This window comes from Euleptes europaea, chromosome 10 (genome assembly GCF_029931775.1).
Source record: "Euleptes europaea isolate rEulEur1 chromosome 10, rEulEur1.hap1, whole genome shotgun sequence".
NCBI lineage: Eukaryota > Metazoa > Chordata > Lepidosauria > Squamata > Sphaerodactylidae > Euleptes > Euleptes europaea.
This window is the reverse complement of record NC_079321.1, coordinates 53103964-53176052: the sequence shown is the minus strand read 5'-3', so window position 1 is coordinate 53176052 and position 72089 is coordinate 53103964. Positions and strand designations below refer to the sequence as shown.

Genomic DNA, 72089 nt, shown 5'->3' with positions numbered 1-72089 from the left:
GAATCCATGATACACTTGAAATTCATACTTCTATACCATGTCCAAAGTGGTCTAAATTATCTGACAAATGGGTCTAGCTTCAGAGACTGATCCAAATAATTTTGAGAAGAGCTTTATTTGTTGATCTTCCCTGGCCCTCCTCCCTCAGGAATTCATGATGGTCTGCAGTGAGAATCGACAGAGATCACTCCACCCCAGGTTCTGTGAACAGAAGTGCCCTTTAGATCTAACCCATAACTGGAAAAAAAAAGATCTGATGTTTTTTATTTCTGGAAATGTAGAAGATTCCCCACCACCACCACTTTATTCCTGCCATCTCCTCAACCTTTGTATCATAACTCTTGTCTACACGGGCAAAGAGGTTGAGAAAGGGGAGCAGACTGACTTGCAGGTGTATGAGATGATGTGTTGTAGTGAGAAGCAGACCAGTAAGCCAGAAGAGTCTGTATTCTAAATCCTGATTAGGTCAGTAGAAGCCAGATAATGTTGTTATTGTTCAGAAAAGTAAATTCTGTAATACGATGCCAAGGAACGAAGAATACAGTTTCAAAGTCTAGTAATATGTTTTCATATAATGTTAAGTAAACTGTGATAGTATTAATTTTTAATTCCATTTGACTACTGGTCATGATTAATGCATGAAAATTAAACCTCAAGTAGCCTTAATGAAATCAGTAGAAATATACATACTCATAACAATGATGGTCTAGAAACTAGCTGGAATATTTATGTTTTCACTTGGGAGAACACTTCCCCCCACAAACTGCATCGGGGCAAGTTTGCTTTGGGGAACTGTCCATGGCACTACTTCTCACCTGAATTTCTGCACGTCTAGCAACCACACACTAAGGAAAGAGGCAAGAACTGCCATGATTAACAGGTAAGGTTGCCAACCTCCAGTTACTAGCTGGAGATCTGCTATTACAACTGATCTTCAGCCAATAGAGATCAGTTCACCTAGAGAAAATGGCCACTTTGGCAATTGGACTCTATGGCATTGAAGCCCCTCCACAAACCCCACCCTCTTCAGGCTCTGCCCCAAAAACCTCTCTCCAGTGGCGAAGAGGGACCTGGCAACCCTATTAACAGGTCTGGAAGCAAAAGGTAAAAAATGATGTGTGGGTGTTTTGTTAATGACTAATAAATTGTGTACCCTGACCTGGATGGCCCAGGCTAGCCTGATCTCATCAAATCTCAGAAGCTAAGCAGGGTCGGCCCTGGTTAGTATTTGGATGAGAGACCACCAAGGAATACCAGGGTTGCTATACAGAGGAAGGCACTGGCAAACCACCTCTGTTAGCCTCTTGCCATGAAAACCTTCAAAAAGGGGTCGCCATAAGTCGGCTGCGACTTGACGGCACTTTACACACACACAATAATTTGTGTAGCTTGATAAACCAATATCCTCACACTGAGGATACCCCCTCTGAGTGGACTTTTAGTAGTGGGAGATTTGATCATTGAGAATGTAGAGAGCAAGGCCTGTGGCAGGCATTCTGATCACCTGATGACTTGCCTGCCAGGTGCAGAAGTTGTGGACATCACATGTTGTCTGGAGAGGCTAGTGCGTGGGAGGTGTCAGCAGTCATGGTGCACATTGGCACCAGTGACATTGGGAAAGGCACTTGTGTGGCCCTGGAGGGGGGGAAATTAGGTTACTAGGCAGTAGGCTAAAGCACCTCCAAGGTAGCATTCTCAGAATTGCTACATGTTCCACACACAGGGCCACCTAGACAGGCAGAGTTTGGGCTCTTGATGCATGGATGAGAAAGAAGTGTTGGGTGGAAGAGTTTAGATTTGTTAGACACTGGGGAACTTTATGGGCCAAGCTGAACCTGTACAAAGAGATGTGCTTCTTAAGAATGAAAAGAGAACCCGGCTGCCAGCACTTAATATCAAAAAGGTGGCAGAACACCTTTTAAACTAACTTTGGGGGGGGGATGGGCAGGAACTGGAGAGCCTCTGGTTCAGAATGACTCATCCCAAAGGGGTGGTGTGGTAAACTATTGGGAAAATATTGATGGGAGAGGACTAGAACTTGAGAATGAGAGATGGGCAGTGAAGGAGAGCCACGTGAAGAAACTGGAGGGCTGAGGAAGGTGGGGATTCTCAAAAAGGACTTTGCAGAACTGTAAAAAATACAAAGAAGGGCAACCAAAATGATTAGAGGGCTGGAGCACCTTTCTTATAAGGAAAAGGCTGGAGAGTCTGGGACTAGAAAAAAGATGGCTAAGGGAAGACATGATAGAGGTTTATAAAATTATGCACAGGGTAGAGAGTGAGTGGGCAGAGTGAGCTTTTTTTCTCTCTCCCATAATACTAAAACTTGGGAGGCACCAAATGAAGTTGATTGACAATAGGTGCAGAACAGAAAATACTTCTTACCCAGTGAGTAATTAAACTGTGGAATTTGCTGTCAGTGAAGGTAGTGATGGCCACAAGCACAGATAGCTTTAAAAGGGGTTGGACAGATTAATGGGGGAGAGGTCCATCAATGGCTATTAGCCATGGTGACATAACAGAGGCAGCAAACATCTGAATAACAATGCTGGGAGGGAAGGGTCTCAGCCTCTATGTTCTGTTCGCCCTCCAAGGCAATTGGTTGCCCACTGTGTGAAACAGGATGCTAGACTAGATGGACCACTGGTCTGATCCATCAGGCTCATATGTTCTAGAAGAAGAAGATGACGACAATGAAGTAGTAGTAGTAGTAGTAGTAGTAGTAGTACTGCAGTAGCAGTAGCAGTAGTAATTAAGGGAGACTCAAATCAGCTTAAAATCCCCTTCCCCTCCCCACAACAGACACCCTGTGAGGTAGGTGGGATCGAGAGAGTATGACTAGCCCAAGGTCATCCAACTACCTTCATGTGTAGGAGTGGGGAAACCAACCCAGTTCACCAGATTAGCATTCACCGCTCATGTGGAGGAATGGGGAATCAAACTCAGTTCTCCAGATTAGAGTCTACCACTCCAAACTACTGCTCTTAACCACTACACCATGCTGGCTCTCAAAGGTTTCACATGCATTATCTCCTTGCAACAACCCTCAGTGGTATACTAGGTATTACAGATGGTGATCATGAGTGATTGCCAAATGCTACCAAGTGTGTTCAGGGTGGAAGCTTTAAACCAGTGACTTCCTGGTTCAGTATTCTATCTCATAAGGCTACACTACTACTCACTAGCTTTCAAAACAGGGGCAGAGAATAACACAGCCTTTGAGCCAAAGCAGAGAGGGCACAAGGGAGATTACTTGTACAAATGATGTGCTGCCTTGTCTGGAAAGCAATAATCTTAACAAGAGGAACTGATAATATACTGGAGCAAGGACTATAGAAATGAGGAATGGAATCTTTGAGTGCATGTCTTCCATGTTCTTCTACTTGGGGTTTCTACATGTTCTCAACAACTGAAAATTGACCATATCTATAGTAACTGAAGGTTCTCAAATGGACAGTGAGAGAGGAAAAATATTTGTATAAATATACATTTGTTAATAAAAAGAATATGGGTGTGTGGGTACGAGAGAGAGAGAGAGAGAGAAACCTAGACCACGCAGGGATCTGAAAGTAGACAGCAACTAAACCTTGGATATAAGAAAAAAATGCAACGTTGAAATCATTAAATGGTGGCAAAAACAATGTTTGAATCAGCATGCACCCAAGTTCTTGTCTTCATGAAGATGAAAGGAATGATGCGATCCAGAAGTAAAAACTGGACAACCAGGTTAACTTTAAATTTTCTGATGTATGACCATAGGAGCTTCATTTAGTCTTTTCTAATTATGTTTTTCTGGGTTGAGTCGGAAATATTTATTTTCATACATGAGACTTTCAATCAAACTATTTTTGATGTTCATCACTGCTGTAAAACTGACTGTCTAGATTGCCAGAATTTGAGTTTGTCTGGATACAGTGCTTCCCAGCTTTTTTAAAGTTTGAGGACCCCTTTTCAACATCAGAAAATTCTGTGACTCCCCACACAATAGTAGCTATACTATAAGTATCCACTGATTGAGAAAATACATAATAAAAAGATCCAAATTACAAATCTTATCGTGCATATGGATTTGCAGACCCCTTGCAATCATTCAATGCCCCCCAAGGGTTCCTAGACCCCAGGTTGGGAACCACTGCACCATAGGTTATGTGTAGTAATCCTATGGATGCCTGATCTGCCTACCAGGAGCAGAAAAGAAAAGCATGCCACACCATACATGCCAAAACATATGCCATTTTTCTTGATGGGGACTACTCTGTGTACTGCAAACAGCTGCTTTGACATTTGCTAGTTGACCTTAACAAATATCAATGTTTGAAGAGAAAGAAATATGGCTAGTAGCCAAAAGCTTATAGAAGCGGATTTAGCAAAAGAACACCTTTTACATGCTGGCACTTTCTAGCTCAGACCAGCGGAAGCACAATCCATATTCTTTCTTAGAGCCTCCAGGCTCTAATTACAGCAAACAACATGGAAAGGCCGAGTGCGACACTTCTGTGACATATTGTATAGCTCTCTAGTAGCTCCCTTAATCACGTGTTGAACTTAATAATACAACATCAAATATAATGATACCCTAATAACTCTGATAGATTAGGCTATTTTTTAAAAATGTGAGATGGGGGCAGAACTTTATCCTTTCTGTTATTCATACTGCTAATTAATTGTACAACTAAACACAAAATAGTGCGGATTTCACTTAACATTTATCTGGCGCTATCCTCTGATTTACAAATCAGATTATTGGCTTCCTGAATCTTAAGGACTCTGGAGAAAATATCACCACTAATCATAGAGAACTAAATCTTTTTTCAACAATCCTTTGTTATTCATTTTATGGAGCATATGGTTTCAAAATGGGCCCTTTTTAACATTGGTAAGAAATCAGTAGCACAAACCACCGGGGAGGAGGGGGGACTCCATTTGCTTCTTGATATTTAGTTAAATATGCTTGACTAAATGAAGTCATAAAATACAATGAAAATCTCTGGGATTCATCATCAAGATGTCATTTTGAGTTAGGATGCATAAAACTGTCAAAGAAAAAAATGGTTTCTATCACTTATGCTATTAGATCCCACATTAAATGAAACTGGCTCATACATTATGATCTTAAAAATATTTTAATATACTCTCAATTTCCTGAGGAAGACAGTGGGTCATATACAGATGAGGTACGAATTACTAAAAGATCATCCAAAAACTGAGAATGGGAGGGAAGGAGGGAATTAATTTTGCCATGCCCAAGTCCAGAGTGGTCATATATTGTGCAGCTGGAAGAATGGTGCCAGCATCTGGAAGCCAGCCATTTAGCCTTCTCGGGGTATGATTGTCCCTTAGCCTGGTCCCAAAGCATATGGATAGACATGGAATCAATGTAGGATGAAGCCCTGGCATATATGGACTGCAGGAATATGATGAACTGTGCATCTAAACACTAAAATAAACACCATGTGCACACACCTATATTGAGAGTCTATTTTATATGCTGTCATTGCTGGGCTGGCCTTACTGTGAAGCAGTTGACCCAGTGTGCGGCAGGGGTGAAAAAGGTCTGCCCCCAGTATGTTGTCCATAGATACCATAGTACCTGTCGATGTGTTTCCTGGTATCTGCTTGCTTCTTCCGTGTAGCATTGCCTTCCCAAAACAAAGAGCCCATCCTAGCTTCTCTCTATTTTACTGGAAAAGAAAGTGCTTGAGAAGATACTATTTTTGTATTTTCAGGGAGCACGCATTTGGAAACAGCTGCCTCTAACATTAAAATTAAAATTTCCCTGAAGTTCCCAACTTTTTGTAATTGGACTAAGCCCCGATGGGAGTCATTTTCCCTGGCAGAGAAGTGTTACTTTCCTCCTTCCAACTTTGTTGTGGCAGAAACCCAGGATAAAGCAAATATTATGTAAAAAGTTCAAACATTCCCAGAAACTGGTATTAATACAGCCACCACCATGGTTGTTCTGGCCCCAGAGGACACTTCAATCTCTTTTACAAGATCTCACAATAGTAAAAATAAAGTAAATGGTAACACATTTATGGATTTAGCAGGTGCAATCTACAGATATCATAGAACAATTGAAAAGTAATTTCTTATTTTAACCAAACTGGAAGGTCTTTTTTGTTATTGTTGTTTGCCTGAGATGGTAACAGGAAGGATGCATGCATAACAATATAATGGTAAAATTATTGGAATCAAATCCGCTATCCAAAATCGATTTCCAAAATATGAGCCAAATGCCATGGCTCCTGGTAATATGTTGCCCAGAACAAAAAAGGAAGCAAGTAGGTGAAATTTATGACCAAAAAGTTCAACTACTCTCCAGCAGAAAGTTCAGGCTTTCCTATGCACACATACCTGGGAGTAATCCCTATTGAACATAGTAGAATTTACTTCAAGTAGACATGCATGGGCATCTGCTATAAATCTTCTTAGGAACCATATCTTAGTCTATAATAGAGAAAACTTTCACTGTTTACAAAAGAGTATTTTTAGTGAATAGTTCCTTTCTGCTTCACAAGAAGCCCTCAAGATGGCTAACAATTGATAGAATATAATCATAATGAATATATCTAATATATTTAATTCTCAGTATGATCCATTTTGTGGATACTTAAACCCAGAGACTGGAGCCATGGACAGACAAGTCTTTCTAAAAAAAATTGAAATATGAAAAAAACAACGGATTGCCGATTGGATGAGAGACCCAAATCAAAAAATGTTGAAGATAGACAAGGGAACATGAGATCATGGTTTTCACTATTATTTATGGAAAGCAAAAAAATCAGAGATCTTTACACAGAATTACATTATTAAAGACGGACTGATGAAGACCTGGATCAGGAACAAATACAGATTAAGCCCCTTCCCATCTCTAATCATGTCTCCTACAGATACATATTTAAGTAAGGGAGAGAGAAAAGGCACAGATTTTATAAGATATCAGGACATGTTAAATGAACAAGAGGAAATACAATCTTGGGATGAAATGAAGCGGAGCAAAAAAGTAGACTGGCTAATTTACATCAAATGATCATGAAAATACGACAAGACTGTTATCAACAGACTAAACTAAAAAGAATACAGAATTTGAAAATCTAATCAGTAAAGAGACAGAACATATTTTGGGGGGAAATTACAAACTATAGCTCAAATTTGAAACGGAACAAGAGCAAGTTAAAGTATGCATGATTAAATGGATGGAAATTTTTAAGAAGGAGATAACAATACAGCAATGGGAAAGACTATGGACTAGGTCAATTAAATTCACTGCCAGTAATAATTTGCGAGAAAACTGGTACAAACAATTTTTCAGATGGTACATCACACCAATGGATATTAAAAAGATAGACAAAACATACGACTGTCGCTGCTGGAAATGCAAAGACAAAGACGGAACCTACTTTCCTCTGTGGTGGACTTGTAAAAAAGTTAAGAAATTTTGGATACAGATTCATCAAGAAATGCAAAAGATTTTGAAAATCAAATTTCCAATGAATCCGGAAATTATGTTACTGGGGATGGCACCAGAGAAGCTGGAAAATAATCATAGAGAACTTTTTGGATATCTGATGACTGCATTAAGGATAGCACTGGCAGCATCATGGAAACAAGAGACTGTTCCGGATTTAGAAAAGTGGCAACAAAAAATGGAAGAATACGCGGTGATGGCCAGATTAACTAACATCTTGAAAGAAAGAATTATTGAAGACTCATTGAAGAAATGGGAATGTTATTTTGAATATGCTAACTGGAAACCGTAGGAATTTTTTTTTAATAGAGATAGAAAATAATAGTCACATATCTTGAATAAGTAGTAAATAAAGATAAATTTATTGAGTATAAACACAGTTAAGTTCAGCAATGTTTAAGTAAATATCATAACAACAGAACAATGTTCATGTAAACTGATAACCTGAAGTAAGCACAACATGTATGAATGGAAGTGTTTGTATATGTTTGTTATCATTTGCTTTTGAAAATGTTAATAAAATATCTTTTTTTAAAAAGAAGAAAAAATACATTTTGGGGTTAAAACCCCCCAAAATAATAGAAGTGGCATCTGCAGCTTTAAAAAACAAATGCTCTCAGTCAGGGTTTGTGGCAAGTTTGAGTGGGCCCTGGGTAATAGATGATAACCGGTCTGATAAACCAGATCGGAAGGGATCTACACAATTTGCCTCATCCAAGAAAGCTTGGAGTTGTCCAGCCACCACCTGCTCAGTCACCTTGCTCAAGAATGGCATATTTGTGAGTTAGGGGTGCCATGATGCTGGGAATAATTCAGGAGTGGGAATCGTGAGCATGCATGGCCACACCAATGCGATTATGTCACTTCTGGTTTACACCCAGAAGACGCGCATCGCGACAGGCCACTTTACCACTCAAACACCTAAACTACTGTCAACATCCTTACGTGGAAGATGGTTATTCAGGTACCGTGGATTCAAGCCATGCAGAGATACACAGCATTTCTTCACAATGAAGAAGAGTTGGTTTTTATATGCCGACTTGCTCTACCACTTAAGGCAGAATCAAACCGGCTTACAATTGCCTTCCCTCCCCCTCCCCACACAGACACCGTGAAGTAGGTGGGGCTGAGAGAGTGTGACTTGCCCAAGCTGGCTTCATGTATAGGAGTGGGGAATCAAACCTGGTTCTCCAGATCAGAGTCCACAGCTCCAAACTACCGCTCTTAACCACTACACCATGCTGAACACCCAAAACAGCTTACATCATTCTCCTGTTCTCCATTTTATTCTCACAGCAACCATGTGAGGTACGTCAGGCTAAGAAAGTGTGACTGGCCCAAAGTCACCCAGTGAGCTTCCATGGCAGGGTGGGGATTCAAACCTGGGTCTTCCAGATCCTAATCTGAAATTTTAGTCACTGCATCACACTGGCTTTTGTGCAGTGGTTGTTGTTGACCAGTAGCAAGCAGCTGAACCTGGCTGAATCATGCAAGTCACGTGGTAACAAGTCAACTGACGATTGCTGCCAGGCCTGGCCACAATTCCTCTTCCCAGGGGCAGATTGGTCATTATGGGCTCCAAGACACCTCCTTGTGGGGTACTGCCCCCTCCAACTGGGCCAGGTCTGCCCTATGGCAAAAGGGCTGTATCCAGCCTGCTTGAGGTCTGCACAGTGTGTGGAAGGTGGTACCCAAGCCCCATATGAGATGAGACAAGGCAAGGAAGTGCCTGGACCACTTCACGCCTTTGTGAGGGGAGGGGAGGGGAGGGGGTACTTGGCCTGCCCAAGCCCCATGGAAAGTGAGGCAAGGGAGTTGCCTGGCCCAATCAAGCTCCACACAAAGCAAGGGCAGTGTGCTGCCTGCCCAACCTCTATGTGAGGTGATGGAGGTGCCCAGCCTGCCCAAGCCTCAAGGTGAGATGCCCACACCCCATGAGAGGTGAGGTGCCTAACCCAGCCCTGTGCCAGATAAGAGAGGTGGTACTTGGCCTAGCCCCACCCAAGGTGAGGTACCTGGACCACTCAGGCCCCACTGTAGGCAAGGGAGGTGGCACCTGGCAAGGGCAGGAACACTGCCTCTTCTTCTCTCTGTCTTGTTTGGGGAGGTGGGGCCTGGGTGAGTTGGGGATAGGACCCTTTTCCAGAGCCATTTTTCACTCCCAGTGTGCCCCTGCCTCTTCCCTCAAACACCAAAACAGCACTGGGAACGGCCCTGCCTCCTTACCTTATACTGACAGAAACCAGGGCTGGAAGGGTGGCTGGCAATACTATGTGGTTGGGTAACAATGGCTATTGAGGGCATTTGTTTCTTAAAGCTATAGGTACTGCTTCTATTATTTGGGGGAGTTAACCCCCAATGTTTGTTTGTTCTTGGTTGCAGATTTTTCTTCAAAGTTAGGGCTTTTGTTAGGTTTGTAGAAAGATCTGTCTTGTCTGTTCATAGATCTAATCTCCAGATTTAAGTATCCACAGATTTGACCATGTTGAAAATTAGATATATTGATGATTTGCCTCCCAGAGATTGATTAGGTAAGAACACACCATTTACAAATGCACAGTTTTATGTACAATGTTCAGTGTCCATTAGTCTTCTCTAAATAGGAAATAACATGATTAAAACTATTTACAAATTGTTTTTAAAATAATGGGAGGAGAGGTGTACAATTAGAGCATCTCTGTGTGTTAAGTGCCGTCAAGTCGCTTCTGACTCATGGCGACCCTATGAATCAATGTCCTGTCCTTAACAGCCTTGCTCAGATCTTGCAAACAGAGGGCCTTGGCTTCCTTTATTGAGTCAATCCATCTCTTGTTGGGTCTTCCTCTTTTCCTGCTGCCTTCAACTTTTCCTAGCATGATTGTCTTTTCCAGCGACTCTTGTCTTCTCATAATGTGACCAAAGTATGACAACCTCAGTTTAGTCATTTTAGCTTCTAGAGTCGGTTCAGGCTTCTGCACTAGTATTTAATATGGTTTGATTCCATTGATAAGCTGATAACTTCCTTTGGTCTTTTTTTAAATGAACAAATGTTTAATGGTGAGTTTTATAGCTACTGAGAATTTTATCTACACCTGAATATTTGGCACGAGGGGTTTTTTTGGTCAACTTTTCTTGTAAAGCTGTTAATGCTAGCATTATTTCAAATCCCTGTAAGCTTTTACAGCTCCTACTTTTTACAGCCTAATTTTTTTCCAGATGTTCTGCCTTAAGAATTAAAATGTTTGCATTTTAGTAACATTCCTTATTCCAGGAGCCAAAAATTCAAACTTGGGCTCAACCTGACCCATAAAAATGTGCTATAAAGAAGGGGCATTTATTCAACAAAACTGGGTACACCTGTAAGGGGGGAAAGCCTATTTATTGTATAAATGCTGTCATTCTCAAGTACATATTTTTTGTGACTGCAAACCCAGTTAGAGTTGGTATTTACAAGGAGGGAGAAAAATTCTTTATTCATCACAGCATCTCACCTACAGGTGAGCAGCTACCCTGACGCTACATGGAAAGGCCGAGTGTGACACTTCTGTGACATGCTTGTATAGCTCTCTAGTAGCTCCCTTAATCACGTGTTGAACTTAATAATACAACCACAAATATAATGATGCCCTAATAACTCTGATAAATTAGGCTATTTTTTAAAAATGTGAGATGGGGGCAGAACTTTATTCTTTCTGTTGTTCATACTGCTAATGAATTGTACAACTAAACACAAAATACTGCAGATTTCACTTAACATTTATCTGGCGCTATCCTCTGATTTACAAATCAGATTATTGGCTTCCTGAATCTTAAGGACTCTGGAGAAAATATCACCACTAATCATAGAGAACTAAATCTTTTTTCAACGATTCTTTTTTATTCATTTTATGGAGCATATGGTTTCAAAAATGGGCCCTTTTTAACACTGGTAAGAAATCAGTGGCACAACCCCCCCGGGAGGGGGGTTCCATTACATCACTTTGGTGCCAGTAAGAAAGACTAATGACACAGTTGAAGTATGCAACAACAACAAAAAGATATTCTTCATGCAGGCAGCTAGGTATTCATGCCTACACTCCAATGCAAAGTTAAGCATAGAAGGCCACTGACGTTTAATAGGCTTAGGGTGCAAAGCTGTGCGTTCTAGGGTTCATTTGCACCAGCATGGCCGTTCTTGGGACACTGTATGTCTGCAATAACACCTTCGCAATCTTACAATGCACAAAATACCTCACAGACAGCTACACTGGCATAAATGTTAGGAATCGAGTGCCGTTATATTTATTTTGTGAGTTTGGTAAACACCTCATGACAAATCTCACGCCTCGCTTTCAAGAGCACACAGAGGAAGAGTCTAGCAGTGGTCCGCCACAACAACTGAAATCAGTCTTTCAATATGATCGATGCGGTTTCATACCATCTCGGCATTCATAAAAGAGATTTCACCAGATTAGCAAAAACACTTCTCAGAACTGGTATTCTTATATTTTGGGCATACTTTAATATAATCTCCTTTTAAAAAATATTTTTTTCCTTCTAATTTTCTCCTTCTTCTGCATTCCACTCCGGGTAGGAAACCTGTTCCTGACCACCGCTTCCTAGTTGTGATATCTGAGAATTTTCTGCTGTAGGCATTTGCCCTGAGTCTTCTGTGGTTCTTGTTGAAGCATATGAGCTGTGTATTACTTCTTCTCTGCTTTTCAAAATTTTTGTTTTCCAGAAGTTTTTTACAGCTGCCCTACAAAGGCAAGTCAGAACCAAATTAGAACAAAATTCGGGATGGTTTTTATTAGCACTGGAGCCAGAAAATAGCTTTTAGGAGAGTTGAAAGAGAGGCATCCTCTGTTTGTTCCTTTCTGCTATCATGTCATTTCATCCTGGACTAGGTTTTATTATCTTCATTATCTAACAACAGTTCTAATTGTTTCATACTTCGTCTTTGTTCTGCATCTTGTTTTGTAACACCCAGCTCCATTTTTTCTGTTGTGTATATACATCAGGACTGATAAATTCACACTGCTATGTATGCGATGAAGTGAGCTATTAAGTTTATGCTGGAATAAATATTGCTATTCTTCGAGGTGGCACTGTATTTTGATGATACAGAATGACATTGCTACCCATCTGGAATTTTCTCCTACAGTAGACTCTTGCTATTTATAGAAGTTCCATTCCTGGGATTACCATGAATGGTGAAATTCATCAGTACTGGCTGGGAAGGACTGTGAGACCCCATGGCCCACCATTCCCCTACCCATTTCAACCCTCTTGCTCCTCCCAATGGAGGGAGCTCCAGCCAAGGTGAGTTGGGCGTGGTGCCTGGTTTTGCTGCAGCGCTGTCACTGAGCTGGCTGGCTGGGCAGGTGAGGCTGTGAGTTGGGCAAGTGCCCAGCACCCGCGATTAGGCCTGGATGAATTGCACAGCCAGTGGCGGCAGCTGCTTGGTCTGGAAGAGTTGTGAAGCAGCGGCTGCTGCCACCACACCCAGACAAGTTGTACAGCAGCTGCGACCATAGCTAGACCCTGCAACAGCAGCCACACCAGACAAGCTGCACTGTGGCAGCTACCAGACGAGTTGTCCAGGCCTGGTGGCCTTGCACGTCTTCTGAGCCGGGCGCAACAGTGTAACTGGGCCACACAGTGCTTGCTCAAGACAAGCAATGCTTGTTCAAGACAAGGTGATCATGAGTAGGCAGCGGGACATTCGTGCCCCCTTGCCTTCTCTGTGTGTTGACTGAGTTCACAGAGGGGAAGGGGTTGTGTGCTCAGGGTTAACAACATCACATGATTGGATGCAGACCACAAGTAAGTGCAGGTGATGAATCTGTGAACAGCAAGGGTCTGTTATAGTCCCGTATTTGTTTTTGTTTTTTGCCGTGCTGCTCCCTGTGCCTGGAACAGTTTCCTTCCCCTAACTTCCTAGTGTGTCATCGTACCACTTCCTCTCCTCCTTTACAGCTTCACTTCAATCGTCTTTTAAAGCCTTTCCTAGACCTCCATAGATTCAGGACACCTTTATTGCCTGTCAATAGTTAAACCATCTCTACCCACCTCTTAAAACCCAGAGCCATCCTTGACCATGAAATGATATGAAGTAGTTGTTGTGAATAGTCGTTTATGCATGGGAGTTTTACCTGAGGTTCGTTGCTCACTGGACCCACACTTTCCTGTTGGGAATCTATGCACCAGCAGTCTCCAAGCTCAAATCAAGTCCCTACCCCTTGAAATGCTGCTTTGTAATTGGCTTACTTCATAGTGCTTACTGTGAGAGAAAAGTCCCCCCAAAAAACCCAATTGCCACTTAAAGAAGCATTTTAAGAACAAAAACAAAAAATGGAACAACCTGAAAGGAAGGGGGGGGGGAGAGAAATCCAAGCCTCGGTTTTTAAACCCTTTCTTCTGCTCAGAAAGAACTCCCAGAAAGCAAGAAGCATTTGAATCCCCACCCCTTGACACACTGCTTTGTAATTGGCTGAGAGAGAAACCAAGCTTCCATGTTCCACACTTTGCCTTATGCATGGGGTTTTCATCTGGGCTGAGCTCAGGGGAGATGAAAGAATCAGGTTAACAGAGGAATGGGAAGTCCTGGGATTTGTGAGGGCTGGCAGTGAGGTCATCTCTAATGGACGGAAAACTCATGCATAACTCCAAGGAACAACCGAGACAGACTGGGGGAGAATGTGAGTTAAAGAACCCATGCATAAACAACCAATGACATGTTCTAGAGAGGACACCTCTCCCTGGATGACTCATTCAAATGATAAGCAGAGGTTCATGTATTTCATTTTGACTTCTCACCTCAGGTGCGAAAATGTCTATGACTGGCACTTTTAAATATCCTGTTCTCTCCCTTCACTACTAGAGACCATCTGTGCTAGCAGCCCCCTCCGCCATCTTTGTCCTTGGACATGCCACAGGAATCCTTTGCAGCTGAGGCATCATCCCCCATGCCTTGTCTTGATTAGTGCTACAGTTGTGTTTTTTATTAAAATATTGAATTGCTTATTTTTTAATACTGACATAATTTATGTTGTGTTTACGATTTTATGGGATTGTTTCTCTCATCAGCCACCTCAAGCAGGTCTCTGGAGAGGTGGCATATAAATTCTCTGAACAAACAGATAAATAAATCAGGTAAAAGACCTTACGGTTGGGTAACATGATTAACACAGTTTACACTCTGACACTGTCTACCTACCAGTTAAGAATGATGAACACCATGGCAAACAGCCCACCAACGCAAACAACAACTCCAGTTATGAGAAGAAACACCAGTAGTATATCTGTGGTTGACTTCTTTACCATTCTTGTTTCCAGTTCTAAAGAAAAGTAACAATAATAAACAGTTTTAATGGCATTTTTGTTATCCTTTTATTATTTTCTGGCTGTCCTCGACCAGGGCCAGGGCTTTTTCGGCTCTGGCCCCAGCCTAGTAGAATTCTCTGTTGAATGAGACCCATGCCCTGCAAGACTTAGCACAGTTCTGCAGGGCATGTAAGATGCAAATGTTCCACCAGGTATATGGTTAAGGACAGCGATAGTTGTAGATCACCTGGCTTCCCTGCCCCCGTCCTGTCCTACCACTTCTTCCCTTCCCTCTTATTCCTTCATCTTACCCTTTTTTGCCCTTTTCTTCATCTGTTCCTTCTCTACCCCTGTTGCTATGGCCTTCCTGGCCTTGGGCAGGTGGAACCCCTACAGGTTATTGGCCCTGTTGACTACCATGCTGGCCATACTGGTCCTCCTTGGTGGGGACATGTTTATAGGAGCTAATATGTAAATTAGTGTGCCATCTATGCTAAACTGGGATTAGTTTTAAAGGTTATATTATTATGTTTTTATCACTGTGTATTTTATATGTTTTTATACGGTTGTAAATCACCCTGAGCGAGGGAGTGCCTAGGAGGGTGGGGTATAAACCAAACAACAACAACAACAACAATAATTTATATAGCTATACCAAAGAATGCTGCACCAGATATAAATACGACACAAACAGGTATATGTACTTACCCATGCAAATTTGCACATACTTATCATCTCATTTAAACTGAAACACTACCCATGCAATCCCACCACGTGTGCAATAGCATGCCAGCAGGTCTCCAGCCTGGGCTACCTCTCTGATATGTTAACTTTGCACATGTAGTAGCTGAGGGTCCCATTCAAACGAGATGCTGGATGCATAGGTAACTTCCTCTTTACCACAATTGCCATGATTAAATTAGGCTTTAGAAGCTCCAAAGATCACAGGAAAAAGGAAGCTGGATTAAAGTTTAGATTTCTCTCAAAAAGGATATCAAAGCCATTTTGAACAATTCAAAGGAGCATTATTTAATAGGCAGATCAGTTACAAAGCAGGCGCTCCTAATCTGTAAATCCAAGTTAAATTATGCTGAGAGTTCTGAATATTGTTTTATATGCACAGCGAGCGAAAAAAGCTGCAACATACTAGAAAGGATTAACAGTATACAAGAACAAATTATTAAAGGACTGACATGGGGGGGGGGGATAAATGAACTTGCATAAGCACTAACAGTGGTGCTACTTACCGGTAAAAAAACAACAGCCTTAGCAAACTGCAATAAAGCTATCCTTTTTTTAAAAAAAATAGCACTTTCTTGCAGACACACAGCTTATCTCTAGTCACACAGTGAAAATCCTTGTACAGTGGCTGAAAGCAATATTTTTTAAAAAATCTGCTCAGCCAATCAGCTCTCCATTGGCAAATTAGAAGCTCTGCTGGGCAATAGCCCCAAGTGGCCCCACTCAATGTCTTAAAACACTTGGAAAGGTGTTGGAAGTGGGGAGCTCTGCCTCAGATCTATACAAGGGCATTGCAATATTGATCATCTTATTTTCAATTCCTTTCTAATAATATCTAACATGTAGTTTCCCTTTTTCACCAGTGCCACACATTGCGTGGGATCCTGCCAGCTTTTATTTTGATGAAAAGGGGAGGAAAGAGTCTCCTCTGACCATCAAAAAGGCTAAGCGGGGGATCCTGGGAACTGCATGGGCAAAAGCCGTGTGTGATGGTGTCTCTAATAAGGAGGGGAAGTGTGCAAGATGCAGTAAAAAAAGATGGCTGGATTCAAGCCGCTTAATCAATATCTTCATTGAGGTACCTACTACCCCAAGGTCTCTTTCCCTCTCAATCTCAGCCAATTCAGACTCTATAAGTATATATTTAAAGTTAGGATTGTTAGTTTCAATACACATCACCTTATACTTACCTACATTGAATTTTATTTGCCACACTGTTGCTCACTTACCTAATTTAGACAGTCTCTCCTAGGAGGAGATAGCAAACTTTTACATGGAATATTTTGAAAAGACAGCATTAGAATCGGCACCTTACAAACTTACAGTCTGGTTCAGGTTCGTGGATGATACATTTACTATTTGGAGCCATGGTGAAGAAAAATTAATGGACTTTCTAAACCATCTCAATAATATCCATCCAAACATTCAGTTTACCATGGAAAGAGAAATTGAGGGTAAACTCCCATTTCTTGATACCAAAAACTCCAACCACCCCCCCTACAGAAAAGAGGAATAATCAAAACATTAATGGACTGTGCAAGACGGATCTGTGAACCACAGTTTCTCAAGGAAGAAATTAATCATCTAAATCATGCACTGCTAGCAAACGGCTATTCCAGAAATGAAATCAAAAGGGCCATTAAACCAAACAAAAATCAGAAAACCCAGGAAAAACAGTCTCCCATAGGAAAGGTATTCTTGCCATTTATTAAAGGAGTCACTGATAGGATGGAAAAACCTTTGAAAAAACATAACCTACAAACAGTGTTTAAACCCACCAAGAAAATACAACAGCAAAAGACAAAAGAGAACCCCTCACCTCTGCAGGAGTATATCGTATACCTTGCAGTTGTGGACAAGTTTACATCGGGACCACACAACGCAGCATACAAACAAGGATAAAAGAACATGAAAGATACTGCAGACTTGGCCAACCTCAGAAATCAGCAGTGGCTGAAGATGGACTGACCCAAACAGGACACAGGGTCTTATTCCAAGACACTGAAATACTGGACAATTCTACCAACTATTTTGTCAGATTGCACAGAGAAGCCATTGAAATTCATAAACATCAGTACAACTTTAACAGAAAAGAAGAGAGTTAAAGAATGAATAAGGCTTGGCTTCCTGTCCTGAAAACCTCCAGACTAACAAAGACTACAGTCCACAATAGCCATGTGGATTAGCCCTGGATTCCACATGTTAACAGATCACTTCAGGATACAAAGGTTCCACATTATCATACCACACCCTCATTAGCACAGTATCTTGATACTTACTGGACAATGATTTGCACATTACCTTTAATACTTTGCAGGACAATGACTCAGCTCAAACCCAACCCCCTTCTGACTATATATTACTCTTCCTACACACTTGACACTGAGAGACACTGTCCTTCAGTGTTACTCCTCTGCCACAGCTGCGGGCGAAACGTCAGGAAAGAAAATACCAAGACCATGGTTACACAGCCCGGACAACCTACAAGAATCAATCTCCTAGGAGGGCTTCACAATTCACCTTAGTTTTCACCTTCCTGAATAATTTGGTATCATCCGCAAACTTGGCCATTACACTGCTCACCCCCGATTACAGCTCATTTATGAACAAATTAAATAGCATCAGTGTCAATATCAATCATTGTCAGACTCCACTCTTCACTTCCCGCCACTGTGTCAACTGTCCATTTATTTCTACTCTCTGCTTCCTGTCATTTAACCATCTCATCCCATCTGCTAAGCTTAGTTAGGAGTCTTTGGTGAGGTATCTTGTTAAAAGCCTTTTAGAGGTCCAACTATATAACGTCCACTAGATCACCCTTATCTACATGCTTGCTATGCTTCTCACCATCTTCACCCCTGTCTGGTAGGTGTGCTGCACATAAAATCAGATACAATTTCCCTATTTACCTTGAAATGGATCTTGACTCTGTATTCAGCATCTTCCTTTAACACAAAGATCTCTTTCTTGAGAGCCACAGGGTCCCTAGTGACATCCATGGTGATTGGCCCAGGAGCAGAGTCACATACCAATGTAAACCGAGTGATGGTCACATTGGGGGCTGTTGGGTCTGCCACTACAGGTGCATCCCCCAGCAGGGACTTCTTGTATTTTGCAAGGTTCTCATCATCCTTATCCAGCTCCTGCAATTCCTGATGTGAGGGCAATCTGGCTGCGACATCTGTCACCCCATTGATCGCCAGGGTTGATTCAGCTGGCTAGGCGGGTGTCCCCTACCTCCCTCACTACACCATGTGTCCCTTCCAAAGCTGTGTGCTCAGTGGAAGAGGACGAACATCCCAGATAGAAGGAGTGTACTGTTCTTCGGTCAAGAATATACTATAGCTGCGCTCCCCTGCTAGAACCTCCAAACAAGCTCAAGGTCCATTTGTAGGAGAACGTAGGGCATCTCAAAGAAATCTACAAATTTGGTGAGGCAAGACCTCCCTTTGTAAGACCCATGCCGATTTCCCCTCAGCAAGTTTTATTCACTGATGTGCTTAATAATTCTATTTTTTTTTTTTTACGGGTTCAGAGTCACTTTATTGATATAACATATCATACAATACAATTCAATACATACTGCCCTTACAACAACCGGTCAACTATACTCAACCTTACATTTCCCGTTCAAAAATACAACCATGTGCTTTTAGCTTCAAAGCATCCCAAAGGGATCTGACTTATTCGATTTTCTTGTTTAACTTCCTTTTGATTACTAGTCTCTTCATTTTTGTAAAGCTCCTGCTATTGAAATAAATGTGATTGTTTTGGACTTTGGAGGTAACTTGCCATTGACATGAATGCTGAACTCAATAGAATTGTGGCTCCTGTTCCTTGGTGCTATGACATCTGTATCTGCTATCAGTTCTCAAGCCCCACCCAGAACTTATTACCTTTCACTTAGCTCTGTGACCAACTGTTCCAATGCATCAGCATTTATAATGTATAGAAACCTAATTTCTACATCATGACTGGAACACACATATGCCTTGTCAATGTGAGGATAGTTGAAATCACCCAGTATTACAACATTCAAGCTACCTTCTTTATTTTCTTTTCCATTTCAACAGCCCCATGGTTTTGATCAGGCAGGTGACAGTTCACCCCCACTTTTAAGTAACCCTTAGGACCCGGTATCTCCACCCATAGTGATTCTGTGGAGGAGCTTGTTCCTCTAATGTTTTCTAGCTTATTTGACTCTACACTTTCTTTGATCTACAAAGCAACCTCCCCACGTGTCCCTCCCTGTCCTGTCTATAGAATTTACAGTATATCCAAGGATAACTGTATCCCACTGAATTCCCCCGTTTTGAAATTCCCACTCTATCTAAACCGTCATTTAGCACCATGCACCATGCACTCCAGCTCCATCTTAGCTCAGATGGTTCTAGCATTGTATACAGACACCTGCACCATCTTTTCCTCTTCAAGGATCCTTGCCTTCCTCATCCCTTTGGTCTCCTCACATGGCCCTCCTTTATCCCCCTACTCTCACTTTCAAGTTCTAGCCCACTCCCACCAATAGTATTCTGAGCATTTACCAAATCATCCCTTTGGAATGAGTCAACCCAGAGGCCCCACTGCTTCTGTCAGCTTTCCCCCAACAATTAGCTTAAAAGCTCCACCCTCTGAAGCTGCTAATTCCTCCAGGGAAACTGATATCTACAGCTTGGAGATCAATTATAATTCTAGGAGAACTCCAAGCCCCACCCTGAGACTGGCAACCCGACTCACCAGTGAGACTAAATTACTAGAGACCTCATGTCATCTTGGCTCCCTAGCCCCCAGTCCCTAGTTCTCCAAATATTTATTGCCTACATTTTTTCCTTGCCAATAGGATCTAGAACAAAGTTCCTGAACCATGTTGAGCTGGTGGGCACTTTTGGAATTTTGGCAAACAGTGGGGGCCACCAAATGTGGTGCCATTAGCATTCCTAATCCACCCCCAAACTTGATTTTAAAATAAAGTTTTAATGAAATAAAACATTCAGGGAGAAAAATGAGAGATTTCCATTTTTGTAGGAAATATGGAAAATTTTTAGGAAACAGTGTAATTGCCCAAGCTTACTAATAACTATCCTATTGTAATTAACTGTAGTGGGTGGCCTTAGTTACCATGTGCAAGTCTTTGGGGGATCAGGGACTCTGATATCCAGTTAAATTCAGTAGTCCAGAAGCCAGTGTACAATGGATTTTATCATTTTTGCAGCCACTGTGTATCAGTTTCCTTGCTTGTAAGTTTCTCTACGTTTTGGGTGTCTTCCCAGTTCACCCTGCCCAACAAAGCTACTTGGGTCCTAAGGTCATGTGCCCTTTGGTGCCAACCAAACTGACAACTGTATAGTCTACAGAAGTTGGACTATAAATATTCTGACAGCTTTTATTCCCTGATCAGGTGCAATGTTTGTGTACACTTCATAGTGTCACATCAGCTTAATTAACCAGTATCACTGGTTTCACAGTCAGAGACACAAGACAATATAGATATATCAATTACTTGTTCACTGAAGGCTCTGTAAAAGACGGAGGCAAAAATTTAGTATTCTGTTCTATGAAGACTACTTGATGGGTATAGCTGGTGAAGCTGCATGGAGCTTTCTAAACAATTAAAAATGCCACGGTAGGGTATTTTCACAGATGATGCAGAAATTACTATTTCACGTTAAATATATCCACAGTATGAATAGGCACCCTTGCAACATTTCCCCACTTCGAACTGAGCTTTTTCCATCATTGCATCTCCAGGCTGGGAAAGGTTCAGCTGCAAAACCCCTGCCTACCAATTAAAATGAACCCTACCAGAGAAAAGCAGACAATTCTATAAGTCAGACCTTTATACTTAAGTATGTATTTTTCATATACAAGATAAGAACTGAAGCTCAGACGGACATCAGTTAGCCTACAGCTGCACAGCAGGCCCATGGCCACAACACTCTAAGGACACACAACTCTTGTCTTTAACAAGTAAGGCAACACACTAATGACCATTGTTATGAAGTACTGTATTATCTATTAATGAAGGAAAATATCTCATTCGTATTTATCTCAGTTACTTTGCTTCAAACAGTTGAGCTGCTGTCCAGAAACCAATAAATGGTCAAAATACAAATCTGTTCTCCAGTCTGGGTTTTCTTCAAGTTAGTAACATATATTTTCGATAAGTGCAAAGGCAGAAATGGATAATACAGTTTTACTCTAGAGAACAAGATACTTACCACTTAAAGAAAGCTTTCATTACAATCTGTAGGAGTTTTGCCTCAGTGATTAATACAGGATCTGGCACAGTCCACCTTCTGATTCACCAAGTGATCCAAGGAGTAACTAACTATCAAGCAATTGTGGGTGAGGGGGTGGGTCCAGATATGATTTTTTTTTACAAAAAAGACAGAATGTTCTTCCTCCGGGACAGGACATTGTTTTGCAGGATGCAGGGCACCTTTATAGTTGCCCATAATATACTAATGATGTGCAGTATGTCCACCATGGAAACAACCTCTATCCACTTAATGGGTTATAAAGATGAAATGGTAAATGTGGTTTTGAGAACTGTGAAACCACAGCACTTGATTCATCTAGTACATGGGAAGATCTGTCTGAGGGTTGTAAAAAAATGCTGACGGATTGCGTGTGGCTACAAGTTGCCCTACTTTACTTTTACTTCTTAAAAGTAAACTATCTGATATTGTCACCTTTGATAATAGACTCTTATATGTGAATGTTTAAATCCACAATGTCATACACTGGCACAAATAATTTCTGGAATTAGAAAAGGGAAAGTACGAGTTTTAATTTACAGTGAATTTTCGCTAATGGTACAGTTTTGTTAAGAAGAACGTCATGTATCAAATGACTTTGCAAGAAACTGAGAGAGGAAGTCACAAGAAAACAGACAGGCCTCTTGCCAGCAGCTCTAGTTGCCTGCTACCACTGCAAATGATAGAGGGAGAATTTTTTTAAGTCATATGCCCTGCTATGTTACTTCCAACAAAAACCCAGAAAGAAGGCAGGGTAGCTCTAGGATTCTCAGGAAACTCTATGGTTTTACCATACCATGGAGCTTTTGGCAATACCTAGACCTACCCTGCATCACTTCTAGGTTATCCCTTTTTTCCTTCCACTTATGCTATACTTGTATATTTGTACATAAAGTAACCACAATAAACCCTCCATAATTTTCCCACTCTCTATCCAAAGGGAACCAACCAGGGTAAAGTGTTACTACTGGGATTTCTCACTGCTAGGGAAAAGCAAGTTACATCTAACACTGAGACTAAACATTTAGATATCCAAGATGGCACGGGGTCCTAATAGTAGAAAGGTGAAAAGTACCTCAATGGCAAAATAAAGCCTAGAGAAAATTGCCAATAAAAATACAGTGTTCTTCTGCTTCCTTGCTCTGCAAGTAATGTTTTTTTCAAGAAAAAGTGTTCTCAGCAGTCACTGTATCACCCCAAAAGAGACCACAACCTGAAATATTTACATGTTCAGGATGTTTAAAACAGTTAAGTAGAGAACAACAATGATACATCAGATGGATTACAGCAGCAACTCCATAGAAGTTAGTGCTCTTTCAAATTCAGGTCCCTCTGTATGTTATGAAAACTGTTAATTTTTAAAGTTTATTTTAAAAACTCTAAAACGTTGTCCAAGTGTTTTATCTGCTAGAAAGGGAGACATAAACTACCAAATATTATTTTCCTCATATTGCAGGGCAGCAGGCATAAAGCTGAATGATATTATGTCCATATTGCTGGACGTGAGGGAATGGCACTGGGAAAGCATGGCTTTGACAACCGTGACATGTTATTACCATGCCAAGTGTTATTACTCCCCCAAATGCAGATGGGGAGGGGTGGGGCTGACTGGCATGATAAGAATGCATTATAATCCTGTGATATATTGCAGCGCTGCAAATTTGGGATTGAAGAGCTGAGAGGTAATAGTTTATAACCACTCTGTAATGTAATCCATTGATAATATCCCCATATTGAAGATTAGGGGGAGCCAGGGGCTAACACCCACATTGTATCACAATCTCATTATTTTAGCTAGGGGCTGAGGCCAAGCTTTCCTGCAACTGTTTCACAAAAAGCTTCAAGAACTCTCTCCTAGTCAATCTTTATTGGTGAATACAACATAACAAATATTGCAACATGCATATGATATCAAGATATCCTTAGACAGTAAATTTCACTCGGAACACCTGTATATCCTTTGTCATTGGATATACAGGTATTCCGAGTGAAATTTAACTGATAGTGAGTGCCCTTGTGTCCAAAATCATGATGTACTGAGGTTCAAAAGAGAAAGTACAGCAAAAGATATCCTACACAGGGCGTATCTTAGATTATAAAGGTAAAGGTAAAGGTCCCCTGTGCAAGCACCGGGTCATTACTGACCCATGGGGTGATGTCACATCACAATAGTTACTAGGCAGACTTTGTTTTACGGGGTGGTTTGCCAGTGCCTTCCCCAGTCATCTTCCCTTTACCCCCAGTAAGCTGGGTACTCATTTTACCAATCTCGGAAGGATGGAAGGCTGAGTCAACCTTGAGCCGGCTACCTGACACCGACTTCCGTCGGGATCGAACTCAGGTCGTGAGCAGAGCTTGAACTGCAGTACTGCAGTTTATCACTCCACGCCACGGGGCTCATCCATCTTAGATTATAGCAATCTTAGATAATAGAAATGGAAAATGTAGAAATATAGAAAAATTGCCAGCACAATTACCCCCCAAAATCCACTGTACAAAGCTATATCGTGCTCCATTCCCTTGCATGAAAAAAAAATACACCAGTTCCCAGCTTGTTGAATTGCTTGGTTTCCTGGCCTTTTTGTTGATTCCATTGACTTTTTCTTTTGAGTATGATTATAGTGGGCCCAAAAAACAATGCTTCTGGTTCTATTCTAAATTACTTAAAGACTTCGGAGCAATTGGCTTTACTCCAGTTTTTAGTTTTACTCCGTTTCCTTATTAATTAGCAATTTATTTTAATATATATACCTTGCCTTTCCTCTTGGCCTTATAGCCCTGATGGGTCAGACCAGTGGCATCTAGTCTAGCATCCTGTTTCACACAATAGTCAATCTGTTACTCTGTAGAGCAAAAAACAGAGCATAGCGGACAAGGCCTTTTCCAGATGTTGCATCCTGGCACTGGTATTCAAGGGTTTACAGCCTCTGAATGTGGACGTTCCCTTTAGTCACCATGTCTAGTAGCCACTGATAGATCTATCCTCCATGGATCTGTCTAATCACCTTTTAAACCATCTATGCCTGTGACTACCACTACATCCTCAGGCAGCAAATTCCACATTTTAGTCAATTGTTGAGTAAAGAAGTATTTATTTTTGTCCATCCTAAATCTTGCCTTTCCTAGAAAAGATTCTTAAGTGTAAGGATGTGTCACTGGCAACCAAGATCAGGTTAATTCATGCCATCGTATTCCCTATTACTATGTATGGGTGTGAGAACTGGACAATGAAGAAAGCTGAAAGTAGATTCCTTTGAAATGTGGTGTTAGAGAGAGTGTTACGGATACCTTGGATCACCAAAAAAACAAATCAGTGGGTTCTAGATCAAATCTAGCCTGAACTGATCCTAGAAGCTAAAATGACTAAACTGAGGCTGTCGTACTTTGGACAAATTATGAGAAGACAAGAGTCACTGGAAAAGACAATCATGCTAGGAAAAGTTGAAGGCAGCAGCAAAAGAGGAATACCCAACAAGAGATGGATTAACTCTATAAAGGAAGCCACGGCCCTCAATTTGCAAGATCTGAGCAAGGCTGTTAAGGATAGGACACTTTGGAGGACATTGATTCATTGGGTCGCCATGAGTCGGAAGTGACTTGATGGCACTTAACACACACACACATCCTAAATCTAATGTCCATCAACTTCACTGGATACCCCCCTCCCAAGTTCTAGTATTTTGTGAAAGGGAGAAAAAGTTATTTTTGTCCACTCTTGCTACCCCATGCATAATATTATAAACTTCTATTATATCCCCCTTAGTCTTCTCTTTTCTAAACAGAAAAGTCCCAGACTCTTCAGCCTTTCTTCATAGGACAGGTGTTCCAACCCCTTAATCATCTTAGTTGCCTTCTGCTGTTCCTTTTCCAGCTCTGCAATATCCTTTTTGAGATATGGTGAACAGAACTGCACACAGTATTCCAAGTGAGGCAGCACCATTGATGTATACAGGCACGTTACAATACTGACCTTTTTATTTCCAATCCTTTTCCTAATAATTCCCAGCATAGAGCTTGCCATTCTTCCTGCTGCAGCATACGTTGTCAACATTTTAATTGAGCTATCCTTGGTTTTCACCATCCTGGATATTTTGGGTCATCTGAAACTTGGCCACTATACTGCTTGCCCCCAGTTCCAGATTATTTATGAGCTAATTAAACCACACCACCCTCAATATCAATCTTTGTGCGACCCCACTGCTTACTTACTTTCATTGAGAGAACTGTCAATTTATTTCTGCTCTCTGCTTCCTGTCGTTTAAACTATTTTTAATCCGTAAGAGGATGTCCTCTTATCTGATGACTGCTAAGCTTACACAGGAATCTTTGGTTAAGTACCTTTTTCAAAAGCCTTTGGAAGACCAAGTATATGAGCACCGTTCTTATCCACAAACTTGTTAACCTGCTCAAAGAACTCCATGAGATTGGTGAGGCAGGACTTCCCTTTGCAGAAGCCACATTGGTTTCCCCTCATCAGGCTTTGTTCCTCTATGTGCCTAATAATTTCTCTTAAATTATAGTTTCTACTGATTTGCCTGTGACAGATGTTAGGCTAACTGCCTATAATTTCCTGATTCCCCTCTCTGCCCCCTTTTCAAAACTGGTGTAATTTTCTACTCTCCTGTCATCTGGTTCAGTGGTTGATTTTAGGGACTGGATACACATATGGGTTAGCTAGCTTCGAGTCCAGTAGCACTAATATGCTGGTTAGTAGATCAACAATTTCACATTTGAGTTCTCTGAGAACCCTCAGGTGTACACCATCATGACCCAGAGAGATATTCGTTTTTAATTTCCCCAATAGCTCTAGAATTTCATCTCTCATCACCTCAGTTTAACTCAGTTCTTCAGACTAACTTCCAGAAAATAGTTGCTGTGGTCCATGTACATGCCCCACACTTTCCACGGCGAACACAGATGCAAAAAAAAAATCATTTAGTTTCTCCACCATTTCTTTCTCTTTCTTTAGCCATCATTTTATTCCTTCATCATCCAAAGGCCCAACTGCCTCTCTGGCTAGTTTCCAGTTTTGATTGTTTTTCATTCCTGATTGCTTAGAGTTGCCTTCAGGCCAATGCTAAGAGTATACAATATGAATAGCTTAAATAAATACATTAAAAACCAAAATGTTTCTTCCTACTGTACTTTTGAAATAAATTTTCATGAAGGACAGCCACTTCATCAGATGCATGAAGTAGGCCTTCAGTTGGGAGTTAACTGAAGGGGGGATTAGAACAATATGGGCGAAGGCAATAAAGCATAAGATGTATATTTATGACATATTTATGCAAGCTTCCCTTGTATACAAGAAAAGCATAGCAGAATTTCACAACAGCAACAATAAATTTTAATGCAAGCTTTCTAGACTTGCTAAGTTAATTTAATACATATAGCGGGTTAGCAGCCATTGCCGTTACTTAAGTCTAGTAAGACAGAATCAATCAAGAAACTTGACACTAATTGAACAGTTTCATGCTGGAGTCTCCCTTTGAAGTTCCTTTGTTGAAGAATGATGACTGACCTGAATATTACTATTCTTCAACAAAAGAACTTCAAAGGGGGGCTCCAGCACGAAACTGCTCAATTAGAAATCATCAGGGAGCATGGCACCATCTCATCAGGACTCAGTAAAGACAATGATTTCCTATCAAACGACAGGTGTCAAATTAGCTTAGTGAGTCCAGGAATGTTAGCACCTAGCACAGCTGAACTGTCACTGTGTTTCCCTTCTATACAACTGGGACCTACATAGAAATGTCACTCAGTTTTAATACTGCGCACAAGTAAAAGAGAGCCAGCATAGTGGTTAAGAGCAGTGGTTTGGAGCAGTGGACTCTGATCTGGAGAACTGGGTTTGATTCCCCACTCCTCCACATGAGTGGCAAAGGCTAATCTGGTGAACTGGATTTGTTTCCCCCACTCCCGCACATGAAACCAGCCGGGTGACCTTGGGCTAGTCACACTCTCTCAGCCCTACCTACCTCACAGGGTTTCTGTTGTGGGGAGGGGAAGGGAAGGTGATTGTAAGCCAGTTTGATTCTTCCTTAAGTGGTAAAGAAAGTTGGCATATAAAAAACAACTCTTCTTCATCTTCTTAAAGTCTGGGGAGAGTGAATGTGCTTAGGGGGAGAATGGGTTTGCACCAGCTAGCCTCATTCTTACCTCTGCACATGTTCGTGCAGTCTTGAAGGACCTACAAGACTTTTGTGGCTGAGCAGACTCCCCCCAGAATTTGACACATGAGATAACAGTGTTTCCTACTCTACTTTATCACTATTGCAAATGTGTGGCTTCCTTTTCTTCCTCCCTTTTGGACTCTGGCAGTAGGATCAGTTTTGACAGATTTTGGATTACCAGTGTCATCTCTCTTCACTATTTCTTGCCTATGACAGTGGCCATTTCCAGATAATTTAGAATTAACAGATTATCAGTGGAAAGGGAGATTCTGGCTGCCAGCTCCATGTCTGACCTCCTCACATTCATTGGAATGTATGTACATTTTCCATGAGTGTACAGTTGTACACTTGTCTATGCAAGGCGCTATGAATACATTCTAATGGTGGGGAGTAAGTCAGGAGTGAAGTTTGCCATTGTGATCCCACTTCTCCCACTCTTACATTCATTATATGTGGTTAGAACATCCAAAAGCAGCTGGTGGAGGAATACTTTCTGCCTCTTGTAGGAAAAGCCAAATTTGACTAGTTCCTGGTCTAAGAGAAGGAGGCTATGTGCCAAGCCTTTTGCTTTCCTCCTCCATAGGCAAAAGAGAAGTCCATCTCAATGCCAGATGTGGGGAAACGAAGATTTTAAAAAGGGATCCTTGGGAAAGATGAGAAGTCCTGGCACACGGTTGCCCTCTAAGGAAGCCAGGAAGCCGTGGGAGTGTTTAATCTCTCCTCATCCTCAGCTGAGCGGGTGAATACTCCACGCTCTAAACATCAATCACTATCACTGACATTCCTCATTCCATACCAGGCGGTGAAAACAGCTAATGTGTCACATGCACTTTACAGGGCAACATGTTGCAATGCAACAGCCTCTGCCTACATAGGAAATGAGATGAATTAATGAAATCTCCACTGCAGCATTGCCTCGGCCCAGCCAATTGTATGGTGTTCATGGGGGTGATGCTGCCACTTCTGAAAACTGGCCAGCTGCTGCCTCCACCTCCTCCCCTGTTGTTGCCAACACACTCACTCACTCGGGTGACAGAACAAGGAGCACACGGTGGATCTTGTCTGGCTCTCTCCTCACATGGCAAGAGGAGAAGAATCATCCCTTTCACTTACAACACACTCCTTCCCCCGCAGAACTATTATCAGAAAACATGAATAAACTGCCTTATGTCACTGGGTTTGTCAAAAGCAAGTTAAGAACCAAAATAGGCTGGAGTGTGGAACAGAGGTCTGGTGCACTAGAAAGGGCAGATGCAGCATGTAATTATTCATGAGTGGGGGATTTTCCTTGCAGTGACCAGAAATTAATTGAAGAGAAAGGATGGAATTGTATTTTCAATTGCTACTCAGAAGACTAAACACAGGAAGTGTAAGGTACTTCACCTAGGCAGAAACAACATAAGGCACAGGTACAGGATGGGAGATAGTTGGCTTGACAACAGTGCATGTGAAAGAGATCTGGGAGTCTTAGTGGACCACAAACTGAACATGAGTCAACAGTGTGATATGGCGGCTAAGAAGGCCTATGCAATTCTGGGCTGCATCAATAGGAGTATTGTGTCTAGATCAAGGGAAGTAATACTACCACTGTATTCTGCATTGGTCAGACCTCACTTGAAATACTGTGTTGGGTTTTGAGCTCCACAATTTAAGAAGGATGTTGACAAGTTGGAGCGTGTCCAGAGGAGGGCGACCAGAATGGTCAGAGGTCTGGAACCCATGCCCTATGAGGAGAGACTTAGGGAGTTGCGTTTGTTTAGTTTGGAGAAGAGAAGGTTGAGGGGAGACATGATAGCCATGTTTAAATATTTGAAGGGATGTCATATTGATGAGGGAACTAGCTTGTTCTCTGTTGCTCCAGAGACTAGGACACAGAGTAATGGATTTAGAAAAGCGATTCCACCTAAACATTAGGAAGAATTTTCTGACAGTGAGGGCTGTTCGGTGGTGGAATGCACTTCCTCGGAGGGTGGTGGAGTCCCCATCTTTGGAGGTCTTTAAGCAGAGGCTAGATGGCCATCTGTCGGGAGTGCTTTGATTGTGGGATCCTGTATTGCGGGGTGAGGGTTGGGGTCACTGGGAATGTGGGGGGGAGGTAGTTGTTAATTTCCTGCATTGTGCAGGGGGTTGGACTAGATGACCCTGGTGGTCCCTTCCAACTCTATGATTCTATGATTCTAAGCCACAGACTTCAGTTTGCAAAACCTGAGCAATGCTGTTAACATTGGCACATTCTGGAGGTCTAATTCATAGGGAGCCGGTGTGGTGAAGTGGTTAAGGTGTCGGACTAGGATCTGGAAAACCCAGGTTCGAATCCCCACTTGCACCATGGAAACTTGCTAAGTGACCTTGGGCCAGTCATACACTCCTGCCTCAACCCTGGCAAGTATTTGGATGGGAGACCTCCAAGGAATACCAGGGTTGTGACGCAGAGGCAGGCAATGGCGAACCACCTCCAAACATCTCTTGCCTTGAAAGCCCTATGGGGTCGCCAAAAATCAGCAGTGACCTGACAGCGGAAAAAAATGCATAGGGTCGCCATAAATTGGAAGCAAGTTAACGACACAAAACCCACAGAGAGAGAAGAAACAGGACTTACCTGTTGAAAATTAAAAGGAAAAAAAATCTCATTTGTGGAAAGTTTATATTATTTGTAGGGCTGTCGATTCGGTTCCACCCGAACCACAAAACCGCCAAATTTCCCCTGGTTCGGCGGTTTTGCGGTTCGGATGGAACCGAACCGCAAAATGGCGGGAAACCGCGGTCCCAAACTCGGCAAGTTCGGGGGACCGCGGGAAAAATTCATCAGGTTTGGGATCCGCCAAACCTGCCTTTTCCCACCTTTAAGGAGCTCTCTGGAAGGCAAGCTCAACCCGGCAGGGGACAGGATTGCCTTCCCTTCCCCCCAATCTCCCAGGCAATCCTGGCACGGGATCTGTTCCCCCCCCCCCCCGCGCGCCTTCACGGGGCTTCCCTGAAGGCGCGCGGGGGCCCCTCTAAAGAGATCTGCGCCTCCTGGCCGGGAGGCGCAGATCTGTTCCACACCCCCCACGCGCCTTCAGGGGGCTTCCCTGAAGGTGCGCGGGGGGCCCTTTAAACAGATCTGCACCTTCCAGCTGGAAGGCGCGGATCTGTTTAAAGAGCCCCCCGCGTGCCTTCATGGAAGCCCCGTGAAGGCCCGCGGGGGGGGCGAATTTCCCCCCGAACTCCGGATCTCGCCCGAATTTCGGGGATCTGAAGCGGGGGAGTTTGGACTTTGGCATGGCCTGAATTTAAAAGGGCCGAATTTTGCCGAAGCCCAACTGTACCGAATTTTTTTTAACAGCCCTAATTATTTGGTTATTTTTATTTATGCCCTGCTTTTTCCTTCCTCCACTTTATCCTCACAACAAACCTGTGAGGTAGATTAGGCTGAAAGTACATGACTGGCCCCAGTTCACCAAGTCTACATGACAGAAGGGATTCAGACCTGGGTCTCCCAGAGCCTAGTTCAGCAATCTAGCCCCTACTTTGTGTGAAAGACAATGGTTGTCAAACTGCGTGTCAGGACCCAAAAGAGGGCTGCGACTCTCTGGCAGGTGGGCTGCAAGGCCAGTGGGGAGAGCAGAAAAACAGGGTGAGATCTAGGAGGCTCAGTGGCATTTTTGGATCTGCCTCTGCATAAACATATCAAACGGGCATGAAAAACAGGCTGTGGCTCACTAGTGCTATGTATTTATATATACCAAGCATGAAATATAAAATATAACTTGTTCATTGCCAGACTCCTGCATTTTATGTCACTGAGGGGGAAAGCAGCATAAAGCTACTTCGCAAGAGGCTCCTCAAAAGTATAGTAGACTTGGCAATTGGTCCACCTTCGAGAAGTTTGACAGCCATTAGTATAAGCAATCAATAGAATATTAGATTGGAAAATGGTTATCTTGTGCAAAATATTTCCTATGGATACTTTTTAGTTAACACTATCCTACCATCTGTTGGAAGTGAAGGACTTTGCGCTGTCTCTTAACTTCAGACTCCAGAGGGGGACAAGACTAGTGAGTCAGAGAGTTAGAGGGGACAAGACACTGGGGCATCCTTTCTCTACTGCTCTGACCTATCCCTTTGATATGTAGATTGCTACTCCTAAGGAAAACTTCCTTCCTTCCTGTTTCTTCCCCACCTCCTCACACACACTGGCACCTCTTCTCCATTTTGCCACCATGAGGGAAGGACGTATGTCCTGGATCTCCCTCCATCCTAGTTAGTTAGAATAGATAGGCAACTATACTTTACTCTATCCTATCCAGAAATGGATTTCCTACAATAAATGAAGTATATTAGTTAAATAGACAAAAGGCTCCTAGCAATTTTGTTCCTGGCACACACAGAGGTTTTGATGGGCTTCTCTGTGCACAACAGCCTTTGTGCACTCTGCTAATTTAACAGGGATTTGGGCGTAACAAAGCCCTCACAATCCAACACCATCCACCTGGAAGACAGGGGAAAATACTCATGAGGATTGGTTGCTACTCTTTTGAAACCTACCTGCCTCTCATGTTCTCCTTCTCCCATCACTCATCACTGTAAGTTAAAAACTGCTGCAGTGAATACTTTAAGCCACAAAGCTGTTATATTTTTGCAGGGATAAAGTCCTATCTAGTGAAAATAATATTGTTACAGACCACCTCATACAGCAAGTGCATTACTTCTCTAGCAGGCCTATTATTTCTTCTTCCGTTCTTCTTCAGTTTTTAATATTAGGTGACCCTCAACTGAACTGATCATAATAATATCAATTATACATGGCTTTCAGTCTTTGAACCACTTCACATGTATTATTGTCTATAAGCCTTATAACAGCCCTGTAAAGTAGGGTCAGTATTATCATTCGCATACTGCATATGGGCAGAGGAGTACCTAAGGCAGAGGTGGCATAACCTAATGAGTTTGTGGCAGAAGCAAGATTTAACTTGGATCACAGTTCACTCTTGTAGCTGCTGTTATACCAGAACTAATTGCTGTTTTTTTTCCTACTGAGGAAATTCTGCCAGTAGACTGAGCATCAAGCATACCCAGATTGACCCTTTATGTCTCCACGACAGCTTAGGGATTCTAATGTTGGAGAGTTGAAAAGTATCGTAATAGTGTGAGAGAGAGCCTAGACATGAGGGAATTGCTGATAAAGATAACAGTTTTCTTCTGCTTTCTTTCTCCTCAAATAATGTCATCACAAGAAAAAGCTGTTCTCAACACACAATGTGTTATCCAAAAACAGACCGCAGTCTGCAATATTTACTGCCTGATCCTAAGGTTTACCATTTCAACCTGTAAGTGCTTAGGATGGAGGACATCAGCTGAACCGAACGTGACAAACCAGAGTTGCAACGATATTATCCTGCTGAAGCTGGAGGGTGAGAGATTAAAAACAGACAAAAGGAAGTATTTCTTCACACAACACATAGTTAAATTGTGGAATTCCCTGCCCCAGGATGGGGTGATGGCTGCCAACGTGGAAGGCTTTAAGAGGGGAGTGGACATGTTCATGGAGGAGAGGTCTATTCATGGCTACTAGTCAAAATGGATATTAGTCATGATGCATACCTATTCTCTCCAATATCCAAGGAACATAAATATTGTATTAGGTGCTGTGGAACACAGGCAGGATAATGCTGCTGCAGTCATCTGTGGGCTTCCCAGAGGTACCTGGCTGGCCACTGTGTGAACAGACGGCTGGATTTGATGGGACTAGGGCTGATCTAGCATGGCTTTTCTTATGTTCTTACCCTAATCTCACAAGCAGATGAACTAATGCAAAGGAATAGGACTGGAGTGTTAGTAAATGTGTGCAAAGATCACAAGATATCAAACAGCACTTTTCATCCAATGAGGGTTTTCCTCCCATCCAAAAGAAGGCAACAGTCAGTGAATCTGACCAAAAATAAAACATTCTGCTTCTCCCTGTGATTTGTGTTTCACTCAACAATAAAAAAACACCAACAAAGAATTCCTAGGCCAGACTGCTAAAATAAGTTGCCCAGAATATAGCATCGTGATGGTGGCCATTTACCTAATAGCATCAGGCAATAACAGAAAAAGTCATTACTTGCATCTAACTCTTAGTTGCTATAAAAAAAAACATGAACATGAAAATTCATGACAACTTATCTAACTAACAGCTGTTGATGTTCTGCGTCTAGTTCTTTTTAGTAGAGTATGGGGAAACATTACGTTTGTGCCTGGGACTTGAAAAAGAACAAACGGATCCAATTGAATTTCATTAAAATCAATGGAACTGAAAAATACCTACGGATGTCTTTATACTTGGGTAAGGACAATATACTATGGTAAAGAAATATTTCTATCCTTCTCAATCCTGGCACCTATCCAGCCATGTCTGCCTTCTCAGTTTTTACTTCTTTGATCCAAGAAGGGAGAATCAGTAGAAATCCCTTTCCCTCCCCCACAACAAATTCTTATGGTGAGAGAAAACAGGAGCTTGCATAAAAGCTTGGGAGTCATGAGTTTGTCCGATTCCCCCTTCCCAATGCAGTTCCAGTGTCACATTCCGTGCTACTCCTGAGGTTCCCTAAACCCTTGGAAGCAGCTTTTTTCGGGGAGGGAGGAGTAAAGAAAGAACACAGCAAAGATCCTTTCTGTGAGCTCTGCTTCGCTTGTGATTGTCTGGAGCTAACCTGTAAACCATCTTTCTCCAGTTTAGCATATGGTGGAACAAACAAAGAAAATCCCCTGAGAATATAAAAAGCCCCTTAATAGTACAACCATAAAACCATAATAAAACAGCAATGAAATCTTGTAACAGAAAAGCAATAACTCTAGCAGAAACACCATCACTTATATTTAAGCAATCAGTACCTCTCCTCAATAAAGGAAGCCACAGCCTTCAGTTTGCAAGATCTGAGCAAGGCTGTCAAAGATAGGACATTTTGGAGGACTTTCATTCATAGGGTCGCCATGAGTCGGAAGTGACTTGACGGCACTTAACACACACACACACACACACACACACACACCTCCTCAAAGGAAATGCTGCATTCTTTTAAATTCTGGTTATATAAGAACGGCCATGCTGGATCAGACTAAGGGCCATCAAGTTCAGCAGTCTGTTCACACAGTGGCCAACTAGGTGCCTCTAGGAAGTCCACAAACAAGACAATTGCAGCAGCTTGTCCTGCCGGTGTTCCAAACCACCTAATATAATAGGCATGCTCATCTGATCCTGGAGAGAATAGGTATACATCATGACTAGCATCTATTTTTACTAGCCTAAAGCCTTCCAAGCTGTCAGCCATCACCACATCACACAGGGAGTTCCACAATTTAACTTCCTTTTATCTGTGTTGAATCTCTCACCCTCCAGCTTCAGCAGATGACCCCACATTCTAGTATTATGAGAGAGGGAGAAAGGCTTCTCCTGTCCACTCTCTCCATACCATGCATAATTTTATAGACCTCTATCATGCCTCCCCTTAACCGCCTTCTTTCCAAGCTAAACAGCCCTAAACGTTTTAACCGCTCCTCATAGGGCAGTTGCTCTGGTCCCCTGATCATTTTGGTTGCTCCTTTCTGCACCTTCTCAAGCTCTGCAATATCCTTTTTTTGTGTGGTGTGGTGGCCAGAACTGTACATAGTATTCCAAGTGTGGTTTCACCACAGATTTGTACAAGGGCAGTATGATAGCAGCAGTTTTATTCTCTATTCCATGCCTAATTATGGCCAGCATGGAATGTGCCTTTTTCACGACAGCTGCTGAGCACACTGGGTTGACATCTTCATTGAGCTATCCACTATCACCCCAAGATCCCTTTCTTGGTCTGTTGCTGCCAGCATAGATCCCATCAGTGTATATGTGAAGTTGGGATATTTTGCCCCAATATGCATCACTTTGCACTTGCTCACAACTGAATCTTGTTTGCCATTTTAAGGTCCATTCCTCCAGTTTGAAGAGATCCTTTTGGAGCTCTTTACAGTCTGATTTTGTTTTAATCACCCTAAATAATTTGGTGTCATCTGCAAATTTGGCCACCTCGCTGTTCACCCAAAACTCCAGGTCCTTGATGAACAGGTTGAACAGCTCTTAGGGCTAATTTGCAATTTTCATTTATGGGTATGTCCCCATAAGGGTTGATTCATATATTCTAAAATCCACATGGCCACCACAACCCAAATACTTTAGGTCAGACATGCTCCTAGACTTCTATGCTGGGAACTCAGTTCCCTGGCATGTGAAGACCTGATTTGGACTGGGACCACAGCACTTGAGAAGGGTTTGATTCAGCCTAAATTGTTTTCCTGAACTGAAATGGCCCCACTGGGCAAACGTACATTTAGCTATCAGTACCTAAATGTTTCCTCTGTTGGCAAACCGCAGCTCCCCTGGGTCAATTCAGGTGAGGAAAACAGTGTGCGGTAGAAGCCTAAAGCCTCTTCTTCTCATGCGCCGCAGTCCTGATCTGAGCTGGATGAATGCACACCTGAGAATTAAGTTCCCAGCTGGGAACCCCCAGAAGACGTCAGTAGAAACTTCATGCAGAAGACACATGTATTTTGTAACAAGTGCTACTTCAGGTGTGCTTCAGTGCAGCATCTTCATGCCATTCTTGCAAACAGACAGGTATCTAAAGCTTCCCCATCCTATTAGGATTTTAAGCATGAGGGGGAATTTTCAGGAGCTCTCTTATGACCACTGATGCCTCATTCAGCAACATGATAACCCAGCACATCATATCTGCAACACAATAGAGAAGACAACTGCTGATGGGGGCGGGGGGACACAAAACAACAGTGTTTTTATGTTCATTTCAGGCTTGTTTTGAAGCCTGAAAACGGGTATCCGCTCTGAGTAGCAGCATTCAAGGTGACAGCTGCAAGCAATACATCAGTGAAATACTTACTACACAGCATGGCAAGATTGTAACAGAGGGCCTGGGGAGAACTGAACAAGGTGTCAACAGCTGCTTCTGTTAAACGGCCTGATCTCCCTGTCTTTTGATATCAGTGAGAGGGGGGGGGAAAGCAAAAGATATGTAGATTGAGCAGTGCAGAAACAAATTAACAGATAAGGAAGAAATGTCATTTAATTTCAATATTTATGTGTGTGTGTGTGTGTGCTTTAGAAGTAAAATCTGCCTTGCAGATCCGATAGAGTTTTGCTTTATTGGAATGCAATCCTGCAAGCGCTGGTGCTAAACATTATCCGTTCATTCATTTTAATGGAATTTTCACAGGCGCATCCCCACCCCTAGAGGAAGGGGGAAAAGTAGTATCTAACGGATTGCTCTGCCTGTCGCTTACCAACACAATGCTTGTGCATCATCCAACAAACAGCATATCAGACAGCAATCTCATAAAGATCTGCTTAACATAAGCAATATCTAGCAAAATATTTATGAACTTTCTATGAACTTACCAGCTGTTGTATACACTGTATATTTTACAGATGCAATCAGTTCATCATTTTCATTTGTATCACACTGGAAGGCAACTGGATGTGAATCCCTGTGTACCTCCAGAATAGCTGAATCATTAGGAAGAATCAGTGATTGCTATAAATTCAAAAGTGATCAAAAGAAAAGTGGATTATCTCATAATGAGGAATGCGCTAGATCAAAAATGATAGTTTTTAAAACATTTTTACTTGCAGCATTCTCTTATGATGTTTTGTACCAATAATTATCTAAAACATGCAATCTTCCTTATTGGATTAACATTAAAAATTTATAGTTCAACCTCGACTTTTCTGTGAATAAAAAAGGTAAAATGAACCATAAACCTCAGACAACTGTTCCTAATTTTATTCTTCAGAATCCACATTCTATTTAAACAAGTTCAAATTATATAGAAAGCCTATTTTCACATCATTGTTTGCTTTAATTAAATAAAGAAGACTGTGGATCTGAAAATTTAAGAAAGGTAAAAAGGTAAAGGTCCCCTGTGCAAGCACCGGGTCATTCCTGGCCCATGGGGTGACGTCACATCACGATAGTTACTAGGCAGACTTTGTTTTATGGGGTGGTTGGCCAGTGCCTTCCCCAGTCATCTTCCCTTTACCCCCAGCAAGCTGGGTACTCATTTTACCGACCTTGGAAGGATGGAAGGCTGAGTCAACCTTGAGCCGGCTACCTGAAACCGACTTCAGTAGGGATCGAACTCAGGTCGTGAGCAGAGCTTGGACTGCAGTACTGCAGCTTAATTGCTCTAGGAAACTGACAAAAAGCAATGGCCATTCTAGAAGTGTTTTTTTTTATTGTTCCCTTCTTCTTTTTTGTCTTCCTTGGTTAATTTATTATGGGGGGGGGGGACAGTCCCAGTATGGGCTTAAAGGAGGAGGAACCAATCTATGTTCCTCCAGCATAAGGTAAGAAGTTTGATGGCAGATAGATCAGGATATATGGAGGTGTTTGTTGGGTTAGCAAACAGCTTTAGCTCCACAGAGATTGGAGCCAGGGATGGCATGAAGAGTATTATCTAAGTAGGAAGGGCAAAGAACAAAGATTGCAGATAATGGTTTTATTTTGTTTCATTTGTTTTCATTTTATTTTTACATGTACTTTGAATTACATCTTTTGGATAGTTTCCCCTTCTCTTATTTAGGTTATAGGAGCATATTGTCTAGGTCTAATTGTTATTACTAACCCGAAGTTTGGTCTTTCTCCCACCTTCACCTCTATGTGTGAATATGAAATTGGTAAAGATTTAATCCCTCCGTTAAGTTTAAACATACAAAGAACAGAACAAAATTATTTACCTGGTCTGGAATCAACATTTTCCAAGTATACGTAAATCGGTCTTCCGGAGGTACAAAAATGCAAGGAATCTTCACATTAGTAAGGCTTTCAGAAATTGGTTTCCCCCCTGGAGAAGACAGCATTAACTGTAATTCCACATCAGGGTTGTAGTTGTTGTTTTTTTTAAAAAAAATACTGTATAACACATAATGCTGAGAACTATTCCAACTGCAGACTCGGACTTTGGAAATTATGACTCAACTCAGAATAATTATAAATTGCATCCTCGTTGTTTAATACTTAAAACTCATGAAAGGCATATATAATCTAAAAAATAGTACAGGAGCTTGGTCCTTTTAGCCTGCCTCATGAGTACAAATGCCATTATGGCTATGACAGATGAATTGTTAGTATATCATCTACTGAGGCTAACTAAGACACACTCCGTATCTTCATCGGGTTCTACTTACAGCCACAGTCTGTTGGTCCTCTGCATTCCTCAACACGAACAATACATTTTGATTCACCCCCAGGGCATCCTTTGGTTAATATAACATCTCGGTTGCCAATACCTTTAATAAAAATATTAAAAGTAAAAGCATTTTTTTTTTTTTACTTTTGGGTAATATTCTTCTAGTTTACCTTTTATAATGTAAAGAAATAGACACTGTTAAAAAAACTTTACAAAAGCTATTTCCTCACCCAAAATTTGAGAGGCACTACCAATCTGTAATTGAGACAACTGCATAGGTGCCTGAAAAATCTCACTGGTTCTTAGCCCCATCATGAACAGGGCACAAATCATCCTTAACACTTTCCTTTTGGATGAATTCAATATGCATTTTCCTTTTTTGCACTGCTAAAAACAAACAAGTTAATTAAAATTTAAATATCAACTCGCAGCCTTGGTGAACCTGGCCTTTCAAAGCCTCTACCATCTGGTGCCTGGAGCATTCTTGCTCTGATGAGCTCATTACAATCAGGTGCTGAGGATCCTTCACTCTTTATTGATACTAATGGAAAATTACAGTGCTGAACACCTCCCAGAACTCAGGAATTTCCAGAAGAAGGTAACTACTCTTGGGTGAGTAAAGAAGTCTCCAGACGTCAAGTTGAACATACCTTGTAAGCAACCCTCATCAAATAAACTCTTCTGCAGATTATTTCCACCATGGCATGCAGCTTGAAAACATACTGCCATGCTTCTTCTCATTTTGGGGAGTGTCATGTACTTCTATAAGTTCCTGATGCAACATCCAGTCGAAGTACTGACTGCAATAACCCCTCTTAACACACTGGAAAGAGATGTATGCACTGCTTTTCTAGGAACACCATGGATCTCCACCATGGAAATTTCACTTAGAATGTATCTCTGACCAGGGTTGCCATTTTTTTAAGATGCATTTTTTAAAAGATCCTAGAAGGCACTACTGACAAACTCTCAAATGAATGCTATGTGTCTTCTTTTTCCAGAGTAGCCATCATCAATGCCTGACATGTATCAATGGAAGTTCTTGAGCAATGCTCAATAAAAGATACCGATGAAAGGTCTAGAAAGAAACCCATATTACTGAATCAGTTATCCAAAATCAGTAACTGTTTTGAAGCTATTTTCATTCTGGTGCATTACTGTAGTAATGCCTCGTGGTAATGATACCCACTACTTCAGTTTAACCAAGCCTTAAGTTATCCAAATGTTGTTAATGTGTTCCAAACCATGAGACTAAAAGACACCACTGAACAATTCTTACATGCTCTGTGCTGCATATTTACTTAGAAGCGAGCCCCACTGAGTTCAACCATTCCTCCTCCCTAATAAATGCACTGAGGATTGCAGCCAAAAGAAAACAGAGCTACCATGTATAATTCAACTTAGATAACAGTAGTGAATTTCAGACACTACCATTCCATTTAGAAATCTCATGCCATTTTCAAAAATATAAACATATTCAACACAAGTGCTGTGTTTCTTTTGCTTTTCTCTTTTTCTTCTGCCAAACACTGTGTACTCAGCTCATTCAACTGGCATAGGATGCGAGGGAGGAGAGAATAGTATGTTTAGTCCCAGTAAACACTGGATAGATTGCCATCCGTTATAAAAATATTTTTGTTTTACTAAGCAGCAGAGGAATGGAGAAAAGAGTTAAGAAAAAACCTCCTGTGACCCAGAGATAAACACAACAAAGCCAGTAGAATATTAAACCCTGTGCATATGAAAAAATACTTAGCAGTGAGGTATTTTGCATCTTTAAATGCCTGTAATGTGACCTGATGGATTTTGTAATATTTCTTCATTGACATATAACTAGGGAAACATTACTTTAAGTGACAGGGGTAAGCAGTAACACTTGCTGGATCTGTTGTAAAACAAGGATCATGCTCCACTGCTGAGAATGTCTCATTTCAAAGATGCAGAAAACAGAGGTCTATAAGGCATCAAACTGACACTTTTATTAAATACATTTCTCTTGCTTTGGAGGATGAGGAATTTTTTAACACATAAAGGGTACAGAAAATGTATGATTTTTAAAAAGGGAATAAGAAAAAAATAAGTTTAGGGAAACCAAGGGGTAACAATAGGGAGACACAATGCAGATGCATCTATATACTAATAACCAAGTCGGCTAAATCTGAGGATATGTAAATCCTGTGCTTTGAGCTGTGAATAGGCAAGACAAGATCTTGCTATAAACCTGAAAAACACTCTGTGCAGAAAAAACATGAAATCTAATAATAATAATAATACATGGGAGGGTAACAAACCCAAAATGATAAAAGGAGAGCCTGTAGCTTTAAGCAACAGATTCCCTCAGTGGCCATTGCTAGGCAACCACAGATTCCAGGTTTGGTTCTGTCAGTAAAAGGCAGGGGAGAGGGCAGGACCCTTTCCAGGTCTATTTTGGCCTTTGAGAGAGGGGACTCATTGGGGCCAGGCCTGGTCTAGGGTTGCCAACTCCAGGTTGGGAAATGCCTAGAGATTTGTGGTGGAGTTTGAGGAAGGCAGGGTTTGGGAAGTGGAGAGGCCTCAGCTGGATATAATACCATAGAGTCCACCCTCCAAAACAGCCATTTTCCCTAGGGGGACAGATCTCTGTCATCTGGACTTCAGCTGTAATTCTGGGAGATCTTCGCATCGCACCTGGAAACTGGCAACCTTAGGCCTGGAAGGAACCTCTGGGGGAATTGATACCACCCGACTTGCATAATTCAACTAGACCTCAAAAAGGGCAAGAGTCCAGTAGCACCTTAAAGACTAACAAAAATATTTTCTGGTAGGGTTTGAGCTTTCGTGAGCCACAGCTCACTTCTTCAGAGCTGTGGCTCACGAAAGCTCATACCCTACCAGAAAATATTTTTGTTAGTCTTTAAGGTGCTACTGGACTCTTGCCCTTTTTGACTACTGCAAACAGACTAACACGGCTACCCACTGTGAATTATCAACTAGACCTGTTTGCTTGCCACTTTTTAACAACAGCCACCCTATGAAAGCCAGTGTGGTGTAGCAGTTAGGGCTTCAGAGTAAGGTCTGGAGGACCCACATTCAAATCATCTTGCTGTGGAAGCTGGCTGAGCAATTATGGACCACTCACAAACTTACAAAATCATTGTGCAGATAAAAAGGAGGAGAGGAAATTAATGTGAGTTGCTTTGGTCCCCACTGTGGAGAAAGGTGGGGTATAAATGAAGTAAATAAATGATAAATATAGCTGAAGATGGGAGGCAGATAAAATGTAGGTTAGTGAATGGCTGAGAAGGAGAAATTGAGGCAGGGAGAGAGAGGATGACATGGGGGTTTCCAGGGGAAGAGGAAATAGAGTGGGGAGGAGGATAAGAGGAAAGCGAGGGGCCACCCCACAAGTCCTTGAGGGTTCCCAACCATGCAAGTGGGCCTGGCCACAGTTTTCCTAGGTAGAGGCTGTCATGGGGGTGGAGAAGGGAGGAAAGCTTAAAACAAAGGAGCAGGTAAATGTAGATTGGCTGTTGGGTGGGAAGGAGACAGGGCTGCCTACTCCAGGTTAGGTTGTACCTGGAGATTTGGGGGATGGAGCATGGGGAGGGTGGGGTTTGAAGAGGGGAGGGACCTCAGAGGGGTACAATACCATAGACTCTACCCTCTAAAGCAGGCATTTCCTCCAGGGGAGCTAGGGTTGCCAACCTTCAGGTGGTGGCTGGAGATCACTCAGGATTGCAGTGGCTCTTCAGATAGGCTTGCCAGCTCCAGGCTGGAAAATACCTGGAGATTTTGAGGGTGAAGCCTGAGGAAGACAGGGTGAGGGCAAGGGAGGGACTTCAATGTGTTATAATGTCATTCAGTCCACCTTCCAAAGCAGCCATTTTCTCCCGGTGAACTCTATTGCCAGGAGATCAGTTGTAATAGCAGGAGATTTCCAGCCACCACCTAGAGTGGGCAACCCTATCTCTACATGCCAGAGATCAGTTCCCCTGGAGAAAATGGCTGTTTTGGAGGGTGGACTGTATGACATTATACTCTGCTGAGGTTGCTTCCCTCCTCAAACCTTGCCCTCCCAAGGCTCCACTCCCAAATCTCCAGGAATTTCCCAACTTGGAGGAACACTAAGGGGGAACTGATCTCTGTAGCTGAGAGATCTGTTGTGATTCCAGGAAATCTCCAGGCCCCACTTGGAGATTGGCAACCCTAGAAGGAAAAAAAGGAGAGCGGCTATGGGGGCTTTCAGGAAAGGGAGAGAGGAAATAGTGGGGGAGAGGGAAAAGAGATGGCTCCCACAAGTCCTTGTGGGTTCCCACTTGTATTCTTCTAATGCTCAAATGGTCAGTAAAAGGATGATAGTGTCATTTCAAGTGGACCAGGACCTGCCACTGAATTTTAACCCTAACTTATATATGCCTTCTATTCCTGTTTCTCACAGCCACCCTGAACTCAAAAAGAGAATCCAGATGTCTTAGTCCTGAATTGGGGGGGGGGAGGAGAACAAACCCAAATCTGATTGTGGAGACAAAGCTTGTTCGGTTTTTTTTTTATGGTTCTGATAAAATTCCCCTAACAGTGTCATCTTAAGCAAAGTATAATCTTCTAAGCCCATTGAAATTAGAAAGGTTTAGAAAGGTGTCACTCCATTTAGGATTGTGCTGTATGTCATCCTAGCAGAAAGAAGGTTCCATCAGATCAGAGCAGCGAAAGGGTATGGTCAGGGTAGGACGTACAGGAGCAGCCCAGCAGCACTAGTGCTTGACTGAGCAAGGCCATCCACCCTTACAATCTAACTCTTATAACACCCTTATGAATTATACCATAACAATGGAAAAAATACTTCTGGAAAAATATAGTGCAGGTACAAAAAGCAGGGAGTACGGTTGAGTTTGTGAAGAGGCCCTGGTGGTCACAGCTGTAGAAGTAGTGTCAGCTGCGGTAGGTCTGTAGCTCCTCCCGGGGGGCAGTGAGCATGCTGTGGGTGCAGTCCACAGCTGCCACAACTTTTGGGAAGTCTGTGAACATGGCGAATCTGGCACGGATGGGCCAAGCTTTGCACAGAAGGCATGGATGGCTGTCCGGGCATGTGCCATCAGGGAGCTGCAGGGTGCTGATGGGCTCTTGATAGCACCTGACATGGTGCCTTTTCTGGCATTACTGTGCCACCCAGATATACAGCATGGGCAGGAGGTGGAGGTGGAGGCAAGAGGTGGATCAGCTCTGGCAGGGATGGCAGAAGGAAGGGCCACTAACTGGGTGTGGGCTGACTGGTGGCTGGAGGGGAGGGGAGATGGTTAGAGTGACAGTTTTCATTGGAGGGCCTCCCCGCATCCCAGGGCCCACAGTTAGTTCCCCAAGCGGACCTGGTCCCACCTACAGCTGTTCATGGGGGGCCATACTCCGAGGGCACTGCTGTTGTTCCGTGGCCATCCTGTGGGCAGCATGGGGCTGGAATGCATTCCAACGGGTAGAATTTTGCCTTAACAGGATATACAGCTAACTAAGATTGGGCCAGTAATTTGACAATTCATCAGCTATACAGAGGGAATTAACAACTACATTAATTCAATTAAAATAATATATTAAATTGAAGTTAATAGAAATTGGTACACATAGAAAACAGTTCAAAAGATAAAATGACAAGAAATGTTTTAAATAATAATGATGAAAAGGCCTAGTGATTATGGTGAGTTTAGACAGCAGCTTGAAATATTATGTACTGGTTAAAAAACGAATGAGCTGTTATATTAGAAAATAAATAAACTCTAAATAAATGTGGATGAGGTGACTGATAGAGTTATTGGTGCTTTTCATTATAGTACCAGCTATTCACAATCTCCAAAATACTAAAAAAAAATTAATACAAATTTTATTCACAATTTGTCCAATTGAATAAAATACAATTAAACAATACCACACTAGAATTGACAGCAATAAAATGTGGAAAATACAATACAATAACTCATAAATAAAAGTTATAACTTATATGTTATTTGCTATAAACGTCTTGGCACAAATAAAATAGATCAGATTTTTGCAACAGACAAAATAAACAAATCAGCACAAAAATATGAAAAGCCTTGACTAGTGCACTTAAAAGAACTAAGACGTCTATTGTCTGGCATCTGAAGCTGTTGGATTGCACTAAACACTGGCCTATTCATTCAGGATCAAATCCTAGATGAGCTATTTTTCCTAGGACCAGTTTGGCATTCAATATATTTATAATGTATTGATAAAACTACCATAATCACTAACCCCCCACCATTATTATAGATAGACAATTAACATCTGCCCCCCTCCCCCCATACCTTACCTTGACATGTCTAGCTCCAACTACTATATCTCCTGATGCCCAACATACATACTTCCCACCTACTTCTTCAGGCACAATAGTTAAAGACAAAAGGCTCTTCTCCTTTTCAATGCTGTCACCTGGCCTCTCTGTCCAGGGTTTCACAAAGACAGAGTTACTGGCCCCTGAATCTCCATGAAGAGGTGACCCCCTCTGAAGTTGTCCTTCAGGGCCTCTCCACTGCTGGCAAACCTCAGGGGAAACACCCCTTCCACAATTTTCAATATCTAGGAAGAAGCTGGGCTTGAGGAGCAGGCATACGAAGACCCAGCTGCCATCTTTCCCATCCCTTCTCAGCTTATGGCGAGCTCAAGGGAAATAATGTTTATTCAAATATATCTATTGTAATGTCTTCCATTACACTGGTCCCAATGCTTAAAAAAAAAAAGAGGTGAAAGCTGGCTTTACACAGAAAACTGGGTTGTATATGTATTTTAAAAATTGAAATGATCCAAGTTAAAACAAGCATACATCTAGCCCCCCATTGTGAATACTATCATCTCTGCATGGGAATACTGTTCAGAGACGACAGAATGGTATAAGATGGTTTTACCATCCTGTACAAAAACTGCATTTTACCAAGAGCGTGGGTGGGTTTTTTCCTCCAAAATGCTAAATTTAAATGACAAAAAATAAGAAAAAGTGCACAGTTGGGGAGCTAAAGTATGGAAATATCTGGATAGGGATGGTATGAGAAACATTCCACAAATAATGAACAAAATACAAAGGAAGGGGTTAAAACTGTGATGAAAAGGTGAACTAGGAAAGAGAAAATTAGATTCAGTATTAAAATATTTACTAATGGGAAAAACAGAACAAAAATGCTGTCTTGGCAGGGGGCTAAGTTTAACTAATCTAAACATTTTCTCTTTCTTACTGCAGAGGTCTGACACTGATAACAAAAAAAAATTCAATTAAAAAAAATTGTTTGAGATACATGAGAAATGGAGCCATTGTGAGAAAATGAATAATTACGCTGCTTTGTATTTGGTATTTGTCAGTGTAGGCATTTGCTGCTAAACAATGGTTGCTCTACTACTAATGAACAGTTTTTCCATTTTTCAGTGAGATCTCAACTACCTTTAGTTATAATTAATAAACTGTATGAAGGACTGATTACAGAATAGACTCCTGCAGAGAGGAAGTTTAACATAGCTAGCAATATTGTATGTGGGAAGACATCTGTGAGATACATCAGAAAGTTTTTCAGCGTCTGGAAGTTTCACAGATGTTTACAAACAGAAAACAAGTGGGGGCCCGCAAAACCTGTGGAGGGGGAAATCCCATCTCCCACCATCATGGCTGCAGGCCTCCTCTCCTCTCCTCCCCCCGCCCCAGCCCCTCTCTCTTGCCAGCTTCCCTGGAGATGCTTGCCCGGAACCAGAGGGAGAGGTCCACAAAACTCGTGTGTGTTGGGATCCCATCTCTTCGGGGGGGCCCCCACGCTCACCTTCCAGCCTGGCTGCAGCCAGATGAACCTGCTAGCGGTGCCAGGGCTCTGATGCCATAGAAGCAGCTGCCAATAGTAGCTGTGTTCTCTGCGCATGCGCAGGGAAAGCTTTTTTAAAAATCAGTGGGATTTAAAACCCCCCAGATTTTTTTTTAATTTCAGATTTTTCTGCAATTCTGGGGGTCCCCTGAGCCCGCAGAAAAACCTGTTGGGGGAAGTGTGCCCCCATCTGTAGATTTTAAGTATCCACAGGCAGGGGGCACAGTTGTGAATTAGATATACAGATGGATACTTTGGTGCAGGCAGCTCACGAGCCAATAAACAAGAGGAGCTGGCTTTTTAAAAAGGAGCTCACTTGCTGTTAAATTAGTAAAATGACAGATTTCACCTAAATTTCTAAGGACAATCAAGGAGATTATTTTTCTTTATTACCTAACTGAAATCAATGCGAGGTAAATCATGACATACAAACTACAAAAGCTGAACAGCTAATGTTAGCATATTGTTCCTAAAAGTTGTTTTTTTTTAAACCCACCAATTTACATTATGTTTTATTTATCTGCTTTTCTTCTTACCGCATGTAACTGTGCACGGTCCAAATTCTACCTCCATGGGTTCTGTCATATTTGCATCTGAAAAAAGGGAGTTGCCAAAACTGATCACAAAGTGTAAAGCAAGTCAGTTGTAACATAATTAAAGCCCTTCATTTGAAACATAAAACAAAATTTGTAACACTTTCCCACTTAATAGGATAATGTGGACAAAATTGGCCCTTTCCAGAGCAATAGATCATATTAAAGTAAAGCCAGCATGATGAACCTGATTTGTTTTATATTAAGCTGATTTTGAAAAACACAGTTTACGTTCCAGCCTGCACAACAGGCTATATATATAGTCTGCACAACAGACTATACGTTTTTATATAGTCCTGTAGGTAAATTAAAAACAAACAAACCAGAATCATCTTTATTCTAACAGTTTCTCTGTCAAATAATAAAGCATATTTTTAGTAGCCTCCTTTTTAGCTACAGCCCTCACTGAGAGAATCTTCAAAGATCATCCGGTTCAAGAGAGCTTAAAGCACTTCACAAAACTTTAATTTTAATAGATAAACTATTATTACTAATGAATAATAAGAATGATCTCAACCTAATTTAGCTGGCTGTTTGGCATGTTTTATTATTCCAAGATGCCAATAAAGGTATTGTATTGTAATAAAGCATATTATGATTACGAACATGTCAATACGGCTAATTATCTTTGTGCTCTATCAGGTGGCGTTTTTCACACCACCACATTTTAAGATTCTGTTTAGCAAGGTGAAACTGTTTTCAGAAGCACATATTATACATATGATCACTATTATAGTATAAGATTGTGTCTTTACTTATACGTTCTTCTTTTTCTGGTCTCTAAACCAAGCCTGTATTCTAAGACAAGTGGCCCAGCAAAAATAAGATTAAAAATAATTTAAGTAAGTAAAACAGTGAGTCTCAAAGACAGGTCAAAGTACAGATTTTTTCAACTTTTAGCTATTTACATATGCATTCTTTACCATGCAAGGTATTACAGATCCCATCATGCTAAAATAAGAGTTTTCCAAGAGCCCCTCTCTCAAACCCTACTCCCAAATTTACATGTCAGCTATTGTGCTGGATTAGTACAAAACAAATGACAATCTTGGAGGGGGGGAAGTAAATATACTTATTTCATGAGTACATTAAAAAAAACATCTCCCACTAATCCATGGCTCTCTCCAGCTCTAAAATTCTATTTTGCTTTAAATATTTTCCCTTTGGCAAGAATTGTGACTTAGCAGAAAGCACACTAGTATGTCACAGAAACTAAGGCGCGGGACCAAATTACCAAACTAGTGAGCTGACAGTACGAGGTGAGTCAGTGTGGCTGGAAGAAGTGTGGAGAAGAGTTGATACAACAGTTTTAACATGTGTTCCAGCTCTTAAATTGATCCAGAGTCTCTGCAAATGGCAGAGCAGGCAAATAATATTGAGCACGTGGTGAACATGGACTGAACTGCAAGCTAGGTGCACAACTAACTGGTTCACAGCCATGTTTCAAACTTTTAATGGCTCCCACTCCCATCAAACCATTTTAAAGTAAAGGTAAAAGTCCCCTGTGCAAGCACCGGGTCATTCCTGACCCATGGGGTGATGTCACATCCTGACGTTTCCTAGGCAGACTTTGTTTACGGGGTGGTTTGCCAGTGCCTTCCCCAGTCATCTTCCCTTTACCCCCAGCAAGCTGGGTACTCATTTTACCGACCTCGGAAGGATGGAAGGCTGAGTCAACCTGGAGCCGGCTACCTGAAACCAACTTCCGTTGGGATCGAACTCAGGTCGTGATCAGAGTTTGGACTGCAGTACTGTAGCTTACCACTCTATGCCACGAGGCTCTTGTATCAAGCCATTTTAGCCAGGGGAATTTGTCCTCGTGTGTACTTTCAGAGAGCCCCCAGGTGGCAGTTTTGATCATCAATGATGATTACTGCTGATTCAAACAGAAGAGCAGTGACTAGTACCACCAAAATTGTACACAAATCATATTGATCTATGGAGGGGAAGCAACTTTTCTATTAGGATCAACCAAAATATCATAGAATAATAAAAACAGGCTTTCAAGTTCCCCACGACGGATGTTAAGTTGATGGGTGAGTCTAAGGTCTGTCTGCAGTTCTTAATTTCCTTAAAATGGAGACCAGGAGATGTCACAGACTTTACTGGATTATATGGCGATGGGTGCAAATCAGATTCCATATTGTGCCACAGGCTTCTTGGGTGAAGAAGCAAAAAAAGAAAAAGTATCTCCTTCATTGTGGTAAGCAGTGACTGAGCTGCCATATGGACTCTTTCAGAGGCAAGAGCTAAAACAATATGGCTATTAATTAGCAGGGGCTCATTTTTTCAAGATGAGAAATCCTTATGCTGAGGCCCTTTTTATTTTTAACCTAAGTAATGTAACAATAGGAGCCCCGTGGTGCAGAGTGGTAAGCTGCAGTACTGCCGTCAAAAGCTCTGCTCACAACCTGAGTTCGATCCCGACGGAAGTTGGTTTCAAGTAGCCAGCTCAAGGTTGACTCAGCCTTCCATCCTTCCGAGGGTGGTCAAATGAGGACCCAGCTTGCTGAGGGTAAAGGGAAGATGACTGGGGAAGGCACTGGCAAACCACCCAGTAAACAAAGTCTGCCTAGGAAACGTCGGGATGTGACCTCAAGGGCCAATGACATATGAGAACACAGGAGACTTGAAATAAAGATCTCGTCCAGGTTTTTAAAAGTAAAACCAGCCTCATTGGGCCACTTTTTTGAGTGAGCAGCAAACAACATTGGGAAGGGCTTTTATCCTTATTTCATGCTGTTTTCCGGATGCAAACTGCCATCTCCAAACGAACATAAGGACATAAGAAGAGCCCTGCTGGATCAGACCAGAGGCCCATCTAGTCCAGCATCCTGTCTCACACAGTGGCCAACCAGTTCTTGGGAGGTCTGTCATCAGGGCATAGAGGTCGTGGCCTCCCCCCCCCCCATGTTGCCTCCCAGCACTGTATTCAGAGGCTTACTACATCTGAACATGGAGGCTCCCTTTAGTCACCATGGCTAGTATGAATGAAAGATTTATACGATCTGAAGAGAAACCAGAGTATAGTCACCATGGCTAGTAGCCACCCATAGACCTATCCCCATTAACAACTATTTGTTCTGTGAGGCAAAACATGCACAAACTACATGAGTACTTGTATCTTCTTTCCTCATGATGCAAACAGTAACAGTTTTATTACTGACACAAGGGTTAAGCTCTCTTTCTTCTGCACCACGTCCCCAATACAAATTGCACACATTTTGTAAAAAGTGATGGGAGAAACGTTCACGCATCTTCCGCTGCCACATTCAGTTTGGCCCTGTTCACCAGTCACCACTCTTGTAGGAACTCAGAGGGCAAACCCCTGAGGACCAGTAATCCTACACTTTTAAAAGAAAACCCTTATAAAGATGAAGTGCAGTTCTCATTTTAATTGGGAGGGGAGAATATGCCTCATCTATCAGACGCTTGGAAACCTCGGGGGACATACTAAAGCTAGGAACAGCGCTTTCCCATAGACAATACATAACTGCCCATAGAGAATGCATGCTTACCCATTGGGAATAATGGAAACCACACTTGAAATAGGGAACTGTGAGACCACGCTTGCCAATAGGGAACTGTGAGACCACACTTGCCAGTAGTAGTATTTCCTATTGGCAAGTGTAGTGTAATTATTTCCTATTGGTATGCATGGTTTCACAGTTCCCTACTGGCAAGTGTTGTTTCTACTATTCCCAATGGGTAAGCATGCATTCTCTATGGGCAGTTATGTATTGTCTATGGGCAAGTGCTGTTCCTAGTTTTGTGTGTGTGAAGTGCCGTCAGGTCGCAGCCGACTTATGGCGACCCCTTTTTGGGGTTTTCATGGCAAGAGACTAACAGAGGTGGTTTGCCAGGGCCTTCCTCTGCACAGCAACGCTGGTATTCCTTGGTGGTCTCCCATCCAAATACTAACCAGGGCTGACCCTGCTTAGCTTCTGAGATCTGAGGAGATCAGGCTAGCCTAGGCCATCCAGGTCAGGGCGTTCCTAGTTTTATTACGTCCCAAACCTGGGCCCCAGTTCCGTGTACGTTCAGATCGATGCACAGCAGTTGAAGTATGTATCTTGAATTCACCAACAGAATTAAAAGTCGTCCAGCAAATTTCCTCCCTCCACATTTGCCAGCCGCAAGGGCCGCTAGTAAACAGGGCCCTTTCCAACATTTCCCGTCTTCAAGAATCTAAGGTGGCTTCCCTCCCAGGGACAGCAAATCAGATTGAGAAAGGCGGGTTAAGAAAAAGAAAAGAAAAGGGGCATCCCATCCTGGTGTCTCTTGCTCAACAGTCACGATCCTTATTCAGCCTTGTAGATATCTGATCTAGAACACACGCTCGCTTCAGCTTCCCAGTAGTGAAATATGAAGGCAGCACGGTGGGAGCGAGGATGCCAGGAGCAGCTGGGCAGCACAAGGAAAAGACGCGGAAGGGTCATTAGAATTGGGGTGGGGGAAGAGGGGGGCGGGCAGGAGGGCTCAGAAGCCTCCCCTCCGCCAGGCGGTCAACTTTCGGATGCTCCAGTCCCGTGTTTTGCCAAGGAGCCTGCACATTTTTTGTTTTGCTTCAGGTACCGTGTTCTGTAGTCGCCGAGGAGGCGGACGAAAAGCGCAACGGGAAACACGTTGACTCCCAAGCAAGCCCGGAGTTCCGTGAAGCCTGGCCAAACTCAACAAGAAGCCCCCCCCCTCCACCCCCAGGCAGAGTTTTGAGACTGCGGGTGTGGAAAACGTGCATCTAGGCAGCGGCCGATCCAAGGCCCGGCTCTCCGTGCACAAACGGCCCCGACCCCTTCAGTAAGTGCGTTTAGCGCTACCGCCCGCGCAATGGCCATTTATGCCTGGGGTTTGCCTCTCTCGAGAATCAGTGGTTCCCAACTAGTGAGCTGTGGACCCATGGGGGCCACAGAGTTATTGCAAGGGGATCCTGTGAATCTATATGTGCGCTGAGTATTATCATTTGGATCCTATTGATGTAATGTATTTTCTCAATCAATGAATATTAAAAGTGCAACTGCTGTTGCATGGAGGACCATGACATTTATTGATATTAAAAAAGGCTTCTCATGCTCAAAAAGGTTGGGAATGACTGCTCTAGATGCACATTTTCCCCATCCGAATTCTTAAAACTACAAGGGGGGGGGCTTATTTTTGAGTTTTAAGAATTTGGATGGGGGAAATGTGCGTCTAGAGAGTGGCAGATCCAAGGCACAACCTCCCGTGCATCCATGGCCAACCATTTATACCCGGGAGGTTTTGCCTGGGATTTGCCGCTCTTTAAATGCACATTTCCCCCCCATCCAAAATCTCAGAACTCAACAACAAGCCCCCCCCCCCATGCAGAGTTTTGAGAATTTGCACGGGGAAAGTGTGCATCTAGAGAGGGGCAGATCCAAGGCACAACCTCCCGTGCATCCATGGCCAACCATTCATACCCGGGAGGTTTTGCCTGGGATTTGCCGCTCTTTAGATGCACGTTCCCCCCCCCCCCATCCAGATTCTCAGAACTCAACAACAAGCCCCCCGTGCAGAGTTTTGAGAATTTGCCCGGGGGAGATGCGCATGGAGGGAGAGGCAAACCCGAGGCGCCACCTCCCGAGCATCGAAGCCAATGAGTCGCTCGGACCCGCCCCGGCCTTGGCTGGGATCGAGGCGCTCCCCCCCCCTCCGCCCTGCCCAGCCCAGCCCAGCCCAGCGGGCGGCTCCCCCTTCCTCACCCAAGTCCTCGAGCTCCACCGCCGGCTCGTCCAGGGCCGCTTCCAAAGCCGCGTCGCTGGCGTTCATGGAGGCGGCGGGCTTGGCGGCCAGCAGGCAGAGGAGGAGCAGCCCCGCGCCCCCGGCCTCCCGCAGCCCCATGGCAGCGGCGCCCCCAGCCTGCGGCGGCCCCTGTCCCCACGCCCAGCCGCGCCCGCAGCGGGGCCCGCGGCAACCATTGAGGCGTCACAATGAAGCCCGCTCAGCGTTCCAGGGCGGCCCGCGGCCAACCTTGGCCAACCCTCCGGCCAGCGCGCCTCGCCTCGCCCCCCGCGCTTGGAGCGCCGGGGCTGGGGGGGGGGGACGGGGCCCGGGGTCTCCCGCTGGCCTTTCGCCGGCCACGACGGTCCGCTGGTGGACGGGATCGACCGGACCCCTCAACCACCCCTTCTTCGGTGTCACGCCCCAAGGTTGGGGTGGCCGGCCACCGGGTACTCGCTGGAGATCTCCTGCTGTTACAACGGATCTCCAGCCGGTAGAGAGCAGTTCCCCGGGAGAAAAAAAAAAGGCTGCTTTGGCATTTGGAGTAGTAGAAAAGGGCAGGAGTCCAGTAGCGCCTTGAAGACTCACAAGAATATTTTCTGGCAGGGTAGGAGCTTTCGTGAGCCACAGCTAGGTGTATCTCAAGAAGTGAGCTGTGGCTCACGAAAGCTCATACCCTGCCAGAAAATATTTTTAGAAAAGAGCAAGAGTTGAGTAGCACCTTAAAGACTAACTAAAATATTTTCTGGCAGGGTAGGAGCTTTCGTGAGCCACAGCTCACTTCTTCATATACCTGTATCTGAAGAAGCGAGCTGTGGCTCACGAAAGCTCATACCCTGCCAGAAAATATTTTAGTTAGTCTTGAAGGTGCTACTCAACTCTTGCTCTTTTCTACAGCTGCAGACTTAACACGGCGACCCATTGTGAATTGGCATTTGGACTCTATGGTAGGACCGCCAGGTCCCTCTTCGCCCTCTTTAATACAATACATTTCATCTGTAATTGACATTAAATAGATACCATATATTATTTACAGAGGCACATATGCCCTTAGTACCATTGGAGAAATCAATGTGAATGTTGAATTATTGACACACAACTGGAGAAGCTGTTATCAAGCAAAACAATCACCAATCTGGAGGTGTCGTCTTGTTATCTGTTGTTGCTGTTATTATTATTTTCATTTTGGAAGTGTATGGTGAAATAACCTTATTTATGTTCATTAATTTGGTCTTACCTATTTATAGCCTTTTGTATGAATACAATACAAATTCCTGTTGTTATTATTTTCTCCTTGAATGTGTATGGTGAAACCACCTTATTTATGTTTGTTCCTTGTATGAATTTAATACAAATTCTTGGACACTTCCATATGAATGTTTGCATGTTATAAATATTCCACAAAGTAAATTGTTACTTTTAAAGAACCCATGTGCTGTTGTTTCTTGCTATAGCCAAATTTTTCAGCATAGGTTATTGTTCAGATAGATAAACTTCCAGGTGGTGGCAGGAGATCTGGGATTACTGCTGATCTCCAGGTGACAGAGATCAGTTCTCCTGGAGAAAATGGCTGCTTTGGAAGGTGGATTGTATGGCATTACATCCTGCTGAATTCCCTCCCCAAACCTTGCCATCCCCAGACTCCACCCCCAAAATCTCCAGGAGTTTCTCAACCCAGAAGTGCACCTCTATTTATGGATAAAAGTCCTGTTGACTGAGAATTCACTCAGTGCATCTAAAGACATCAGCTCAGGTCCTTGAAAGCTTATGGTACAATTGTATTAGCCTTCAAGATTCTAAAAGATTAGTCTTTTGTTTTGTGCTGTATCTGACCAACTCAGCAACCCCACTGGATCCTCTTTAGGGAAGCATTTTATAATCATCCTATTGTCCCTTGTAAGAATCCATGGATTTTTCTTAAAATACTTTCCTCTTTATTCTACATGGGCTCTTTAGAGAACCTTTCAGAACCACCATTCAGACCTGTAAAGGCTTGTTCTTTTTCTTTTCTTTTTTTGGATGTCCAAGAGTCTCTTAATCCATCCAGTAGCGTAGTGGGTAAGAATGTCAGATAAGGATTTGGGAGACCCAGGTTCAAAGTCCCACTCTGCCATGGAAACTTACTAGGTAATCTTGGGCCAGTCACACACACCCAATCTGCCCTACCCTGTGAGGAGTGGCAAATGATCCCCATTATGGACAAAGGCAGGATATAAATGAAGTAAATAAATAATGAGCCCCATGGCACAGAGTGGTAAGATGCAGTACTGCAGTCCAAGTTCTGCTCACGACCTGAGATCGATCCCAACGGAAGTTGGTTTCAGGAGCTGGCTCAAGGTTGACTCAGCCTTCCATCCTTCTGAGGTCTGTACCCAGCTTGCTGGGGTAAAGTGTAGATGACTGGGGAAGGCAATGGCAAACCACCCCGTAAACAAAGTCTGCCTAGGAAACGTTGGGATGTGACGTCACCCCATGGGTCAGGAATGACCCGGTGCTTGCACAGGGAACCTTTACCTTTACTTTATCTTTAAATAAATAATCCCATGTGCATTAATTAATCTGTAAAACATCCCACTTCTAAAATATCCCTGAAGGTCTCCATGATTTTCTATGTGGCTTGACTCCTTACTGCAACTATGGTTATAGAGCATGTATGGGCACAGAACAAGAGGTCATTGGGGGGAGTGGAGGATAGCTGTGAATTCCCTGCATTGTTGCGGGTGGTTGGACTAGATGACCCTTGAGATACCTTCCAGCTCTATGTTTCTATATTTCGATGCAGATATACCCGTTTCTTTCAGATGAACTCCTCCAGGGTACTCCCTCTGTTCATAGGTATAAGGAACCCTCCCTTACTCTGACATATATGTTCTTCCAGTTGTCTTTCTCACTAAATGCCCAATCCTTTTCCTTGTAAGCATTCAAAAACACCATTCTCTGGCTTCTCTCAGTATTCTAAGCAACTCATCCTTTACCATGTTTTTTATGCAATTCAGGCTCCAACCCAGACCAACAGCTTTGAAGCTATTGGCTAGAATTATGCTGTTCGGACCTCTCTGTGTCGCACTGTCACTCGCAGTAGGACACGAGCTTGTCACACTCTCTTTATAGTGAGTTAGTCGGACCTTGTTAGCCTGTTGACAGAAACCTGACATTGGGTCATGGCTAGGACTATAGCAAGAGAATCTGGGGTGGCTGTCTTGAGACTAGGAGTGGGACCAACAGAAAGTACAAGGACCTCTTTGCAATGTGCATATTGTAAATCAAAACATCCTAACTATTTCCTTACTGAATATGGAGGTTCGATTTTTTATTGTCATGGCTAATGGTGAATTCTTCTGTGATTAATTTTTCTAATCCTTTTAAAAGCCACCTATGGTTGTGTCTTATTACCATATGCCGTGGCAATGAATTACATTAATTAATCTGGCACCACCTTATGAAGTTCTCCTTTTGTTGATCCTGCAATTGTAGTCAATCTATACGACTGATCCTGTATTCTAGTACTTCTGGAGAGATTTATTTTCATATTCACTCCCCCATATAATTGTATAAATCTTGATTATGCTTTTCCTTTATTATCTTTTACTTTAATGGTACTGCTCCTACAGACAATTCAGCTCTGAACAGTGTCACACTAAGGCTGCTATCCTGAAGGGGGGGCGAAGCTCCTCAGCATAAGTGCCCATTTAACCCGGGCTAAGGGGCACTTATGTCATCACGGGTGGCATCCCCACCCGTGCCACACAGTGGTGCGAGGCACAGGCAGCGGCGCTGCCTCTTGGCAGTGTTACAGTAGCACAGGTCCCCACACCAGGATCCTGGGAGGCATTCCCAGGGGCGGAGCTGCATTTAGGCAGCTTCCTGACCCCTTTCACCCTACGCCACCTTTTTTAGGTGCAGACAATGGGGGCATTAAAAAAAATTTTTTTTTAAGTTGTACATTTCTTTTTGGTGGCCGGGAAGCCTCTGTCGGGGTGGTGTGGCTGTGTCGCTCTCGGCCAGTGCCTAACTGCCCCCCTTCAGGAATGGGCTGCCCGACAAACGATTAAAAGAAAAAAGAGAAATATATATGTGTGCGTGTGTGTATAAGTATGTATAAACAATCCAGAATTAATAATTGTTTGATCTAAATCAACTGGAGGGGGAAAAACTTGGCGACTTCCAAAGTAATATTAAAATCCACACTGCTAAAAGAAACTTCAAGAGCCCCCGTGGCGCAGCATGGTAAGCTGCAATACTGCAGTCAAAAGCTCTGCTCACAACCTCAGTTCAAGTCAGTTTTAAGTAGCCGCCTCAAGGTTGACTCAGCCTTCCATCCTTCTGAGGTCAGTAAAATGAGTACCCAGCTTGCTGGGGTAAAGTGTAGATGACTGGGGAAGGCAATGGCAAATCACCCCATAAACATAGTCTGCCTAGTAAACGTCGGGATGTGATGTCACCCCATGAGTTAGGAATGACCCGGTGCTTGCACAGGGGACTACTGCTAAAAGAAACGTCAAATTATCCAATTTGCACCTAGAGTTCCAAATAAAAGGTTTTATCCATCTATCTCTTGCCACATTAAAAGGTAAAGGTCCCCTGTGCAAGCACTGGGTCATTCCTGACCCATGGGGTGATGTCACATCCCGACGTTTCCAAGGCAGACTTTTGTTTGCGGGGTGGTTTGCCAGTGCCTTCCCCAGTCATCTTCCTTTTACCCCCAGCAAGCTGGGTACTCATTTCACCGACCTCGGAAGGATGGAAGGCTGAGTCAACCTTGAGCCGGCTACCTGAAACCGACTTCCTTCGGGATTGCTCAGGTCGTGAGCAGAGCTTTTGACTGCAGTACTGCAGCTTAACACTCTGCGCCACATTAAGCAAGCCACAACTAAATATAGAATGTTGAAGGGTGTCTGTTTGACCAGAACCACATTGACACACTCGCTCAGAATATGGCATCTTGTTTAAATTACCCAGTAGCTCCCCTGATGGAATGGCATTCAATCTGGCCAACATAAACAATCATCTATAATTTGGGACTATCAGGAAGTCAAAGTATGTTGGAAGAGATTGTGGTAGCATTTAACCTAGATATAAAGGTGAACATACTCTATGTGCTCTTGTCATGGTGCTTCTAAAATCTAGTTTTTGCAAGCAGATCAAGATTAAAGAGTTGCTTGATGGCCCGAGGTCTTTTAAATCATGGCGAGACATTCCTAAAAATCTCAATACAACTTTCAACCTATTTGCTCCACGAGTTCTGATAAGAATTGGCTTGCGTTAGGTGTAAATATCTGTGAAGAATAGAATCTTAAGCCAGAATCTAAAAATTGCAACCCAATTATCTTTAAAAAAAACCCTCAATCTCTAAAGTAAAGATACCACATTTTCTTACCATTTTAATAACCTTTTCCCATAATTTTTCCAGCTTTACCACAGTCTTTTTGAGATGGGAAGGCCAGAATTGCAGACATTGAGTTGATTCACACAGAGAATTTCTGCATGAGGAACAGTCCTTGTGTAAACAGTCCTTTCTGTTCCCGCATCACTGGATCCAATCCATTGTTCTAGATATGAGCAGAGGAAAGGAAGACACTCCTACTTGTAAAATTTCACCTCTTAGAAGAAGAACTGGTTTGAATTAATTATTGTACTGAACCAATTGTTTTATTGTATTTTATGATATTATTGATGTTAGCCGCTCTGAGCTCATCCTCAGTCGGGATAGAAGGTGGGATATATCCAATAAATAAAGAAGAGTTGGTTTTTATACGCTGCTTTTCTCTACCTTTAAGGAGTCCTCAAAACGGCTTACAATTGCCTTCCCTTCCTCTCCTCTCCCCACAACAAACACCTTGTGAAGTAGGTGAGGTGCGAGAGTTCTGAGAGAACTGTGACTGGCCCAAGGTCACTCAGCTGGCTTCCTGTGTAGGAGTGGGGAAACCAACCCGGTTAACCAGATTAGTGTCTGATGCTCATGTGGAAGAGTGGGGAATCAATCACGGTTCTCCAGTTTAGAGTCCACTGCTCTTAACCACTACGCCACGCTGTCTCTTAGGCCATTTGCTTCTAAGCAGATCTTTTCTGCTTCTCAGATACGAATCCAGGATGCCACATTCTCTTCCATTGCGAAAGACCAGAGAATTTAGGTGCCTGTTCTTCCCTTGAGAGTCAGGAGCTCTTTGTAGCTCCCAGCAGACAAGTGCAAGAAAACTGGCAAGGGGCTTCCTTTTCCATACTCACACATTTATTTACACACATTCCTACTGCTATTCTACTATCTACATATCTTTTATTGAGTTTAATAATTTAGAATTTGTGTATCACATTAACGTGGCAAAAGCCTAGAATTTTTCTTCTGGAATTAGTCTCAACTTCATCACAGCCCCAAAAGCCAAACATTGCTGTTATTATGTCTGCAAATTAGGTTAAAAAATTTTATTACTCAGAATAAAAATTCCCCACGTGTTTCGCCCAAGAGGCTTCTTCAGAGGAATCTTTGGATATGGCAGTAGTTCTTCAAACAAGCATAAATTCTGTTGCAAGTTGCTACAGAAGTTATGCTGGTTTGAAGGACTACCGCAATAACTAAAGATCCCCCTGCAGAAGCCTCTTGGGCGAAACACATAGGGAATTTTTATTCCGAGTAAAAAAAATGTTTCACCTATTTTGCACCATTGGCCTTGACCTTATTTTTATCTCCTGTTACTGGTGCGGCCCTCTTATTTCTCTTTGTTATTATGTCTGCCATGGGGAGGCTTCTTTATATTGTTCTTTTGTGTGGCATAATTTACCTTGCCACTGGAACAGCTTTCTCCACACTGGCACAAATTCTTGTTCTTTTGCTTGTACGGGAGAAAAATTGCCCCAATTATCTAGAGAGCAATTCTGCATGCAACTGTATGGTAACAGTTACCACCTAATGCAGTTTAAAGTAATCTCCTTAGGACAGCCATAATAACCTGTGAACTAGTTCTAATTCTTCTGTCACCTTGATAATGCATTTACATTGTGAGCGCTCCCAGTCAAGTTTTTAAGGTCTATTAGGAGGATGAATGCTGCAATCTTTGGAGCAGGAGGATAAAGATGTACAGTTGAAGTCATAGGAGTAAAATAGTCTATAGGGAGTTGGTGCAGTCTTTGTGAGGGAAATAATTTGGGCTATTGGGGTAAAATTAAGGAACGCTGTAATATGGTCAGGGTAATGGCCCCCCTGTGTTCCTTTCTCTCCAGTGTTTTCGTTTGAATTCAATTCTGAAGTCTCTTGGCTGATAACCCTAGGAAGGAATAATCTTTTGCAACTAGAAATCTATAATCTCTTTCAATAGCCGCATCAGGTATTGTCCTCTGGAATAGTTAAATGTCAACCGATAGAAAGGGACTGCCAGCTACAAAGGACAGCACATTGACAGAAAGCTGGATCAAGACGAGACAGCTCTCTCCAGTGGGAGATGGGGAGGCACGCAGACCTCTCTATAGAATGCACAGCTAATTTCTTTAACTTAATTTCCTGTCCGTAATTTCTCCCACGCAAGAGCAAGCAAAGCTCCCTCTCACTGACATAAACAAACACCTCTGAAAACCGAACACATTTTTCCTGCAGGAAATAAAGAAGAGAACGATTATGGCATATTTAAAAACTCATCAAGAGGTGCTTGAATAGCTAGCGGGAAATGATAAATGCCTCTAACAAAAAAAAACCCAGAGCGTTATTAAGGGGAAAAATTGCCGCATCGTGGAGATAATTGGTTTATTGTGACATGTGCATTTGCAGGCTGCTGTACATATAACGTAGTGAAGAGCATGAAGCACACCCAATTCAGAGCTCAGGCATGAACTCACCTGTTAAAACAAGATGTTATTCATTAGCCTCAGCCTTCTATTTTATGAGGCCAATAGTACAGGCCTATCCTGTGTACTGTGAAGCACATATGAAACAGAAATACACTTAGGTGAAATCCTAAACAAAGTAACACCAATCTAAGCCCATTGATCTCAATAGCTTAGCAGGGTATAACTCTGTTTAGGACTGTACTGTTAGAAGTGTATAATTCTGCTTAGGATGTCACTGGAAGATGTTTTGTGCACCTTGAGTACAAATGCAGTCGGAAGTAAAATTTGTTAGAAATTACTTCCAAATAAATGACTGTAAGATCCCAATCTTTGTTTTAAGGGTCTTCTTGGTTTTTTTAAACTTTGGAAGTAAATTGCATAAAAATCATATTTAGTCTTTTTTTGATACATAAATGCCCTTCCCATCTTACAGCACTGTAAAGTTTTAAAAGATAGCTACTACATTAAAACCATAATTCAAATAAAAACCAGTAGATTACAAGTAGGTTTCCAAAGAGGCAGTTCGAAATTATCATCTTTACAAATTATTTCCAGACAAGGTGTATGAACCTGCTGTTTTTGTCAATCTCACCACCAGCACACATATATTTTTTTTTCACTCTTCATAAATGTTTTCCTGGGTTAGAAGTAGATGTCTAGACAGCTGGATCTGCAACATCACTTTGAACTATTCCCTGGCCTACATTGCATCTTGGCAGATAGACTCAGCAAGGAAACATCTTTGGATGACCTCCCAACCTTTCAAGGCCACAAAACTAAAAAATAAGTACACATGGATTTTTTTCCTAGGCACCATACCTATACAATACTCTTACTGCCACTTTGCTGGTAAGCAACTGAGGAAATGGCCATCAATACCATCCATAAAAGTAAGGAAGAGGTCTGTCAGTGGTCCATTGTGTTTTGCTTAAACCTGCTTATGTGTAGGAAGAAGGCTGCTTCCTAAGAGTACAATTTATCTTCAGGATGCATCAATTACTGCCATCCTTACTGAAAATTCAGGCCATGTTTGAGTCTAATGTTTCAATTTTGTCATATAATGCATCTAATCTAGTTCAAGGTATATCTATATATCTAATTCCCAACTTTGCTCCCTATTTGCAGATACTTAAATCTGCAGATAGGGGACACACTTACCCCAAACAGATGTACTCCCAAATTTGCAGAAAAACCTGAAAACTAAAAACAACAGGGCTTTTTAATTCCTACCTTTCGCAGCTGCTGTCCTCTGCCAGTCCAGCTGGGCATGGAACACCTGCCTCCGTCCCCTTGCTGACTCAACCAGGCCCGGAGTGGCTGTCTCCGACCCCCAACGCCCTCACTGGGCCCAAAGCGGCTCCCTCTAACCCTCGTTGGCCCAGCTGAGTACGGGGTGTGCAGCCAACAAGCCACTGCTGCAGCAGCAGAAACTACAAGCCATTCCAGGCTCATCTGTGGCAGTAGCAAAGTCTGGGAGCCACTGTGAGGCCCATCCATCACAACGGTGTCTGAGAGCCACTCTGGGCCCATCCTCAGTGGCAGTGGAGCCCTGCTGCAGCAGGGCTGGAAGGTGAGGGTGAGGAGAGATGGGATTCCCCCCCACTGCAAAGTTTGTGGGCCCCCACTTGTCTTAAATTCTAACAGCAAAGATGTGAACGGTCAAGACAGAACTTTCACAAATCTGAAAAGGGTCCCATGTTTGCAGAAAAATCTGAAATCTAAAAAAATTCATTGGCAGGTTTAAAAAAGCCAAAAATTATTAAAGGAAGCACCTGTAGCTTTAAGCAACAGATTCACTCAGTGGTTGTTGCTAGGCAACCACAGGTTCCAAAGTTTGGTTCTGTCAGTAAAAGCAAGGGGGAGAGGGCAGAGCCCTTTCCAGGTCTCTTTTGGCCTTTGAGGGAGGGCAGCTTGGGGCCAGGCCTGGGCTACCAGCTGCAGGTTGGGAAATTCCTGGAGATTTGTGGTTAAGTTTGAGGAGGGTAGGGTTTGGGAAGGGAAGAGACGTCAGCAGGGTATAATGTCATAGAGTCCACCCTCCAGAGAAGCAGTTTTCTCTATGGGGACAGATCTCTGTTGTCTGGACTAGTTCAGTTGTAATTCTGGGAGTTCTCCAGATCCCACAGGGAAGTTGTCCACCCTAGGCCTGGCAGCAACCTCTGGGTGACTTCATACCACCTGACTTTCATGATCAACTAGGCCTGGCTGCTTGCTGCTGTTCAACAGCAGCCACCCTATGAAAGCCAGTAGGGTGTAGCAATTAGAGCTTCAGAGCAGGGTCTGGGAGACCCAGGTTCAAATCCCCATCTTGCTGAGAAGCTCACTGGGTGATTTTGGACCAATCACATACTCTCAGTTATGTTTCCTCCCAGGGTTGTTGTGCAGATAAAAGGAGGAGAGGAAACTGATATAAGCTGCTTTGGTTCCCACTATGGAGAACAACTGTAGTTTCCCAAGGTAGAGGTTGCAAGGGGAAGGAGATGGAAAACTTAAGGCAGAGGGGCAGATAAAGGTAGGTTTGATGTTGAGTGGGAAGGATATAGGGTTGCCAAGTCCAGGTTGGGAAATTCTTGGAGATTTGGGGGTGGAGCCTGGGGAAGGTGGAGTTTGAGGAGAGGAGGGACCTCAGAAGGGTATAATGTCATAGACTCCACCTTTCAAAGCAGCCATTTCCTCCAAAGGAACTGGGGTTGCCAATCTCCAAGCTGGATGGCTGGAGACCACCCCGAATTACAACTGAGCTCCAAACTACAGAGATCAGTTCCCCTGGAGAAAATTGCTTCTCTGCAGGGTGGACTTTATGGCATTATGACCAGCTGAGGTTCCTTCCCTCCTAAACCTCACCCTCCTAAGGCTCCACCTTCAAATCTCCAGGAATTTCCCACCTTGGAGCTGTCAATCCTAAGGGAAACTGACCTTTGTAGTTGGGAGATCCATTGTGATTCCAGGAGAGCCGCTGCTTCCACTGCTGCTGTGAGGGGGAGGAAGCTGGTGGGCACCGCTGCTGCCGTGGAAGGGGGAGAGGAAGCAGACGAAAGGCCAGGAGGGTGACGGGGGCAGAAAGAGTGATGGGGTGGGATGGCAGAAAGGGAGATAAAGAATGATGGAGTTGGGGGCAGAAAGAGAGAAAATGACAGGCATGGAGGAAATAGTAAGAAAGGGGGTGGCAGAAGTGAGAAAGAGTGAGAGACTGGGAGAAGGAGGGGGAGAAGGGAGGAAGCAAAGATTGGGGAATGGGGTGGCTGCTCCCACAAGTTTTTTGCTGGTCCCAACTTGTATGATTTCTACTTCTGGATCCTCAGGTTCATTCATATCTGTTCTTCTCAAGGATAAGTATAGTCAGATGCAATAATAAAATGGGCATTTTTTGATAGTAAGCATTTTACAGATTACAGATCATATTTGGTTGACTGATCCAGTGGGGATGAGGGTGCTTGGGAAATTATTATGGCTTTTGAAAGATCCCTTCTAACAGGCTGACAGAGTCTTTTGCCTTCCAGGAGCTAAATGAGACACTGGTATAATAACATTTGTATAAAATAGGAGCTACTGATTCTTTTTTTCATTACAAATAGCATATCTTAATTTTGGTAGGATGCAGGGAACTGGATAAAGTGCTGTGGAGACTAGATTTAGCTCACAGTTGCAAGCCATTGGATGGACATCCCAGCTCAAGATAATGTGTCTCTCACAATGACAATGAGCCACAATTGGGTTATATTTGACTGAGGGTCGATTGCACTGGTGGTACCATGGCTCGTTCTTCCTTCCTTCCTTCCTTCCTTCCTTCCTTCCTTCCTTCCTTCCTTCCTTCCTTCCTTCCTTCCTTCCTTCCGAGCACGAGAGGAAGGAAGAGATGATATTAAAAAAATAAATGGACATATAAGGAGCAAAACAGGGCCTATGTTATAAATTTGAATTAACAATGGCTCCTGGTCTGATCAGGCTACTACTCAAGGTGAACAAGCCATAAGCCCTAGCCAGAAAGCTAACTAAAATGGCATGCTCCCATGCTGTTGCTTTTTTTAAAGTTCATCTTAGATGGATTCTAGGTAGTATTTTAGCCCTGACCTGGATGGCCCAGGCTAGCCTGATCTTGTCAGATCTCAGAAGCTAAGCAGGGTCAGCCCTGGTTAGTATTTGGATGGGAGACCACCAAGGAATACCAGGGTTGCTGTGCAGAGGAAGGCACTGGCAAACCACCTCTGTTAGTCTCTTGCCATGAAAACCCCAAAAGGGGTCGCCATAAGTCGGCTGCGACTTGAAGGCACTTTACACACACACACACAGGTAGTATTTTAATTAAAAGACTGCCATAAAAAGTGAAGATGAGAATCTTCTTCTGCAGCACAATAGATTGTAGGTGTGCAATTCATCATATCCTTCAAATCCAATTGACTTCCATGGAGTTTTCACAGGCTTAGGCCTGGGCAGATTTGCACCCTACGTTACATAGACAATTCCAGTTAATTATCTATCACTCAATAAACCGACTTCTATCAGAGACTTCTGCTTAATTTGATCACTGGTTAATTAGATTGTCTGTTTTATTTGATCAGCTCTTTAGTAACCAGATCTCCTGCGTTCATATTCAGCTTAGTCTGCTTTGGTTTTAATCAATTTTTCCTATTAAAAAGGTCATTGTCAGGTCAGATTAAGCACACTTATCAAAATCCATATACTTATACACCAAAAGAAAACTGAAGCTGGAAAATTACCGTTACAGTTCCATAAATATCTTCTCAGTTTTTAATGTAATTAACTCATAAGACTGGTTCACTATGCCTATTGAGTTTATTTAGTTTATACCTTATATATTTCTGCCATCGCATATAACTTACAATTGATCGGGTTTCATGTAAAAGTGGAACTGACATGAGCTTTCTGTAGAACCATGTTTGACATACCATATCTTTTTTATTTAAATGCCATATTCTGTTTCAGTATAAGCACCAGAAGATGATCAAGTACAGAATTCACTTTTCCACTCTGTTTTGAAGTGAATATTTTTGTTGTATTCTTGTAGGATACCATTATTTTAATGTCCTCCACAGTTGGAACTCTGGGCCCTATCTCTGACTAAGGTAAAGGTAAAGGTCCCCTGTGCAAGCACCGGGTCATTCCTGACTCTTGGGGTGACATCACATCCCGACGTTTACTAGGCAGACTTTGTTTATGGGTTGGGTTACCAGTGCCTTCCCCAGTCATCTTCCCTTTACCCCCAGCAAGCTGGGTATCTCTGACTACTTGTGATTAAAATGCAGCTGCCATGTTAGGGAGAATATTAGAACAGTATTTCTATTGGGACAATTTTTTAACATTGGTTAATGGTTAGTCACCATGTCCCAAGCCACTGGCTCTATGGTGATGTTTGACTGAAAACAGAACTAAACCCACAGTAAACTATGGAACTGAAAAACAAATGACTTTTACCTCGGTGTGTGGTTTATACCACTAAAATGACAATGATAATCCAAATATTAGTTATTTACAGGAAAATTAATTAGCTTTCCAACAGTGCTTTCCAATTTAAAATTAGTTCACATGGTAGAACTGAAATTAGAAATGCTTATGCTGCCATTCGGAAACCACAATGAAATTTTGCCACCTTACCCAAGACTGATTTCTGATCTGGCCCACAAATTAACAGTGGTACTATGGTACAATGGTAATAAACTTTGCAACAATATTTCACTAGACTTTGAGACTGCAGTTGCATTTCAAATTCATTGTGCATTATATAAAACATTCAGCACAAATGCCTGAGATATATCCATGTGCCTGAGGTATTTTACTGGGCTTTGACTATGTTGCTTTCACTTATTGTGGAAAGGTCAGGACTTATATCTCAACAGAGTAGGTGAGGAAGTGAAGGAGCAAATAGTAATGACCCTAAGGGTATAATGCTATAATTTATACATCAAAATACATAAATATAACATGAAGATTAAATATAAAATAAACTTCTACCAGGCAAAATTGGCCTACCTCGTGGGGAAACAAGAAATCAGGACCTTAAGAAGAGCCACCCTCTTTGAGTCCCAGCTGCCTTTATTTTTGTAAAATGATAATCAAAATAAATTAGATACTCAAAGAATTCCTGAACTCCTCATACTGTACTTGCCCACACATCCAATAGACAATAGACCTTAATTTTATTTAATTGTTAGTTTGATTAGAAGAAGAAGGGGGAAAAGACTAGGCTAAGTAAAATAATTGTAATATTGCCTCGGGAAATGTACTATTAAAGGTTACATTGTAATTGAATCTTTTGTTTTCTAGCAAATCAGTTTTCTTAAATAATAAATGTTCCTTAAACTTAATTAGATTGCAGAATGCCTATTGAGATGTATCAAGGCATCTTTTAATATTTGCTATCCTTAATATTTGATGGAGTCGTCAAAGTCCTATTTTTTTTTTTATAAAGTTAAAGGAGGAAAGAAAATTGTAATGAACTTATGTTTACACCAGTTATCTCCATTATGTTTAATTTATTTACTTCCTGTAGAGTTCAAGGTAAGCAAGGGGGGTTTGGATTTGGGGGGGGGGACAATCAAAACCCCACCTCTGTTCCTAATAGTTTTGTGGATATTAAGAAAATAAAAAGAACTGAGATGGATGCAACTCTTTAACACTCAGAACACAACTGAACATGATGTGATTAGATCTCCTGCATTTTGATAAAATGGTGATAGTAGTCTTTTTTTCCAGTTTCAGTCACCTTTATTGGTATGACAATAGTAATAATAGTGCCAGGAATACATAACACTCCATACTCGCTCAAAGGTGATAGTAGTCTAAGGGACTACAGAATCAATTTGGGACCATGGTACTGAGCGAGGGGCGTTCACCTTTTCCCCACACACACCATTTTTGCAATGCAGATCCTCAGCCACTATCCCAAAGCTGCTGTGTGGGGGGCAGAAGGAAATGTACAGTGCAATCCTAAGACTGTAGGCTGTAACAGGTTCCTCAAGGGATACAAAGTGTAGCTGTTACACTTTGTATCCCTTGAGGAACCTGTTACAGCCTTTTGTAAGAAGCTGTGCATCTGGTCTGCTTTATAATTCTTGAGACTACTGTACTACAGATTTTTATAAAACTTGAATATGGCAAGACCATGTATCCATATGAGGAACATGTTAATTTTCATTGAAGTGAATACATACATTTATGGTGAAATATGAGGGGCTGAAGAAGACTCTGAAACGATCGTATCCCAGCATTCAACCTTGTTCTTCAGTAATATGAACATCCATTGAACATCTACCTGCATTTAGATATGAAAAATTTATGCCTAGATTGCTGTATATGCTTATGGCAATTTATGTACATAGCACTTCACTGATGTGAATTGTCACTTCTGTATATAGCACTTCGCTGTTGTTGTCTGTTTGGTTCTCCAATACAAACTGTTTTTGCAGATATCCCAACCTATTCTTGTACTAATTTCCTAACCTATGGTAACAGTACAGAGATGTTTATTTTTGTTGGTGACCACGTGGAGGTTGGCAACCCTAGTCCCTGGACAGCTGACAGAGTTGGCAAGGGCCCCAGCCATCTCCCTCCTACGCAGACCCCAAGCAGGCCCTTGGCTAAAGTGATGCAAAGGCTGCCATCACATTGAAAGGGGCATGGGAGAGTCTGTCCAATGACAGGTACTCTGCTCACCAGCAGGTGGACCTTCCAGCATGCTATCAAGGTGCCCTGCACCCCCCCTGACAGCGGTGGAGCAGGAGAGGGGGCCACTAGGGTTCGCTCAGCACTGCCCTCAGAGCCCCCAATAGCCTCCTCAGTTGAGCAGAAGTGGTGTGGGACTGGAATGACTGTGATTCCACTCTGGGTGCTGTCATTCCACTCCCAGAGCAATCTATCTGTGGCCAGAGACTGTCATTCAAATGGCATTCTGCATTCATTGTAACTTTTGTGTGCAATGTATTGCAAGTGAACCCCAGCAGAATTGAATGGATGCAATAGGGGAATTCTATTCTCTGATTGCCTATGCAGCTATTCTACTGGTAAGATTGAGACTATTGACCATGTGCTATGCATTGGGCCTCCAGGTACTGCAGGAAAATCTGGCAATAACAACTGACAATACTAGAACTTTGACAAAGTGAATTAAGTGCACATATAAACAACGAAAAGGACTAACAATACTATATACAAAACTATTTCAATAGTCCAAAAGGTACACTTGTTCATAAATACTATTTCTATAGTCCATAAGGTACAAAAGTACAAAAGTACTGTGGAATAAGAGCAAAAGAGATTTCTTCATGTAGCAGTTGATAGGAAGATGATCGTTTCTATTTTCTTCTTCAGTTCCATTCCTATACACGAAAAAATACTTAAATATGATTTCATTCTTATTTGCTAAAATAATCACATGAAGGGTAAATGTTACTTACAATTGAGGTTTTCAATATATGCACATATGAACATCCAAAATTCATTTCAATCTCTCAGGATGAAAACACAACTATGTGGAGTTTGAGTAATAGGGTTCCAATACAGGATACATCATTCCAAATCCATAGTTGTACAGACGATTCGACCAATTTGACTATTCCCAATGGGATAATGCAAGTAACTAACAGACTGCAGAGTGTTGGAGATTAAATGAGCTCCAGGTGGTGTTTCTGAGTGCATGCTTCTTAAAGGGACATAGGCTAAATAAAGCAAGATAAATCATTATCCAGATTTAAACTGAAGGGTTCTAAAGATTGAAATAAGTGAATAAAGTAAGCTTCCTTTTGTCTGAGTAGACGTTCATTGTTTCTTTGGTCAAATAATTTGCCTTTTAGCCGCCAAACGACAAAAAAACGAAGGTCGTTTTCGTTATGGCGTGATTTTAGAAAATGTTCTACTACAGGAGCTGAACAAATGCCCGCCCTTATTCTGGACTTATGTTGAAGGATTCTTGTTTTAATAGGGCGTGTTGATGAACCAATATAGATTTTTTGACATGGGCAAATTAAACAATAAACACAATATTTTGTATTGCAATTCGAAAAAACATTGAGCTTGAATAGTATTTATGAGCAAGTGTACCTTTTGGACTATTGAAATAGTTTTGTATATAGTATTGTTAGTCCTTTTCATTGTTTATGTGTGCACTTAATACACTTTGTCACAGTTGTTATTGCCAGATTTTCCTGCACATCCTTCCTTACCTGTTGGTATTAGTGCAGAGGTGTTTATTTTGATTGCTCAACCTCCAGGTACTAGCTGGAGCTTCCTGCTATTACAACTGGTCTCCAGCCGATAGAGATCAGTTCACCTGGAGAAAATGGCCTGCTCTTCTGCATCCCATCAATTTCCCACACTGCAATTAGCTCTTGGGTTTTGGCCTCTTGAACCGTCTTGAGAAATGAAAATAAAGTTGGCCCTTTAATTATCTTAGCATTGGTGTCAGCTCTCTTTATTTCGCATCCATGGACAGTGGGCGTATTATTTTAGAGAAACAGAGGAAGCATCAATGTGCTTTGAGTATCATAAACAAAAAGGTAGACCAGAGATGATACTGTGACTGGATCTTCCTAGGGTTTTTTAAAGGTAAATTGCAGTTGTGAGACTTCTTGTCTGGATCACTCCTCTCTTACCTGGTGGTGCTAATTTAACCCAAACTCCCTAGACTGTTATTAACCCTAGCAGGGAAGAAAAGGCAAGTACCCTGTTAAGTCCGCATGGGGAGGACACATGAGGTCAGAGACAGAGTTCCAACAACAACCGCATTTATTGAGAACGTGAACAGAACTGGAGAACAGTGGACAGACTTATATGCCTCTCTGGCCGCCTGTGGCCACTCCCCCCCAATCCGTGATAGGGGGAACAACCCCTAGTGACCAATGGCGCTTGCAGGTTTAGGATCCTTCGGAGGAACCCCAAGCTCCACGGGTTTCCTCCTGTCTACTGTCCTAACATACATAACACCCCTCCCCACTAAGTCCGAGCAAACCCCCGGTCAACGAACAAAGTCTTTTAGGTGACTGGCAGTGATCGCGTGCGCTGGGAGCGACGCGGCGCTGGGATAGGTGTTGCCAGTCGTTCAACGAGCGCTGGGCCGGCTCCGCTTGAGGTGGCGGGTTTGCTCTCCGTATCGGCTTCGGGAGCGTCCTCCTCGTGAGTTGGTAGCAGGCCCTCAGGTTGCTCACGCTCCGCCATCTCCACTCGTTCCTGCTCCACAGCGCTGGGAAGCGGGGGCGGATCTGGAATGGCATGCATGGAAATGCATGCATTCGATCCTGGCTGAATCCTGGCTGAAACAGGGATTAAAGGAGGCTAAAGCGACCATGCATTTTCACCCACAGACAGCTAGAGATAGTCCCCATTCTTTCAGATCATTTGGAACCAGAACTCTGTGGCCCAGTCACCTGAAAGCCTCCTTCTCTGAGAGTATAATGCAGATGTCACAGAATAAAAAAATCATGGGAAATCATCACAAAATTGTTGAGATGAATTCCTTAGATGGCAAATATATGTAGGAAGTCTTCTAAATGAACCAATAGATCGTGTGAAAAGAGAAATGTCCCTACTATGACTGCATTGACTAGCCGAAGCCTAAATCTAACATGTTACAAGAGACAACATATGATGGAATGTTCAAGTGACCAGGGCACTCTACGTGATCATTGTAATTGTCTCTTAAAAATATAGCTGCTTGCATAAAATATCAGTATATAAGGCTGCCTATTTAACCAAAAGAAGCTAGCATAATTTCAAGTTATAAAGTGAACCACAGTGCCATCTTAAGCAGAGTTACACCCTTGCTGGCTTAGCGCTTAATTGGGGAGTATCTAGAGCCAGCAAACCAGACCCTGATTTCAACCCTTCCCTGGTATGCAACACCAATCCCCTGCCCGTTACACTATTGACCCTGGCATGCGACTAAAGACACTGAAGACAGATGCTGGATGGAAATGGCCACAACTTTATTGGTTACAGCAACAGACATTGGCATTGGGGCGTGATCCTCGTCATCGACCAACCCGCTT

At 42.6% G+C, this 72089-nt stretch overlaps 1 protein-coding gene across 1 annotated transcript; it reads right to left on the bottom strand.

The window, feature by feature from the left end:
• Positions 1 to 11983: 11983 nt before the first annotated feature.
• Positions 11984 to 53397, bottom strand: SPACA1 (sperm acrosome associated 1). Its single transcript, XM_056856192.1, has 7 exons — positions 53259 to 53397; positions 47485 to 47541; positions 39124 to 39225; positions 38674 to 38780; positions 37336 to 37471; positions 14646 to 14766; positions 11984 to 12185 (listed from the first exon to the last, which is right to left on the bottom strand). The coding sequence occupies exons 1-7, from the start codon at positions 53395 to 53397 to the stop codon at positions 11984 to 11986; spliced, it is 864 nt and encodes a 287-aa protein (XP_056712170.1).
• Between the last annotated feature and the right edge of the window lie 18692 nt (positions 53398 to 72089).

Bases quoted from the DNA above. Each gene is read 5' to 3' on its own strand.
- SPACA1 (XM_056856192.1), bottom strand. From the start codon at position 53,397: ATGGGGCTGCGGGAGGCCGGGGGCGCGGGGCTGCTCCTCCTCTGCCTG. The intron at 47,542-53,258 runs GTGAGGAAGGGG...CCCTTTTTTCAG, and splicing joins GGTGGAGCTCGAGGACTTGG to ATGCAAATATGACAGAACCC. The intron at 12,186-14,645 runs GTAGGTAGACAG...TTGCCTTTGTAG, and splicing joins GTGTTCATCATTCTTAACTG to GGCAGCTGTAAAAAACTTCT.